Raw genomic sequence first — 72,089 nt, 5'->3', positions numbered from 1 at the left:
TAGTTGGAGATGCTTTACTAGGTAATTTGTCGTTACATGTATGGGGAGGTTAAATTATATTTTAATTGTTTGTTTCTTCTAGACTTAATTATGATCGAGGAGTGCTTCGAGCGGCATGAAAACTACGGAGCAGGACAATTGTCCGGAATCAAGTCTGAACTGGTTTGCAACGATACACTGGCCGTCATCGCCATCAAAACAAACTTGCATCTCCTGTTGCAAGAGACATCTCCAGCCCAAGAATTAGTCTTGCAGGCATTTGTGCAACAACAGGAGAGAAACGGCCATTTATTCAGACACGAGAAACCGATTACGACCGTAACTTGTCTGTAAAAACAGCTAGTGTAGACCCAGCTTTACCGGCGAAGGAGGAGTGGAGGAGGCACTACCCTGGAATAAGTGTTTCAAACGCCAATGCCGATCGGTCATTTTTCTTTCCATGGTAGCACCTCCTCCATTCCTTCTTCGTTCTTAAACTCATTTAAAAAAATTATAAATTCAAAGTAAATATTAAAATTTTTAGGACTGCTCGTGTCCATTGGGCTGTACAGAACTTTTACGAAGTACAATCCAGGAGACCTGATTCGTCACAGATCTGCGCTCACTTGCAACGACTGCTTTGGCGTTTTGTCAGTTAAATTTGGAATACACAAATTCTTACTTGGCATGCCGCCATCCTTGTTGCACAACGCCAACAAATTTGCGGAGAATCAAGAAGAGGCCTCTCATCCCTACTCCAACAAAGTAAAAAAAAACTTTTAAATTCCTATAAAATGTAAAAATAACAATGAATTTATTCAGTCTTACAGTTTGGCGCGTTCGACACCTCAGTCTTCAATAGCAGCACGATGCATAAAGGTGCCAGTCGTACTGGCGGATGTTTGTGAATCCGTTACAGGAGCAATTTTCATAGATTCCAAAGCTTCCCTAACCGCTTTACAAAATTCATTTCAGCCCTTCTTCAATGACGCTAACGGTAATAAAAAAAAGAATTTTAGACCTCCCAATAAAAAAATAAAAAAATGATAATTTTCCATAGCTCACCTCAAGTCACCGGCAAGTGAAATTCTGCCAACACGTCATCCGAGTATGTCGATTAGGTATATGCAAATAACGAACGTTACTTAAATTACCTTACTAACAAACAAATAAATTTTAATAAATTAGGGGGACGAAATCGCCCAGTGGGTGTTTCACATGCAATATAACCATCGACGGAGAAGTCAACAGGGGGGAAGGCTCTTGGACCAGGATTTCAATAGTGATGATGATCTCGTGTTATCCGTCGATAATGAGCCAGTCTGGCACATCAAGGAAAAAGCGAAGAAGAATTATGCAGATTATTTCTTTTATATAAAATATTTTCCCAAGTAACGTGTTTTATTTTTCCGCGAGCGCAATACATTATTCGATTGGGTTGGTCACAGCTACCACGTGAAGCGGACCAACAAGCGATCGGTAGCGTGGCGCTGTAAAAAGCACACACAACCGAATTTCTTCCGTCCCAAGTGTCAAAATACGATCTGAACTTCAACATCAAAGTACCTCATACCTGCCCAGCCAACATGGACATTTCCAGGGATGCTTCGATTATCATGAAATTGAAGACACATGCTATAAAAAATACGCTGGTCAGCGCTAGGGCAGTAGTAGAGAAGTAAATAATGGTGGAATTCGCAAAAATATCCATTGCGTAATCTTTCGGTGAAGGACAACCTGATTAGGGTGGTGCAACGGAAGAAACAACCGAAGTTTCCCCAAAAACCGGTGGATTTTCGCTTTGAATGGGGTAAGTGTAGATTTCATCGTTTTCATCACTTGCAATAATAATTATTTTATTTTGGATAACAGATCAATATGGTAGCTGCATTCTGGATGGATATTTCCACCGGGATGTCGCTGTCAAATCGCGGAAGCGATTTGATCACCATTTAATCTTCGCGATGAAGCTCTCTCTTTTACGCAAGGCTAAGAGGTGGTACGGAGACAGTACTTGTTTTACCTTCTTCCTCAAGATGAAAGATTAGACTGAGAAAATACCAATAACAGCCAAGCTTCTTTCTCAAAAACAGGCCCTGAGAAGGTTAAACAAGAACACAGAGTCGAAGCAGCACCACCTGACGGCACTTTGGGATGCCTATAACCGGTTCGAGAATCGACTGTCATCCAAAGATCTGTTGAAGGCGCTTGAAAAGCTGACGAAAAATCACTCCAGGGTCGAATTAAAATAAATCCAGAATAGGGTACACGCATGGAAATTGAATATTTGATGTTTTTATCTAGCCTTATGTAATTTTTCACGGGGAATATTTTGCGAGAGGTTGTTACATCTAAAAAATTTATTTCTTGACATATTTAAGTTTATAGTTGTATTAGGCTCCTCCTCCCCAAATTTGGCGATTCCGATATTTTTGGTAGAAGGAGCCTAATTAACTCCCAAAAGAAATGCAGACGAAAGGCTGTGGAGTAAATGACTGTCTATCGATTTGTAGAATATCGTTTGTCATCGTCTCGATCGATTGATTTAATTTCAACATTCATTTTATAAGCTGGTTGTGCTATATGCCAGAAATTTCGATACAGCTTCATGTCTGTATCTATTCTGATCAGCATTTCGAGTTGATTTTCTTTTGTTGATTTTACTTGGAAATATTTATGTTGAAGTACTGGCGATTAAAACCAAAGAATTGCTTATTTCAAGTTGGTTCTAGAATTGCTTAATTTGTTTGTAAAAACGTTCATGTGGCGTGAAATATATTTTTTATGAATTTATTGTAATTTAACAAGCAATCCACCACTCAAGCGCACCAAATCCATGGACCCTCCTTTTTTTCCATTCTGCTATGAGACCTACAAATCTGAAAAAATTCAGGCATATCCAGTTTTCTACTCCGGATTCACATGTTTTTGCAGAATTTAAATACTTCCTGCCGTTCTGGAGATATTTAATGTTAAAGTTTGGATTTTTTCAAATTTTAAAAATTTTGGGGTGTCTTTGGCATCGCTTTTTGGGTAAATGCTACCCTTACAAAAAAAATTCTTATAAAAGTTTGCTCGGCCATCCCTCAATACCAATCCAAAAGGAATTTACATTCCGTATTAGATTGGCCAAGTTATTCCCAATCTAGTGAAGTGTAATTTTTACAAGTTTCCCACCCAGCCTAGTCGCCATTTTTATCTCTCTCCCTCGCGTTCCTGGCGGATGACAGCCGAAGCTACGCTTTCCTGACCATCACTTTAGACCGGGTGACATACTGCAGGCCCTTTCATATAGTCTAGTGGCCAGCAATATGAAGCCCGAGGTGCAGAGAACTCGTATGCTTCGGCTGTTCATCCACCAGGAACGCGAGGGAGAGTGATAAAAAATGGCAAAAAACTCGAAGGAAAATGACGAAGGGAAGTCGCTATGGAGAATCCGGTGGCCCAACTCTTGGCTTGACGTTTCACCATCAATCATTGGATTCCATAAAACAAAATTTCATCAAGGTTCACTCATAAGAAATTTAGTCGTTGTGGACAGTTGTTTTTGGAGCTTCAAAGCTCAAAGGCATACATAAAAACGGTTTTTGCGTTGTACTTTCCGAAAATATAGTGTGGAGTGTGTGTGGAGTGATCTAAAAAGTTGTGTAAATTCAACATTTTGTCTTGGAGATTGATGTGCATACGCACCGGAGTTCCATCTCTTTTATTTTCAGGTGCTGATAATCCCAAATTGCAGGTACGATTTTTTATTGGTTAATTCAAAAAAATATCGTCTTTTTCTTTCGATGGATTGTACGGTTAAACGGTGGTATCGGCAGTACTGGAATAAATATTCGAGGCTGCTCTGCTTCCATGCCAGATATTGTTCAGTGGTTAAGTGAAAAATCTTCACCCAGGTTTTGTAGGATGTTTCATCCCTAGTTTTACGAATTTTTGTACAGGTGTTGCTGTCATCTAGTCAAACGCAAGGCAAATCTTTATAGAAAGGTCGTATAAACTACACCCCTTTGATGAACCCCTTTCTTCTTTTGAATTTAATCAAATTTTGGTCAATTTCGGCTAGTCCAGTACAGAAAAATAAATTTTCAGGAAATGCTTCTTGATATTGTTTTTTAGGTCAATGACCTATAGATGTACAGTTCGGTCACTCGCACGCGCATTTTGTTTAATTAGATGAGAATCAACGATAAATTGCAAATTAAAAAATTTGGGAGAATTCGGCTTCCACAGAGCGACGTAGTGATGAAGTCCTCAATAGAGTGTACAGTACGGTCTTCAAAGAACTGACAAAGTCCTGATATAACTGACAAGAGGCCTATTTTTTCACCTGATGTTAAATGACAAGAATTCTTTTTTTTCACCTTTTCAAAACTGCATACAAAATGCTTAGAAACGCTTGCTTTAGACATTTTTTAAATTGGAATTACGGTAGTTAATACTCGGTCTTACAACGGAACTCCATTTGTAGTTATTGCATTGAAATTTAAACAAATTAAAGCACACCCCCGAAAAGAAATCGTCCTTTGCATGCGGGTATGGACATTCTCCGGAGATTCTCATTCAATACGTTAACAACACAAATTCAAATGACTTGATTTTACGATCCAATTCTTCATTAGTTCTGCTCGCAGCTGAGACAATCTGTTGACAAAACGTGTATCTAATACTACGTATATTCGTAAACTAACCAATCTCGTGATATAATCCTATCTCGTTAAGGTTAACGCAACAAGCTTCTCTCTCAGTAAAAAGCGGAACATTGAAGCTATTAAGAACTGGCTCATCAGTTCTCATGACCGACGTGCAGTATGCGGAAAACGATGCTATTATTTTTGCCAACATGGGTGAGGCGTGAGAACAAAGCGAAAGGTGGGAAGAAAGAAATAGAAGTGATAAACTCACTTAGCCACTGCTGGCCATGTCTTTCTTGCCAAAAAAAGTTATGAATGAAACAGTAGTCTGTCTTGAACTTGTGTTGACCGGGAGGTGGATGAAAGTGGCAACGGCCACTGCACTGCATCCACCGCACTTCGGCGTGGGCCAACGATAATGATTGCGAAGACGGATCAGAACGTAGGATCGGCATACAACGGCAAATACCGCATCTGTTCAACGACAGAACTCGCCTGGCAAAACGTCGTATGCGTGGCCAAGTCGTATCACTGCGACAACGAATGATTGAAGCGAACTTTTTGATGACTAGCGCACGCCCGTCCGTATTTGAGCGCTTAGCGTAGGTCCGTCGCTATTTAAGCGCTAAGGTAGCCCATTCGCTGTTTTTGGCGGCTCATTGCGACAAAAATCCCTTACTAATAAAACGCAAAGGCCCATAACTGAACTGAAATCTACAAAATCCACAAGGAATTCAAAATTAGTAGCAAAGTTAATGTCATGTTCGCGGACAGTGGTTCTAACTTCCTGAAAGCTTTCAAAATTTTCGTGGACTACTCGATAATAGTGGTCTACCCTCTTCAGCAGCTTGTGAAAGATTATTCAGCAGAGCAAACACTTATTCAGCATTTTCACTTCAAGAGATGCAAGCTATCTGATTCCGTTAAGTTTAACTGTTTTTTATGATAAATATTAATTAGTACTAGTCGAAGAATGAAGTCTAGGGGAATGAAGAAAGTGAAATAATTATGGACAAAAATTCAATTCATTAAAAAAATTCCTATATAATGAAACTAAGGTAGTGTTGTTTTACTTAACCACTCGATTCGACTATAACAAGTATTTAAAGAAGGTGGTAGGTATAAATAGAATATATTTTTTTGCCCACCCTTCAGCCTATGGACCAAAATCGGATGTTTCTCAGCAAGGTTTGACGACTGAGGTGGAGATGAAGCCGATGTGGGGTTTCCTATCTGCATCTCTTCGCTTCATGAAAATAATGTTTTTTTATTCCTCTAATTACTTTAAACTATAATTATTTATAATTTTTTATTTCGATCTTGGAACTGACAGTAAAGAAGGATATGAATGACTCTACAGCAACCTTCTTTTAAGACACTTCAATCACGATATTCACATTATCCAACATCCCACCCCAAAATCCATCCCAGAAATAGTTGACTCTATTGCCTGTTATAGATCTTCTTTCTTGGTCTGACAAAGCAACCTATAGTAATTATTTTTAAGGGAGAGATCAGATTCAAGAAATGTTCAAGATCACTTGATAAATCATCGAGGAGCACTCTAAAGAGTGCTAGCATGTTGTTTTTACTTTTTCCAAACTGTATCCAATCTGATTGGTAACTTGGGGTATCTTGATAATCATATTCAGTAGCTCAGAGAAAACATCCTTTCAAAGGGAGCATTGTCTTGTCAAGAAGAAAGAGTGCTTCAACAGTTGTACATGATTGGAAAAATCTATCATCTCAGAATGCGGACTTTCTTGAATTGGAAGCCAGGATGGAAGTCTTGTTGTAGAGCAGACATTACTATAACCAGAATAACCTATAACCATAGAACAGACGTTACTATAACCAGCTGCTATTGCAATTAGAGCTCCAGAAATTCGGACTACTGTTTTTTTACCTTTAAGGTTAGAAACAAAATCATGAAGTTGACAATGATATATGAAAGGACTGGTTTCCAGGGTGTTCCTGGTGGGAATATTTTTTTTCAATTTTCCACATGAGAAAATCTAGCAATATTTTATGTCTGATTTAGTGTAATGGATCTTGGATCGGTCACCTGTTCTCATGAAAAGGATGAGCAGTCCACTGATATTGCCACGTGGGAATCCAGGGACACACATGTGTTAATGGATTTCACGTGAAGCTTGACCATCTTAATTACTTCTTCCGTATATACCGTATACACTTTCTACTTTACCCCGAAAGGGGTTGAATCAGCTTAGCGTTCATCTAGACGTTATCTAGATGATCATCTTTTTCTAGACTCTCCCGGCGTCACTCTGTAACAGGGTGACGCTTTCCTTTAAATTCACCGAGTCAAATTAGAATCGAGGTTCAGTCTGACTTACGCGTTTTGCCTAAATCATTCGAATACAACCAGTTCTCTGAAACATCTATTTTGTGTTCATCTTATTCCGGTCTTCAGTTTTCGTACGCATTTTCCGTCACAATATTGATCCTATGCAAAATTGTTGTCCTAATGGTTATGGATTTAACTTAGACAGACCCCACGGTACTCTTCAAATTTGGATTTTGAGTTTGGGTGCAGTTTGGATTTGTAATGCATATACGACACGCGCGCTCTCATTTACATTGATTATTTATTCTCCGCCCCGGCAGCAGCAGCAGACTCTTTTTGGGGGGTTTTGGTTTCTTTTGAGAATCAACCTGATTATTTATTTTTTGGACGATTAAGATTATAATGGAAAAATGGCACACACATTAACGGGGACAAAATTTTTTTACTTGTTTTTCTGCGGTTTTTAGGGCGACATCTAATGTTTGTTTTTCAGTTTTTCTTTCTCTTTTCACATCGTAATGCATTTTGATAGGGACCAAAATGGAATAAGACAAGTTAAGGGGGTGAAAGGAAGTTCCAAATAAAAAAGAACCGCCCCTCGCACGGTGTTGGTTTTTTTTTATGGCCACAATCTTCTTAGAGGGTGGGGCAAGGCAAGACGAAGCCATCGGCAAGATCATTAGAGTACTAAGTAGGAATTACTGATTACCCCTCTCTCTCCTGTCTTGTTGTTTTCTCAGTCAGACAGACAAGACATAAGAGACAAGACACACGACAAGAGACATTCGGTTGATTTTTTCCCTTTTCTTTGTTGTTTCGTTTTTTGTTGTTGTTAGTTTTTAGGGATTTGTTTAATTACTCGGAGGAAGATTAATCACCTCAAAATCCACCCCTCTTCTGGTTTTTTCTTGCGAACACTCAGAAATTTTTTTTCGTATAAACATTATTAGTTTATTTTCAATTACACCTCTAACAAGGGGAGATGAAATTTCATCACTGTTCACAAACGCAAAAATTTGAGTCGGGGAACAAAAAACGATTTGAGTGATGTAACGCAACGGTAGAGTTTTTTCCAGTAAACAAATTTTTCAGCCGTTACGTAGCCGTAATGGGCCAATCGCGTGTCTCTAATAAAATATTTATATCTCAACAGAATATAAGCTAATGATGATTCAGTTGAATTGGGAATGTCTGGAAGGGGATTTTACTTCGGTTAGTTTCCAGTTTTATTCCTTTTTATGTCTCTACTGCCAGCATTACCGCTTCCGCTGGTATTACCGCTTCTACCTTCGCTGTTGTCCTTTTCCTCTTTTTGCCTGATTCCAAGCAAGAAAGGTGATTGAGCGCAAGTTTCGCCGTCTTTGCCGCCTTGATGGTTGTCCCTGACACTTAGAATGATTATGTGGGACGGAATGGCGTTTGTGGGACTAACTTCAAACGTTACGTGATTGTTCCCATCTCGCAGCTTTGGATTATTACTTTTTTTATCAAGGTTAAGCAGTTAGGTTAATTTGTTGTTGTTTTTCATTTACTGTCATATTGACTTTATTTTAATTATTTACCTGAAGATTACTTTAGGGTTGATTTCAAATACCCCGTTTACCGGGAATATGAGATTCGTTTGAAAGAAATTTACTATAAAACCAAAATAATTATTTAAGTTGAACTAATTTATTCAAATTTCTTACCGATGGTCTCTTTCATTACTTGTAGAACAATTCTACGGGTTATTGTTAAGTTTTTTTGTCCACTATCCATGCGTATAGCGTGCAGTGCGACCTCAAAAACGTCGGCACAGGCTTTAGGATAATCTATCTCCAAATGTAAATCTCCTGTAGGGGACGGAATTAGTTGAACATTCTGAAAAAAATTATTTTGTTAATTAAGACTGAGGTATAGCTTGTACTTTTGATTTAGGACTCTTCAGGGTCTTGTTTACTTAGCCGTTTTATCTGGCCATGTTGCCATAATCCCGATCTTAGCATTCTTTCTGCTTAATCGATAGGGATAGAGACACATGGCGTCTAGCTATGCAGAATATTATTATCTCCGTAATATATAATATAATACATAAAATAATGTCCTAATCGGAAAACGGTAATTGTTGTTTTTCAAAAACGTCCCATTATTGTGACAACGTCGCTTTAACAAGCGTGTATTTGAAGTAAGAACTACAACGGAACACGTCTGAAGGAAGAGAGAGCGAAGACTCACTTTCCCCGTCTATTTAAGGGAAAGCGATCCACAACCCAAACCCACAAAGATAATCATAACCCACATAGAATGCTGCTAGAATTACATGGTTCCCTGACGGCCAGGCCAAACACATTTCTGTTTAGGCCTAACACGTCTGATAACCTTTCTAGCTGAGGAGGAAATCCAATGAGAGGTATACGAGGAACCGGCCGTGAGCCCTAGTTCCTCGTGCACCAGTTATCAGTGAAACCCAATGAGGGGTGTCCTGTCCGGCCGTAAGCCCTAGTTCCTCGTGACAGATCCCCCCCCCGTCCTGTTGAAGGCAATCGCCCCGATTGACCATGACATATTAATTCCACAAACAAAACAAAAAGAAAACATATATATATATATAGGCAAAACATAAAATGATAGAAAAAAATAAAGAAGACCAGAAAAGAAAAGAAATGAAAAATAATGGAAGTAACCAAACAAAAGAAACAAAATACAAAATAACGGAAGTGTTCAGAGAGATGCACAAGAGGCACGTATGGGTTTCAGACGACGTACAGCTGGAACGTAGTCGGCGACGTCATATATCCCACTGCTACAGCGAATGTGATCCGAGAGTTGTCGAAACAGCCACCAAGTAAATCCAGAAAGGCCTCCAAAACAAAGAGAAAGAAAGGCAAACGCAGCTATCCATTCGTATGGATAAGCATAGGGATGTGTCGATGACATTTCCTTCGACTCTAACAGGGTCACAATTTGATTATGGGTCATGGACGCTTGAACTTCGACAGACGTTTGCTGAGACGACAGTGCACTCACCTTATCTAAATGGGTATCATTCATAGAAGGAAAGAAAACTACCGTTGCCATTTTACCCGCAGTAATGTTCGGTCTAAGTTCTGGAAATTGAGGTAACGGTACAGAGACAGCTTCCAACATTGTAGATCCTTCGAAACTGGCCGGCAAAATCCAATGATCTGTACGGGCTGTACAACCCGGGGGCACTTCAAGATAACCCACTGAAGGTAATTGACGACGTTGTGGGGGTAGATGTTTACTATCCGGCGGGCAAGAAAAACCACTGTATGAGGTCCTACTGCTGAGAATGCCCATTGATTTTTTCCTAAATAGACCGCTTCCGGACCATTCCAGGAGATGAAAGAGTCTGACAAAATTCCCAAACATGAGTTTCGTCATTGGTGAATAAGGCAACTGCGCAAGATTTGCGGGATCCACGTTTTGCAAAACCGGTGTGAAACATGCACACTTGTTTATCAAACGAGCGACATTTTAGTATGTCTAAATGAGTTAACTCAGCAAAAATGTCAAGATCCAGTGAGACGGCTAAATAGTCCGGTAGATTATTGTTGTAACAGCTACCATGAGTACCGTTAGCCAAGGCTTTTGACAACGTGATGATTTGAAACAAGTTAAAATGTTGATCGTGATCGAATATCGGAATTTCAATAAACAGGCGAATTTTATGAGCGACCACAGCAACCGATACTTTAGATTCTCGATACAGCACCCATAAATCGTCCGAAGGAATGGCCCACCCCAGTGGAAGATGTGGATTAATTTCCTTTATGACTTGTTGCAACGTTGACGGAGATAAAATTTGCGGTGATAAATGGCCTGACGCCAATGCTGCCAAACCCAATTTCCCATGCCTCTAATTGTTGTTGCAACCAAATCAAAATATGGTTTTAATGTGGCGAACGCATTATCCAATTCTTCGAAATACTGTGTCCGTTGAATTTGCTCGAGCTCATACTTTTTAATATAATCCAAAATAGAATCCACACGATTGTGCAACGCAATTGATTGGTTTTGCAGTTCCTGTAACAGTACCAAGTTGCCACGTGAAATTTGTAATGTTTCATTAACAATTGATGCGTGACATTCCAATAAATGAACTACTGTTTGGTCATGAGTTTCCATGGATTCAATACGAGAATTGAGATTTAGAAATTCCGCGTTTGTTGAAATACCAAATAGCCATTTCAGGGCCGTACCCCCAAAATCGAAAATGGCGCGTTTCGGTCTATTAGCACCCAGTAACGAAAGTGCACACGCCGCCAACCGAGTTTTCGATGTGAGTAAAGTTTGGCGTAACAACAATACTCTTTTTTCGATTTTATCTGCGGCCATAAAACTAGTTGTGTCGCGCCATGCTGAGGATGAATCCGTTTTTTCAAAGTGTACTCCATCTTTGCGATGTTTAATCGCGACCTGCGATAGGTCAGAGAGATGTTGTTCAATAGCCCCAAACGCTAATTCAGCGTCACTGAGCAAGATGTCCGTTACCACTGTCCAGGCGGATTCGCTAATGGCGATTCCTGGTTGATCTTTAAAAAAAACTGTGTCCCGAATGATAAATCCCTCGCTTCCTGACAGGAAACAACCGAACACGATGAGTATAAAGTATACTAATCCTGCCATGAAAAAATCCTGACGGCGCCGGGTACGAGGAGGCAAAGTAGTAATGAGACCTCGATTATTGATATAATCCGGTCCCGTCGGAGGTGGCAACGATTCTTCGTGATTGATTGACACCAAAGGTGGTACTATGGTGGGAACGGAGTCCGAAAACGGAAGTTGCTTGGTTTGTTGAAGATCGGAAATTGACGATTCTACTGGGGAAATAGGACACGAAACTACAGCAGGGGCTGAAGACAAAGGCGAGAGATTGTTGTCGTTTGATTCACGTACATGAAATGGTTTCATGGCGACAACGTGAACTATATCCGATTTATGTCGGCCCTGTTGCAATTTCACTTCGTACTTAACCGGCGTTGTGCGCCGTATGACAACATAAGGTCCAATCCATCGATGAAGTAGTTTGTCGGATCTTCCCTTTTTTCGAATCGGTTTATGAATTAACACAACATCGCCCTTTTGGAAGGAAACATCGTGATGCTGAGCGTCATAGATTTGTTTTTGCTTTTCTTGAGCCCGTTGTATCCGAATGCGCACTAAATTTCAGGCTTCATGTAAGTCGTTGAGTAACCTATCGGCATATGGAACATTTGCTTGCGGAACGTCTAGCCATGGATTTGGTTGAGCAACAAGAAAAACATCTATAGGTAAAATTGCTTCCCGTCCGTAAAGAAGAAAAAATGGGGAAAAACCTGTAGTATCTTGACGTGAAGTGTTGTACGCAAAATAAATATAAGGCAGTTGTTCATCCCAATCTTTTTGGTCCTCGGCCACATACATAGAAATCATCATTGCCAATGTGTGATTCATTCGTTCCACTTGTCCATTAGTTTGAGGATGATAACTTGAAGTGGTTTTATGTTTAACTCCTAACTTATGAAGCGTACTTTGAGTAAGGTTAGCTAAGAAACATTTTCCACGGTCTGATATCATTGTTTCCGGCAGACCATGACGTAACACCACGCGGTTGACAAAAAATGTAGTGACCACGTCTGCCTTTTCCGTCGATAGAGCTTCCAACTCAACCCATTTTGTTAAATAATCGACTACCACTATAATGATTTTGTTTCCAGAATGGGAAGTTGTGAAAGGGCCTAATAAGTCAATGCCTATTTTTTAAACGGCCTTTCAACTTTTATACATTGCAATAATCCAGCCGGTGTTGTCTTGGGACTTTTTCTTGTCTGACAGCTAGTACATGCCCGAACATAATCAACCACATCTTTTTTCAATTCCGGCCAATAAAATCGTTGAGTAGTTTTCGCCAGTGTTTTCTGGATGCCTAAATGGCCGGATATCACGTCATCGTGGCATGCTTTTAGTATAGATGCCCGAAAGTCTTGTGGAACACATAAACGAAGATACACCTTGCCCAGGCGAGATTTAAGTCGGAACAATTTCCCTTCGCGTATACAAAATCGTTTGTCTACTACCGACGTGTCTTTTAATTTTTCTATAGCCGATTTCCTCGTAGGTAGAGACCGTTGTTGTTTTTGAAACTCTTGATCCGCTTCTGCGGATGATATTGTAGAGTCCAACTGGTCAACTGTTGCTACTACAAGACACCGATCATCAATTTCTTCTGTCGGGTTTTCCACTGGGAACCGAGACAAACAGTCAGCGTTTGTGTGTAATTTACCGCTACGATAGCGAATTTTGATGTCGTATTCCAGAAGACACAAACTCCATCGTGCTAAACGGCCTGCGAGATCCTTTTTGGTTCGTAACCAGCAGAGAGCTTCATGATCGGTCACAATGATAATTTTACAAACCCAAACGAAACTGCGAAATTTGTGAAGACTCCATATAAGAGCCAAGCATTCTTTCTCCGTTATGGAATAATTCATTTCAGAAGTAGATAGAAGACGGCTGGCGTATGCCAAGGGATGTTCCTTCTCTTCTTTAATTTGAGAAAGAACAGCTCCAATGCCATATCCACATGCATCAGACATTATGATCATAGGTGATTCATAGTCGGGATGTGCTAATGTTGGAGCGGACGTTAATGCCTTTTTGAGAGCGAAGAAACTAGCCCTTTGAGATATTCCCCAGACAAAAGGCACATTCTGTTTGGTCAACATGGTAAGTGGGTGTACGATTTTCGCGAAACCCGAAATATGTCTTCTATAATAGGAACATAAACCAAAAAAGCTTTAAATTCGTTTAATGATTTGTGCTGTAGTTCGCCCTTGATCACATTCTGGGAAATTAACCACTGCTTCAATTTTATCTGGATCTGGAGCAATGCCGTGTTTGGACACTACATGGCCGAGGACTTTCAAAGTGGTCATAGCAAATTTGCATTTAGATCCTTTTAACTTCAACCCTGCCTTAATGAGACAGGATAAAACTAAGTGAAGGCGATTTAAGTGAGAATCGAATGTCGGGGCGTACACCACCACATCATCAAAATAAACAAGACAAGAAGTCCATCGTAGACCACCCAAAATGACATCCATCGAACGTTGGAAAGAACTGGGTCCATTTGTAAGACCAAATGGAAGCACCTTAAACTGAAATAAACCGTCTGCAGTTATAAACGCCGTTTTCTCCCGATCTTCTTTTCTGAGCGGAATTTGATGATATCCTGATTGTAAGTCCAAGATGGAGAAATATTCGGCTCCTTCCAGCTTCCCCAAGATGTCAGTGATTCTAGGTAAAGGATATACGTTTCTCACCATGACTGCGTTGGGGCCCCGATAATCTACACAAAATCTCCAAGTACCGTCTTTTTTCGAATCAGTACTACTGGTGCCCCCCAAGGGCTGTCGGAAAATTCGATGAGTCCAGCTTCTAACATATCATCCGACAAGGATTGAATAATTTGTCTTGCTTTCCAAGTGCTGTCATATGGTCGTTGAAACACAGGCGTGGTTCCCTCTTTGATGTTAATCTGATGCTCCACCACCGTGCAATATCCTAAGTCTTTGTCATCTTTAGCGAAACCTTGAATATGATGGCGTAGTAGTGCCAATAAAATGTTCTTATTGTCCGGAGAGAGTTCATGATTGATTTGTTTTTCCAACATGAGTAATAAATCTTGTTCTTCGAGTGTTATATCCATCATGACTGAAGTGGAATTTGGTGTGTTTGTGTGTTTGTCCAGCTCGCATGGATGAATATCTCCTGAATACGGTTGAATCGTTCCTAACGTGGATCCTTGATCTAACCATACAGGAACAGCCGATAAATTTGCAACCGGAATATACTGCACGCATTGAGGAAAGATAGCATGTCCCACTGATAGATGTTTCGTATCCATCAGTTTCACTGAGGGTGTAAACAATGAAACCATGGACAACATTTCTTTTGACTGAACTGCCACTCGCATTACTGAAAAAGCCGGAATAGTACACCCGGTTTGCGCTTGTAGCCGACTTGCCTTGATTGTTGTTGGATAATAAAGACTGTGACAACACTTTGTTGTTCATCAAAATTGAAGTTTCCGCATGTAGTTTCAGTAGCTCTAAAAAGTGAGCTGTTGTCGGTGGTTGAAGTGGATAAATTTTTGCAAACAATGTCGGTTTTAACCCACGGTAAAGGTATTGAAGCTGTTGCTCTTGCGACATAGCAGGATTAACCATACGACACATATTCACAATGTCATAAAAGTAGTAGACAACATCTTCCTCGTTTTCCTGTTCCCTTTGTCTAATCTTGCTTTCCTGGACTAAAGAAAAATTGGCTTGCTTAAATGCTGCAGTAAATTGATCCTTCAATCCCGTCGCGGCCGGTAGCTGAGGCAACGTTGGATCTGCCGGATTTGGTCTTATCGGTAAATTTTCCCAATGGTTCAGATGAGTATGAACTAAAAACCATTTCCGTGCCGCCCCATCCAAGTACATAGGAAAATTGCCAGCCCTATCGTTGTTTGACCAGCGATTATAAATTGCAGCCATTTCGTATCGTTCCAATCCAAAACATCATCAGAAGAAAGTGCCGAAAAAATAGGAGGAGCAATAAATTTTTGTACGCTTACTGCCATTGTTGGTACGACAATAGGGAGTTCAGAACGTGTTGAACTGTTCCTACGGATGAATCGGAGTCGCTATCTTCTGCCGAATTGTAGGAGGTAGAGTTGTTATCGTCGTTTTCACTATCGTCGACTTTTATACTGGAAGCGGCAGAGTTCACTGGTGTAGGCGGCGTACTTGAATTGTCACTGCTTGTTGCAATTGTTCAAGCTGTCACTTCTTCTTCTGAAGAGAGAAAAAGTTCAGGGTGTAACCGACGTCTTGGTGCCCTACCGCACGACGGGTACCGAGATGAAAGTTTCTTTTTCGTAGTCATGAACTAGCACTTGTATATAACAGAGGAAGTTGTTTGTCGTAATGTCACGAAATCGAATCACTAAGTTAAACTATGAATTCAAGGTTTTTTACAGTGTACGAGTAGTAAATGTCACAATAAAGTTTGATAATGTTTAGATTTGGACACCACTGACAATAGAGCTTTTACTATTTTCACCGTGAAATTAGAACAGATCGAAGAAAGAACCGAACAGAGAGGAGGGCAAGAAGAAAAGAGAAAACCGAAACAAAAAAAAGTAAAAATACTACACAAAAATATGCGCAAAATCGAGCGCGGTAAAAGAGGAAAATGTCACTACCCAACAATGAGGCGAAAACCAAAGGTATTTGATTGACCTCTAAAAAAAATCGAACGACTTACGGAAAAAACGAGCCCGTGAAACAATGAACCGCATGATATAAAAGACGACGTGACGCGATGCGTTTAAACGAAAATGAAAATCAGCAAAAATCAAAACATTACCCTCCCCCCCCCCAAAAAAAAAGAAAAAACAGGCTGATATAGTTTGCAACGAAAGAAAGAAAACCAGAGAGGGGAAAAAGAGAGAGAGAACACAAATGCTATCAAAAGAGAAGTTCGAATAATCGACTTGCCAAGCAAAAAAGAAGTAGAGTTATACTATGAAGGAACTAATGCTGCCAATTGAAAACTAAAAAAGAAAAATAGAACGTACCCAAAACGGAGAGTAAAAATGAAGAGGAACTAATAATCAATGAAAACAAAGACAAGAGAAAAGAAGTATGGGAAAAAGAAAAACGACACGTACGAAAAGTTGGGTTTTCGTCCTGCGTCTCCACCAATTGTGACAACGTCGCTTTAACAAGCGTGTATTCGAAGTAAGAACTAAAACGGAACACGTCTGAAGGAAGAGAGAGCGAAGACTCACTTTCCCCGTCTATTTAAAGGAAAGAGACCCACAACCCAAACCCACAAAGATAATCATAACCCACATAGAACGCTGCTAGAATTACATGGTTCCCTGACGGCCAGGCCATACACATTTCTGTTTAGGCCTAACACGTCTGATAACCTTTCTAGCTGGGGAGAAAATCCAATGAGGGGTATACGAGGAACCGGCCGTGAGCCCTAGTTCCTCGTGCACCAGTTACCAGTGAAACCCAATGAGGGGTGTCCTGTACGAAGAATCGGCCGTAAGCCCTAGTTCCTCGTGAAAATATTTAAAAAGTAATAATTTTTTTTTCTTTTTCTATACAAAAAGATTTTGTTTATTTCGGCAGATGAAATTTGGGGTTCAAGGTTAGCAAAGTGGAACAACAAGCCCAAAAAAGAGGGGACTTGAAAAGAGATATGTGGCTACGACGACGCAACTTCAGTCACATGGACGAGCGTAACTATTTGGGTCAGGGCACAAAAACGTTTCGAGGAAAGTGGTGCAACGGCAGAAGTTGTTTTCAGTTATAAATTTTTTTAGCGATGACGTCACGTTTTCATCCAATCGCTTGTTCTAATAAAAGATTTCTACTAACCAGAATATAAGCCAATGATGACTAAACGTTGAATTGGGAATTTCCAGAAGAGAGATTTTACTTCGGTTAACATGTAGTATTTTTCCTCTTTCTTCCTCTTCCGCCGGCATTACCACTTCCACAACTGCTCATAGTTCTTTTCCTGTTTATGCCGGGGTCCACCCAAGGTAGATGATTGAGGGCAAGTTTTGCGGCCACCGCCTTTTCCGCCTTGAATGATGACCCTGACCCTTGGAATGATTGTGCGGGGCTGTATAGTGTCGCGAAGCTAATTTCTAGCGTAACGTGATAGTTTCCGTTTGGCAACTGTGGATTATTCCTGTTTTTTATCAAAGTAAAGCAGTCAGGTTAACGTGTTTTTGTTTAAATTTTTTGTTAATTGTATTTTCATCATTTACCTCAATTCTGTTTGAGGATTTATGTCAAATAACCTTTTTAATGGGCCCACGGGAGATTTTTAAAAAGTTCATTATAAAGACAAAATAATTATTTAAGTTAAACTAATTTAGTCAAATTTTTTACCAATCTTCTCTTCCATTGTTTGAAGAACGACTTTCCAAACGATTCTCGTGTCCTTTCCACAATCCAGTTGAATGGCGGACAGTACCGCCTCGAATACGTCGGCATATGCTTTGGGATATTCCGTTTCCTAAAGTAAATCTCCTTTAGGGGTCAAAATCAGTTTTTCATTCTAAAGAAATGATGATTAATAACCATTTCTCTGTTAGACTAGACAAAGCTTAAGCTTCTGATATACGGCTGTTAGACATCTGTTTTTCTAATTTTATTTTATCGCGCGACGCAGCATTTTATTCCAGTTTTCGTCTGCTACAATAGCCCGCACTGAAGCGGCTTTTGCTCTTTGCTACAACATCGCACACAGCAACGCCTTTTACTTATTGCTGGCGCGTCAAAGACGTTGCCAAGCGTCACGAATGGTACCCTAGCGGTGTTTTAATAAAGCGCAACATTCGTTTCGGTCCCACAAAACTCAGCAGATAAAACACTGAAAAACATCTATTAATTAGCCCTTACGACAAATTACCAAGAGCACGATCTCCAACAAGCTCCAACCTGTCTCACTTATTGACTGAGCTTGTTAGATTGGCCAACGGTCGGCCTGGTGGAAAAAGTTCTCATCTTTGAAACGGTATCCAAATATTTGCTCAACATACACCACTGCAGTCGCGGTTTTGGAGGCTGGTGCGGTAGTCATGGTTCTGTGACGTGTATTAAACTCAGTTTTTGGTTGACGGGAGATACAAATATCTCCAGCTCCTAGGAAATCAAAAAGAAAACACTTGCAAGACATCAACGACGATGACAAACAAAACATCATAGAATTTCCCTTTTTTAAAATTTGTCCACTATACACAAGGGGTAAGTGATGAAAATACAGTCATTCATGACAGTAAAATTTAAAAAAACTTACGTTTACATAAGTTTATTCTTCCTTTCATTAAAAAGGAACCAAACAAATTGCCAGACGGGAACACGTAACGCTAGAAATGAGTCTCGCACAATCATTCGGTCCAACACAATCTTTCCAAGGGTCAATAAAAACCATCAAGGTGGTGAAGACCCTGGATATAGTTTGTACCATTTGGACCCATTGGATATAGTTTACTTAGGATTAATAGCGGCATTGACTACTTGCAATAAAGCACATAACTTGGTTGGACTTAGGAAACAAAAATAAAAAGAATAGAAAGAGGACTCAAAGTGACGCTCAGGGTAAAAACAGCGGTAAAGCAAGCGAGAACGGAAGAAAAAGAAACAAATCATATGATAAAAAAAAAGTCTCATCACTTATGGAAAAATCATCGGTAACAATTTTTTTTTTAAATATTGTGAAACTTATCAAAATTAATATTAATAAAATAATCTTTTTTTTCTTCTCCACAAGGGAACAAAAAAGAAAGGGGGAGTTAAATTGCCTTGATTTTCCATACTTAAAAGAAACTTGAATAATACAAGAACTAGCAGATCAAGCGAGAAGAGGAAGAAACGAAACGAAATAAGAGTGGAAAGCTAAAAACATGATCTCTGACTTATTTCAATTCAGTCAATGTATTATATACAACTTCAGTTAGGACATAGCATTGCGTGAATTGGAGAAAAAGTAACCTGTGGTAGTGAGGTCAAGAGGCGATTTTGGGTGAGAGAGAGAAAAAGATGCGACCTGCCTTGAAGCAGGCCTGGCGACTTCTGCTATTTTCTAGAACAGCGAAAGGGATGTGGAAAAAGGGGTGTAGAAAAAGGGGGTGAGAGAAGGTTTCAAAACGAAGATAACATAATTGCAACATAAACATTAGGGAATAATTGACGATTCACCATGGTCCCAGCTCTGAATTCACATTTTCTAGCATCCGCTATGGGACGTAAAAATCTGGAAAAAAATACAGGCCTATCCTGTTTTTTACTCCGGATCTGCCTGTGTTTTCAGAAGTTAAATATTTTGTAACGGTTCCTTAACCGTACACATAGCAACAGCCGAGACACTCTCCTTATTAGGCGGTAGCAGGCAAGCTACACGCCAGATGCACGTGAACGATCCCTATCTGGATTGTCTGGAAACTGACCTACAGTCTGTGCCCTCAAGGCACAGCCACGTCAGCATCCTCACTAGTATATAAGCGGAGTCTACCTGAGACTCCGCAGGACTGTATACCCCAACTGTTACTGTATGTAACATGTACATCTGTGTTTCATACCAATACAAGTTGTCTCCCATACTTTGAGTTCTTCCATTTACTCATTGTAACTACCTGTTACAATTTCCTGCTGTTCGGGAGATATTTGATGTTAAATTTAAGATTTGTTAGGTCTTTTTGGAAAAAAGCAAACATAAAAAAATAAGCTTCGAAAGATTTCTTAGTCACCCCTCAACGCAAATCTAAAAGGGAATCGTTTTCCAGATTTGATTGGCCGAGTTATTAGCAATCTAGTAAAGGGCTCATTTTGCCAATTTCCCACCCAACCTAGTCACCATTTTTTATCATTCTCCCTTGCGCTCCTGGCAGATGAAAGCCAAATACTGTGAGTTTTCTGCACCTCGGGCTTCAAAATACTGGCTGCTAGATAAGAGGAGCCTACAGCGTATCCCTCGGTCTAAAGTTAAGGCCAAGAACGCGTATCTTTGGCTATAATTTCTGACAGGCCCATGAGTAGAGATACCTTTTACACTGTCTGTGATACAGGAGAAGTGATACAAAATATGCATAACTACCCCTGGAACCTCTGCATGTCACAGGTGACGCATATCTACCCCCAGAACCTCGCATGGGCCATAATATGTATATCCCGCATTCCCGCAACCTCCGAATGGGTTAGGACATGTATATAGCCATTTCTGGAGCATTCAGGGCCAGAAGTTACCCTCCACAGAGCCTCAACGAAGGCCTACCCACCACAAGTGCCGAATCTCAAATTTTAACTGTTCTTATTACGGTTCTGTGATTCCATCCATAAGATCCACTATTCTTGATGTTAATCCCTGACGTGGAGCTGAGGTAAAGACGCCGTACCCTATTTTCCTACTCCTCTCCCTCCTCCTTCTGCTGACAGTAAAAGAGATTTGAATTTATTCTTAAGACTTTTCTTTAAATCATCGAAGAGACTATCTTTAGTATATAAAGAATAGTTAAATAATATTTTTTTGCAGTGGCTTTCAACAAAATTTTTTTTAGATACCCGATCTGGATGGTATATGAAAAATCCTAACATCATTTCTATATAAAGAATGAAATTCAAATAAATAGAAAATAAAATAACTTAAACTTACTTTCAAAAGAACTTAACTGGAGCTCGCAAAAATCTGCAAAAACTGCGGTCAGAAAATTTCCCCTGTATAACTTTCCCTGGTTTGAGAACATTTCTAGAAAAAGTACTCTTATTAAAGTAAAAATCTGAAAGTAGTAAAAACAGCCGAGAAGGAAGAATAAGAGAAAGAATCAAAGCGAATGCAAATAGTAGAAGCTGATCCCCTATCAAGGATCAATAAGATGTTTCTATTGCAAAAGAAAAAAAATTAGACCAAAAAAAGAAAAATTACAATTTGCATAAATTCAAAAAAAAAGTTTATTTTTTTCCCAAGGCCATTAATTTTTACAACAAACATCAAGAACGCTCATAAATTCGCGTTTTATGTATTTTTCTAATATCTTTCTTTTGGTTACGGGTTCATGCAACCCACACTCACACCTGTAACCCCCTCACACACACCTCGCTAAAGTTTCGCCATTGCAATGAATGTCAGCTCCCATTAAGTGATTGAAATGTTTCGAAACGGTGGTTCATTACGGAGATGAATAATGATTAGATAAGAAAAGAGAAAATATTTGTTGTGACAGAAATAATTGTGAGAAATCTGCTGAGCATCTCTTTCTCCGTAGTAAAACCTCAATCTCTAACTGAAAAGTCTCTTATGATTTAATGTCTAGGATCAAATTTAAAAGTAACCGCCATTTCCATCTAGCAATACAAATCAAGTTTTACACAAAAAAAAACATTCTATGTCGCATATCAGATTAAAATGTCTAGAGTAACTAAAAAACCTATTTGACTATTTTAGCCTGTTCCTTTCCTTACTTAATACTTATCGGAGCACAAATAACATCCTTCTTTTTTTTAACTATGCGTGTACAAAAATTTACCAACCAAAATTGACCTACCAACCATTTCGAATCCTCTCTTTCTTTATAAGGATTAAATTCCTTGCCATGTTATAGTCTAAAATCTATTCTTTTAACTCCTAGATAAAGAAGCTTGAAGAACTCAGTAGTCCAAACATTTTCAGTAGCCATACGAAGTTTAGCACACGGCAAGTGCTTCATTTTTTTGCAATAAAAAAAAACAAAACTGTTTTGGTAAATAAAAGCATTTCCCTCTCTTTGCCTGATTAGTAAATAAAGAAAAAAATTTAAAAGATTTAAAAATATAGACTTAAGTTATTCTAATTAAACTTATAATTCACTAATTTAACATCTACTACCAATTTTTAAACAATTTCAAAGATGCTTACATCCATGATGAATCCACCGGGATTAAACCAAAGTTAAAAACAACTTGCAGCTGACACAAAAAAATCAAAGCATAGAAGAACAATAATGGGAGAGCTGAAAACGAGTTCGACGTACGAAACTGAGTTAGTAAGAGCAAAGATAAAAAGAATGGTTTTGGTAGCCACATTGGTACCACAGGCCACAGAATCCAGAACTTAGAGAAATGATTCACGGCCATCTCACACATAGTCACAAATTTTTTAGTTGTTATGGCCCATCAAACCGAAACTTACGAATAAGAATTATGTAAGTATGTTTGTTTCTTCAAGGCTGTGGTTTAAAGGCTACTCGTCGTGGGCGACTCGAGTGTCAAAGTAATTTAGGGTGGACGACAATTGGCCATCTTCCTCCATTTTCGTTTAGTTACTATTATCAATATCATTATGTTCAATTGTGAAAATTCATGAGAAAACGCAAATCAATTTTAATTCATCAAAAGTACTCGCTAATACAAGATTTTAAGCTCTTTTTAACTGTTATCATACACAAATTTTAATAGTGACTTATCTATTTTATGAATTCTTTTTTAGCTAGTTCACTCAATAATTCATAATTCCGAGCCAACTTTCTCTGGAATTGCGAAATGAAAAATTTTTTGTTATGACAGAAGCGGTAAAAAAAAGTTGACAAATACTTAATTGCATTTTTATAATACTCAATAATTGGAGACAGTATTCCCCATATGCTTGAAATGGTCATATGATCAATTTTGCATTAATTTTGGAAATGAAGTTTGAAAATGAGATTAAGGTGTCCATCAATTTTAATTTTCAGCTTCAATTTCTAAAATGGATCCAAAATGTACCTCCGTAAATAAAAAAGGAAGCAATGATTGTGCATTGGGTTTTGTGCTACCAACATCCAAGTCAGGTCCAATTCTGATTTGGGCAAGTTGCACTCAAAATTAAAAAAGATATATTTATGTGTTGTGGCTTTATATCAATTGAATCCTTGTTTTAATGTTCTCGCTTGTAGACGAATGGCATTCATTGAATGCTAAAGTAACACTGCCTCAGGTCTATCAGTTATGGCTTGTGGTAAGGAAGAACAAAATAATTGGCAGATTTCTAACAGGGACTACCTAAGAATTTTTGGTTATCATCAATTTTTATAGTTTTGTCATTTTTCGTCTGATCACCGAATTCCAAGTCAAAATTCATGTGTTCTATACGTGTTTATGTATACCACTATACCCTTCTCCCCCCTACCCACTCGGGTAATTTCCCACAAACTTATCGCCAAAGTTTTGTAATTTGATGTATGCCATTTTCCATTAAGTAACTGATATGTTTCGGGAAAACGAAAATAAGGAAAGGCTTCTTCTCTGCAATACACTGGAGAGAGAGTAAAGAAAGAGATAATATTTTTGTGAGAATTTTGAGATAGTGAATAAGTACTTCTTTTCTCGTCGTAAGACCTCTAACTGACTTATTGGTCATGTCATCTCTTAGTTGGGAATGTGAAAAAAGAAAATAGGATGGTAAAATCACTAGCACTGATTACGCATCCACGGTTTAACTTTATCACAACTGAAATAAAGAAATAGATCTTAGCCAGTTTATTCGAAACAAATATATTTGTAAGATTAAACAACCTGCTGTCAAATTCAAAATAACTTGAATTGACAGCTGCGTGATGCAAGTTTGGGTAAGGAAAACGTAGCAGAGTTTCGTGCTTTTTTTGCAAAAAATTTTAACGTAGCTAAAATTGTCGATTTTAGTCCATCTTAAGTTACTTCAAGCTAACTTAAGCTGTAATCCAAGCTGCTAGTATAAAGGAAACACGCCAAAAGAGACAGTAATAAACTCGCAATATAACAGACACTGTTAGAAACGTAACATGTTCCCAACGGCCGACGACTAGATCCGGCCGCATCACCAGACTCCCAGTTCATTTACAGGAATATGATCTTCTTTGCCCCCTATAGGCGGCAGCCGCTTGTAATAACCACCTGATTGTTCCCATATCTTTGTGGCCCCTCCCCCCCCCCCTATCATACGTTTGTACAAACAGTCAGAAAATACAATCGGGTAGCAAGCTACATCAAACTTGTGTAATCTTCATCTTTTCATCACTAAATTCGGTATAGTAACTTGACACCCTATTATTCCGAACATGGTCCTTCGAACTTGCATTGAACTTGTGAAAATTTGTGGCCCGTAACTCAAAACCGAAACTAGAACGCCATTAGGCCAAATCATTGATCTTGGCCGGGTATTTGTAAAAAGACCCACTTTTCTATCCTTTAAAACTATCACCTCCATTTTTCGCTTGAAAGTGAAATTTAGTTAAGTGTATTTATGTGTGCAATTTCAACAAAATCTTCCGACTGCCATAGCCGTTTTTTCCGCGAAATCGCATGGCGGCCTGGGTCGTCAGATATTCTAAGCCGCCACACACACACACACACTCAGCTGTAACTCCTACTTTGTCATTTCTCTTTCTTTAATTCAAAAATAAACTCATACTTCAAGTAAACTAAATTCATCAAAAACCTTTTTCAATTGAACTTTCTTCTGTAACTATTAACTTAAACTTAAAACTTAGTAATCGTAAATTCCCTTTTCTTAAATTCAATTTCCCCATTCATGGACTTCGTAAATCATTCTTCGTAAAGCTCTTTCTCATTTTAATGTCCGTGCAAATTAAGAATTTTCCTATCTGACAGACAGAGCTCCTTTTCTCTCAAAATTCGTCCCCAGCAGAAAAAAAAGCAAAGGAAGGCCCGCGAACGTGATGAGGAGCCAAAATGGACAGGCCCAATCCTTCCACTCCTCTACGAAATCACGAGAGAGGAAAAATTAAAGCCTCACCAGCATCCACACGGAATCTGAACCGGATGTACCACAACCACCCGAAGCACTTAGAGGAAGAGGAAAGCCAAAAGTAACACCCGGAGAAGAGCTGAACCACCGACTGGCGCAGATACTCTTGAGAAACAAATAGATGCCCTCCCCCGCCTACATTCAGTATTGTATTCTTTAATAGACGGTATCCGTTAATACAAACTGTTCACCTCCCTAACCTTTTTTTTAATCGAAAACTAAAATTTAAAAAAAAAACTTTCTTACATGTATCAGTCAGTAAAGCTGACTCCGAAAACCAAACAAACTACTTAATTCAACCTCAAGTTGAATTGAGTCAAACAAAAACCAACAACTCTCTTCAACCCTTGTGTTGAATAGAGTCAAACAAAAACCAACGGAGATATTCCTTCCAGCCAAACTCCATAACACTCTCAAACAATTTTCTTTCATTGCATGCAGGAAACTCCCACTTACTCAAGGTGAACGAGGGTCATGGCCAATACTTAGCCGACCCACCTCTCGTCACGCCATCTACTGAGAAAAAAGGAGAACGAAAATCATTCTCTCAAACAACACCGCAAGAGGCGCTGCACTAAAAAAAACTTTAAAAAAGCCACTTAAACAAACAACGACTCAAATACAGGCTTTGCCCATTCAAATTTAATCAAACAAACTAATCTAATTTACCGTTCTCTTACAAAAAATCAAGATGACCAATCCAACGAACGAAGCCTCTCGAAGGGGCATTAAAGCACACGTCACACGCTGGATTCAGAATATTGAGCAATGCAACAACGTGACAATTGACCTCACAATCCACAATCTAGTGCTGGAAGCTGAGTCAAATTTAAGAAACATGTATAACAAATTCACTAAACTTTCTTTGGGGGTTGCCAAAGGTATGGAAGAAGCCGGAGGGACCCAAACACAATTCAAAGCTGAGTCCACCAAATCCAAGTAGAAGAAGACGTCGGAGCAGCACTCATCCTCGTAAAACGGAAACGAGAAGAGTATAAGGAATTACTAGCAGCCGAAGAAAGAAAACGGCAAGAACAAACGTGCATGGTCATGTTTGACACTCAACAAAAAGCCACAGCCGCCATAAGAGCGCAAAAACAACTCATTCACCAGCAGGAAATGCAAGATCAACGGGACTTATTCACTCAACTGATAGACACTGATCTCAACTAGCAACCCAGCTCCAGCCCCAGTTTTTTCAACCAAATTACCAAAGAGACAAATGACGTCCTTCTGGGAAGTATATAATCATAACGCAACCGTCCACGGATCAACTATTCTGGCAGTAAAAAAATTCTGATACCAAAACGACTACTTAAAAGGTGAAGCACAGCACAGCTGTGTGTGGAAAATCTGGAGGTGACGGACGCCAACTAAACCGTAGCACTAAACCTCCTGAAGGCAATGTAAAGCAAACCGGATGTCCTGATCGAGGCTCACACTCAAATACTGGACACGCTTCAACCAGTAAAAGACAATGCTGACACCACTGCTCTCAGATGATCCAGCGGCTATCCAGTCGCAAATCAACGCGTTGAAGACACTTTGAGTAGCAAGAACAAGCCACAGGGTTCTCCTACGATCGAGAATTCTCCGCTTGTTCGCTCTCAAAATTCAAGCTGAATGGACAAAGTCAGCGACAAACAAGGTAACAGTTATTGACCAAGTCCTAAAATTTATTGAAGAACAAGTAGAATCTGCAGAGCGACTCAGCCGTCTGAGGGCTCAAACATTTTTGCCGGCCCAAATTTCTCAACAACAGGCCAAAGCAGCACTAACAACAAAACCATAAGCTTCTCAGCTCGGAGTCAGCAGCAAGCCGACTCCTCAACCCAAATCTCTGAGAAAAACAAGAAGAAATGGCAGCCCACCTCCAAGGAGAGAAGAAACATCATCATCTCCAAGAAAACCAGTGCTACCTTGCGTGTTTTGCAAAGAAACCCACAGAACGGGGGCTGATTGGGCAATGGGCTGGTGAGTTAAAAGGCAGATTTCAAGAGACCTTCGGCTTAAAACAATCCAAGTAGAGCCGATCGCAACAAGGGCTTTCCGGCAAACACAACCCCCCCCCCCCCCTCCCCCCCCCCCCAGCAGAAATTCACCACATGGTCGAGATGACAGTGTTGGGCATCTGTCCAGGCGCCCCAGCGGTGCGAATTGAAGCCTCGGAAGTGGAAAAAGTCGGAAGAACTGGCCCGTACCAAACAACAGGCAAGAAAACCGTGGCTGGAAAACCAAAACTTAGCAGACGACCACTTCGAACGAGATGGAGGAGACGAGGACGTCGGAATTCTCGTCGGCATGGACCAAATGTTCAACATTAATATGTTTAACGAACCAGCAATCACAAGTCCATGTGTACCTAGGGCCTCCAATTCAAAACTTGGAAAAGTAATTGGCGCTTCATCCCAAAAAAATCAACAAAACAAAGTCAATCTATCGTCAGTAAACTACTCATTAATTCCAATTATTACCTGCCACAAATCACTTCAAAAACTTCAAATATTTCCAGCATCATCCAATCAAACAAATAAGTCGGAAAGCAGGGAGACCGGAAATCCCCATTCACTACCTGAAACCCATTTCATCTGAAAATCCTGAAAGAATCTGCTTCTCCAACTCGGAAAAGGAGAAAAAAGTTTGAAATGGATAAACTAAACTTTGATCTTTCGTTATTTTGGCGTCTAGAAAACTTCGCGAATTTATGTGAATAAATTTGTGATGCTGTGGACAAGGACAACCAATGCCACTCCTTCTGAGAAGATATCACGCGATTTGATGATGGAAGATATTGCATGCCAATTCCTTGGACAACTCACCAATGGAGACTAGAAGTCAACCACCATATGGCAGCAGGGAGATAGCAGAGCATGCTGAACAAGCTACGAAAATCCCCAAGCGATCTGGCCAACTACACCAAATAAAATGAACAATTGAAGACAAACAGATTTGTAGAGGAGGCTGATGTCGACAACGATGGCCTCCACACATATCTACCTCATTATTTAGTCTACCGAACAGACAAAGCCACCACAAAAATCAGACCAGTATTCGACGGCGCTAATACAAATCCAAATATGGACCGAGCTTGAACTTCGTTTTGGAGACCGGACCAAATCTTAATCGGCGAGCTCCTCTCGGTCTTAATGCGATTTTAAATGAACCGGATCGCCTGGATTCTTAATTTCTGTATTATTTTTTTTATTTATTTATTTATCTATTTATTATTTATTTATTATTTCAGCTACCAGTTGGAAAAGGAAAAAGTGTGTGTTTTTTTTTATTAAAACTTGTAGAATTACAGGTATTGATTTTTATAAAGATTTAGGAGAGATAATTTTATTTTGGGTTTAGTTACATGGAAATTGGCAACGCCCGTACCGTCGTTCTCTTCTTTCTGAGACGCCATGTCTGTAGGACGCGTAGTGAGTTTTCTCTTCCAGAAAATAAGGTATGTCTTTAGTGCTAAGTTTTTTTTAAGGTGGTGAGCTTTTTGTGGAGTTCAGTGTTGTATCGTTTTAAGGGAGATATTACGTTTGAAAAGTCTTAGTTGTGTTGTATTTGTTGTAGTGGCTAGTGTTGTAATTTTCAATGTTTCAATAGTTGTGAAGAATTTGTGCTGAGAGACGAGCAGTCTTGTTAGCGATGTTCAATAGTCCGGGGTGTAATAGATTTGGGAGCAAGAATTTTTTTTAAATTATAACAGCTGTTGATCGGCGGACATCGAGAAAGAATTTCTCAACATCGCGCTACAGCCCGAAGACGCCGAAGTAGTCAGATTTTTATGAAAAAGGGAGCCGGAAAATCTCAGCTCCAATCTCATCGCATTCAAATGAAAAAGAATCCCATTTGGGCTAAGTTCCAGTCCATTCCTTTTGAGAGTCACTATTAACAAACATTTTCTGTTAAACCAAAGTTCCCAAAAACTGTTGAGCAGATAGAAAAGCAGCTCTACGTCAACGACTAACTCGGAGGCATGGACGATGATCCGTAACTTTCTCAACGAAAAGGAAATTTAAAATAAAGTTGTCGGAAGCCTCTTACCCACGATAGATGGACAACAAAAAGCGCTGGGTCTTAGATGGGAACCCAACTCCGACTCTTTCAAATTTGACCCCACATCGATCATGCAAGCAGCAGAGGAAATAGGAGACAAAATTACCAAGAGGACAATTCTTGGTATCTCCGCAAAGAATATTCGATCCAATTGATTTCCTAGCCCCCAATACTTGCACGGCTCCAAGCAAGGCTCCAACCGGAGAACGGAAATCCTTTTACCATTCTCCTCGCCAGCCAAACCAGAGTGGAGCCTCTTCTAAAGAAAAAAGTAGCCTTTCCCAGGCTTGAACTACTAAGCTCTTTATTAGCGTTAGGAGAGAAAATTTGAACCTCCCTCCAAATCGAGTCATGGAGAACAATCTACTAGTCAGACTCTCTCGACACACTTGGATGGATACGAGGAGATCACATCCGTTGGGGGGCCGTGTACAATTCATCAGAAACAATTTCCAACACGGAATGGAGGAGACATTGCCCGGATTGGATAATACAACCGACCTTGCTTCTTGGGGGACCGCCAGCGCATACGCTGGTTGAATTGAAACTTTGGTGGCACGGAACAGTCTGGATGACAGAAAGAGAAAGCGAATAACCGGATTCTCCAGAAAACAACTCCAACGAAGCCCAAGAGAAAATCGAGGAAGACGAGACAAAGAAAACGGTGAATGTCTCCTTAGCAGCAGTTGAAATCGCCCAGCCAATTGAATGGCACCTCGATTGAAGAATCTGTGAGTATGGCTTGTTGAGACAATATTACGAGTAGAGAACCAAATAGGAGGTGAGTGTGAGAGAGACACCATGTATACACCTAGATATTTATGCTAGATTCGTCTGCTTGTACTAGGTGTAGGTTACGATAACCGTTATATGGTTATGCAACCGCCAACTGTAGGAGTTGCTGTTGCTTATGTTCCAATATGCTTTTTTTTTTATTTCCGCATATTGTGAATAAGAATTAATATTGAACTAAGTTTAATCCTTTTTTTTATTGACTACCACCTAATAGTGCTGCCAACTGGTAGTGGCTTCCACTACCCGGACAGCTGTGGTTCGACTCCCCCCAGTAGAGGGATAGCAACTGATTTCTCCTCTATTTGTTTTTTTAGCTACTCCTCCCTGGCCTACTCAATGTACTAGTTCAAGCCTGTGGTATCGGTCTCCAAAAATGACGCAGCCCTCCTACGGTGGGCTCTTTAATGGACACTAGCGCCTCAACCAATGACTGTGAGAACTTCGTGGGGCGTTAGTCAATTTACGTGAATGATGTCACAGAAAAATTGTTGTGGCACGACGGCCTATGTAGCTGTGTGTGTGTGAATTAAAATATCATTTAATATCGGGTTCTAACACCAACTTGTTGCGTGGTATTCGGATGCGCTACCAATATAGCTACCACTTGTCACTAATATAAGTCCGCGTGTCATTTAAATCTACTGTTGGGAATATGGTATGAAATGTGACTCCATTTAGCAACAGCACATATATGTGTATATATAATCGTCTAATAGACGTATCGCCTTTAGGCGTAAAGATATTGAAACTTACCTCAATAATATTGTGGAAATCAAACACGATGTAAGTAGAATACAATATGTTGACGAATTACTTGTCTATTCAACACGAGGTGAGAAGATAACACACAATATGGTACAGAATAGATATCAAGTGAATAGCAGACAGAATTGAGATCAGACAGAATAAAGAGTGTTGCCAGATTGTTGGTATAAGGATACATACGCATCTGTATTTCCAACATCTACCACATCAAGAATTACTCAGAGCATTTTGAGGTAATAACCAAACAACATTTCTACCTTTGCTTCTAAAAATATTTTGACAACTTGCATATTATAGTTCAAAAATCGAAATCTCGTTTCGATTCGCAGGGATAAATTATGAAGCACAGAGGTTAGAATTTCTGATAACAGGAATTCAAGAAAAAAACGTTGCTACTCGTAAATCATAGTACAACAAATTTATTTATATACAGTATCGTCCAAAAAATCGGAACATTTTGGTCTCTTTCTTTATTTTAAAAAAGTATTTCGGCATTTTTTCTTAATTCTAATAAACAAAATTTGTAAAACCATTAATTTTACACATAATATGAAGTCTTGAAAGTTAAAAACAAAAAAAAATACATTAAACTGGGCTTTTGAAAAAAATATACTATCGGATTTTTTTGGACGATACTGTACATGTACAAATCCAAAGCAACAAGAAAAAGTTATTTTGATATTTTCACAGAACTTGTTGATACTAAGTGTGGCGGACAATTCAAACTAACCGCCATGCTTAATTTTTTTTTTGTTATTTTTTTTTGCAATCACTCGAATGCGCTGATGTCCATTTGGCCTTGGGAGAAAGGAGGTAGGGACTGCGTCAAAACAAAATCACGAACGGAACTCGTCCATCGAGTATGCCTAAGCTATGGTATAGCTTGAACGCCGGCCTAAAGTTAAGTAGGCTATCAAGTGATACATTTTGTTGAGATGTAGCTCAGTCTGGTTTGATAAAATGTATTACAAGTCTATGTCTGATGTAGTCTGATGGTTGGATCAACATTGAAATTATATCGATGTTGTCTTTGCCCTGGTTGCTATTTAACTTGTAACTCGTATGTTTCATGAATCTTCCAAATGAATTTTAAATAAATATATGTTCAACCGTATGTAAATGCTGCACATCTGGCGTAAAAGTTAATGTCTTGGTGCAGCGCCAATTACGGAATAATGCGGGAATAATGTTTAGCAGTCATTGATCGGTAGATCGAGTACACATTTTAACTTCTTTTTCGGTGCAATCGTCTCTAAGAGAATAAACTGATAAGCAGTCGACTGGGTTGACTTTTGTGAGAATCTTGGCACCGACTACTTTTAGGGTACTTCAGTCTGTCAACAGTGACGCATCATAAAGTATGTCCCGAAGGTTTGAAGCAAAATTGCGTCCACATGCTACTTCCAATTGCTTTTGTATCGGCAGTTCTGCGTCCATATTCATAGACTCTCTTTAAAAAAAATCTTCTGGCCAACATTTTGGTGTATCATTTTTCCACAATTTCTTTGTCATATACTCGAATACGCTCACACACTGTGATAGCTTTTCTTAAAGTTCGGTTTTAGCACTACCGCCTTTTGAGGTACTTCTAGAGGTACATCGTAGTTAGTTTAGTTGTTCTTACCTCTGAGGTATCTTCAAAAGAAAATGGCAATATTTGGCCACCATCTCATGTTTTACATTAAAAAGACCGCTTATAAATAGCATGTCATAACTTAACACGGTTTTTTTAATCTCATTGTAATTTGAGTGCACGTTTAAGATGCCCTCTACGAACCGGAGAGGTCTGTTGCTTCCAGATAGGTTAGCGGTTAGCCACTCCTCGCATGATTTTTTCCGTTACTTACGACACCAAAACTGATGATCCTCCCGTAACGGAGTAAACGATTTATTAATAAATAAAAATGCTGACAAGGCATTTAAAATAGATGTTATTACCTTTAAAAACTTGTACGCTTCTCGTAGGGGTTCAAGGCTTTCTTCTTTCATCATAGCAGGACATTCGTGGTAGAGAATCCCACTCTTAATTCTTTTTTCAAATTAACTTGGAACTTCATTGTAAGAAGGGGTGGTAAAGGGCGGTGCAGGAATCCTTGACAACGTAGATCTTCTTCGTTCATAAGTACTAGATGTTGGTCTTGAACCAGGTCAGCCGAGGATTCCTTTAGAATTCGACGAGCTTAATCGCCAAAATTCACAGAAAGCTACAATAACGGAAATTTACACAATTGTTGTTATGTTGGTTTTTATCGTTATTGCTGCAACTTGGATGCCCCTCTTTGTGTGAATCAATAATGTTTTGTAGTGTGAACTGTTTAAAATACAGGTCATTTCTGAAACGAATGTTGATCAACCTCAAACTTGGTCAAACTCATACGCAAAGTTTTTTAGGGGTGTTTCTGAGGGATTTTTGTAGCTTGAAATTTGGGAATTGAAAATTGTAAGTCTCACAAAACTCATTAAAGATTTCCAAAATTGGCTTGTTTCAAGGAGCTCTTGCTTCTTCCATAGCACAGTTACTCCGCCGGGTTTCTGCTGCTTCTTCCATTAGTATTAAGTCTAACTGAAATAAATTGTGGATTACGCATTACAAAATCAATTACCACTCAAGACTCAAAGAAATCACCCTCTGGCTTGACGGTTTAGACTATGAACACTGATCAGTTCTAATCTCACATCCTATACAACGGACATGTCAATTTCTTTTTCAGTCCCTCTTTCAGCGTAGACAAGAATAGACCTGTGATATCCGTGGTAAGATGAAAACGACAAACAAAAATTCTTCTTTGCGACATGGGTTAACGTATGGTTTAAGCCATGATAATTATTAACACAAGTTAGAACCTGTTGCTTCTTACAATGAAAAAACTGCATTTATTTCACGCACTGCAATCGAACTTGTGTCAGTCGTACAAAAGGTTTAGTTCAGTAGTTTCTTCCCCATTCTCAGAAGTTATCTGCATTGCCTCACACGTATACGAATCGACAACCGCATCTCAGATGGATTTTAATGACAGCCTCACAGCCACGTTTTCTGGTATTCCAGATACTAGAAGGTTCGAACAACAGGACTATACTCGAAAATTTATTAAATTCTAGGAAGTTTTCAGGTTAGCAACATTTGCGTTGCGTTAAGATTTTGGTGTTTAATGGGATTAATAAAACAACAATTTTTGAAGATGTAAAATTTGATATGGATAAATCAATAATTGAAATTAATACTCTATGGTTTTACGGGCCATCTAATATGCTGGAAAAATTTGATCACCAAAAGCATCGTAGAATCTGCAAGACTCTATTATAATATTATGGCTTTGACGAAAGGACATCTTTTCCTTTGAATAATGCGCCTGGTAAAAGAGGAATACTTATTAATGAACCAGATATTGGGGAACGTAGAATTTAATTGGTACAAATATCATGGAGGGACAAGATGTTGCTATTAACGCAAAAAATCAAAGGGGAGTAACTTTGCCACGTACCCCGCTATAGCATTTTGTTCTAATAAAGCCTTATATCACTTTTGTATGCAAGAAGCACAATGAAATGTTTCTTTTATACATTTAAAACTTGCAATTAACTTATTGATTGTAAAAAAAACTTCATTATCTACTTTGGCTTAAATATTTTGATAATCAACAATTTAGATTTAAGTAAACGACAATTAAATATTTGAATTCGGTTATTTTCCATAGAAATCTTAAAAGTGAAATGTTTTCCATGAATGACAATTTGAACACTTTGCTACAATCCTATTAAGAACTGACTAGTAAACCAACTAGTAAACAAATTTGATACTGTGCGTTTATCTGTTACAAACCAGCAACTGTATAATTCAGCGTAGGTGATGTAAGTGAATATATATCTTGCAGTTTTTCAACAAGATATGTATTTTGTACACAAGGAATAGATTAAATACACAATTAAGGTGTACTACCACTTATTGATGCCAAAGACCTTTTGTCTTTAACTCCATAATGTTTTTCCACTGCGGGAACTAAAGCGGTGTCTAGATTTGCCAGCATTCATCCCAAACTTCACCCAAAGCACCATCAAGTGCAGACATAGTTGATACATATTTTGGACATGTAAAATCAAATTCTAACGTTCCTCTCACTACCAAATTTCATTGAATACTAGCATAATTTCTGGAACCATATAATAAAGGTAATAGCGGTACATGAATCATAGCACAGTGAGACGATTCGTAGCAGCTTTTTTTCTTATTGATAGTCAATATTTATACCTGCCATCGTGTGTAAGACCCCACGTTTCTTTTTGGTATCGTCAAACGTCATTTTACTACCTCTAATTTTCCTATTTTCATTCCACAATTCCCCCATCTTTGGATAATTCAGCCAAACGAAGGATATACTTGCTAAATCTCCTTCCGTTTTCCTCCATTGGTAGTATCTCCGCCCAAAATAAAATAATTGCAAGCTAGCTGTTTTCTCGGATTTTAAACACAATAAAACCATCCCATCATAGAAAATTCTAGAGGTCCTTGTCCTAGTGCGTGATCATTCATAGATCCGTATAATCTATCTCCTGCCGTTTTTGTTAGATCAAGTGCATTGTTATCAGTGAACAGTTTAATTAACTGGGAAAAAAACTTGTTTGTTATCAAGATTTTTTCAGGAATTGATTTCCAATCCCAATCTTTGTTTTCTGCGACCACCGTCAGAATCATCATTTTCTAAAATACTATCTAGTGCATTTAGCGTTACGGTATCTCGATCAGTTACATCATTTAAACCAGTAGCTTTTCCTACTGTATCGCAAACCTAGTTGTAATGTTGTTCTCATTCATACATTTTCACATAATTTTCCTTTCTACATTGTTTAGTCCAGGTCCTCCATCTGTACATGATTGTTTAACAACGTTAGAGTATTATTTTCTTTGTGTCTAGATGGATTAACTGTTATTTTTACCCCAAAGAATTTAAATTTACTCCAAGGTAAGTTATTTAAATCAAAACGAGCTTTGTTATAATAATAATGATAATTAATCATTTATTCGATTTATACAGCGAACTTTTCCATTAAAACAAATGTGCATTCACATTCTCGACTGACACAGGGAAATTGAGAATTCATCGCAACGCAAATCCAACAGAAACATACACGAATATTAAAAGCAACACGAAAGAGATTGGTTTTCAATGCTATCCAAAAACTTGACAGAGTAGACATGGCGTGAATACCAGCAGACAATTGTTTCCACACAACAGGGGTTGCGAAGGCTCTAAGCCCATGAGTTTTTACACGGACAGATGGTGGGACTAGATCAAGGTGGACAGACGGCGCAACAGAAGACCGTAGTATGCGGCCAGCCGGTTAAGCAATACTCTGACGCCTTAACAGACTAGACAAGTAAGAGGGGGCAAAACCGTTCAAACATCAGAAGGTCAAAATCGTGATCTTGAAGTTGATCATGTAGGAGATAGGCAGCCATTGGAGATCTCTCAAATGTGACGTCATTGGGTCGCGTCAACGAGCGCTCGTAATGACGCAAGCCGCAGCGTTCTGAGCCTTCTGTAGTGGATACAGTCGCGTTGCTGGAAGATCAGCCAGAAGAGAATTGCCATAGTCGATGTGTGAGAGCAGGAAAGCAGAAACAAGTTGGGCAGCAGCCGGCCGCGAGAGAAATTTCCGTATCTTGGCAATTCTCCTAAGCTGGTAGAAGGACGTCCGACAGATATTAGTCAAATGTATGTCAACGATGAAACCAAGGTTCAAAACAGAGTCCGATGGTAGGATAGACGATTCACCAACAATCAGAGGAAGAGCAGCAGGTTTACACCAACTGGACTTAGAGTGCACCACTAGAGCATCAGTCTTTGACTCATTGAACTTGATAAGATTATCCCTCATCCATTTCTACCACGCCTCATCGAAATTATATGAATAGGGCTATTGTAGACGGTGAAAAGAACGGGCCCAAGTACGGAACCCTGGGGCACACCAAAAAGAAGAAGAACAGCAGCAGAGCCTACACCAGAAATACAGATACACTGGAGGCAACCGGTCAAGTACGACTCAAACCAGGAGAGAACAGTGCCTGAAGGGCCAAAAAGAGCACTCAGACGACGCAACAAAATACCGTGATCCACAGTGTCGAATGCAGCACTCTGGTCAAGTAAGGTCAGAACAGCAGCATCGCCATTATCCAACGCTAGAAGGAGATCATTAACAACTTTGAGTAAAGCCGTCTCAGTTGAATGATCCGACCTATTGGCTGATTGCACTGGGACATAGAGATTACATTTTATCAAATGACTAGTGAGCTGCTAACACACCGTTAACTCAACCAGTTTAGACAGGAAGGAAAGAAGGGATACAGGACGGTAGTTGTTGAGATCATCCGAGCAAAGAAAAAGCTTTTTCAAGGGGGGAGTAACATAGGCTATCTTCATCTCATCTGGAAAAACACCTTGGGAAATTGACATGTTGACAATTAAAGTGATAGGCCAAACAAGAAAGTCATCAAATTTCTTCAAGAGCGGGGTTGGAATAGGATCATGGAGACAAGACTTGGAGGGACAAACTTTAATAAGTGAAACAATTTCAGATACCAAGACACTGTCAAACGAGGAAAATGGGATAACGTTCACAGGTACATCCGCAGCTGGATGACAGTTGCCAGCTGCATCTAGGGCAGATCGAATGTCAGTAACTTCTTGCTGAAGTGATCACTGAAGCAGCCCACCAAATCTTGCAAAGATCCACGACGGGGAAGTTTAGAGTCAGTTTTCTTCAAAAGGAAGGAATCCACCACTTTGAAGAGAGATTGCTTCTCAGATGCTTTAGATATCTCTCTGTTGAGATACGCCAGATTCTCTCGGTCAAGTAGCCTACGCTTCTTCTTGTAAGGTCTCTCACAATTTGATTATCAAATTCCAAAGCGATACCACTCTTCTTATACGATTTCTCCACCGACGCTCGCAAGCTCTTGCCTCCGTACGCACAGCTAGCACCTCTTCCGACAGCCATGGATAAACTGGCCTGATAACAGCCATTTTAGTGCGAACAGGAGCATGAGCATCAAGGAGAGACGTCAAGTCGTCATTATATTGAGACACTAGGCCATTAATGGTGGAAGACGTTAATGAGAAGAGAGGGAGAGCCATCATATCAGAAAGGAATCGTTCAGAATCGATTTTGTTTAGTTCGTCACGATAATCTTCGTAGGCCGACCCGGTCAGTGCACTTTTTCATAAGAATTGACTGCAAAGTGATCACAAATTAGTTCAGATATGTTACAACGAGTGATAACATTCTCATAGTCGTGGGTGATGACCAGGTCGAGTGTGTGGCCATCAAGATGAGTTAGACCGTGAACATGCTGGGAAAGACCAAAGGAATTAAGGAGAGAGAGAAACTTGTTCGCCTTAGGATTACCAGGATTGTCAAATGAATGTTAAAATCACCCACCATCAACATCTTGCCAGGAGATAACATCAGCAGTTGGAGAAAATCAGAAAAGTCTGTGAGGAACTGACCATCACTGCATCTAGATGACTAAGATGGAGGGCAGTAGATAATGGCAAGGTGTATGCAAACAGAGTTGCAATGAAGACGGACGGCCATGTGTTCGAAGGAAGACGCAGAAAATCCCGCCGAAGCCATTTCAGCACGGAGAGACGAACGGTAAATAAGCGCCACGCAACCACCACGTTTGCTCACTCTTGGAGTATAAACAGCATTATAACCGGCCGGGCACACGTCCAATAGATCATCTTCACCATGATCAGAAAGAAGAGAGCCATGTCTCGCAACCGCCTTCAAGGCATTATGAAGGCATTTTGATGGAATATCCAATGGTATGCATTGGGCAGAAACCCTCTTAGAATGGGTAAATCTACCAAAATTTAGTGTAGTATTTGTCGCAGTCAAATCGGGTCTTTTTTGCCAATCTATCTCAAATGCGCTTTGTCCATAAGCATAGTCCACTAAATGAAAATCTCGGATAATAACATCACATGTAAAAGTCTGCAATTTCAAACTAATTAAAGATCGTGGAGGTCCTAGTCCAATTGACATACCACCTAATAATTCTGATGGTTGCCTCAAATATATTTTTTTTTCTGTATTTGCCATTTCTTCTAATATGTAAATTTAGTTCAGTTCCATACGGTAATACAACTACTTGTTGTATTACTTCGGTTATCGGTTACCTCAAATATTTTTCGTCTTTGACCAGTAAAGTCATCGCGTGTAGCCCAAAATTTATGAATGCTGGGTTTTAAATTAACGAGGGCTACAATTCCAGTCCCTTTTCTTTTAAATGACTCATCAGGGTTTATACCTCACTTCTTTTCTTGGTATTCAATAGACTCTAGGGACCATTTTATGTAATAAGGAATTAATATTTGTTCACGTCCACGGTGAACATATGATTTTTGTTGTGGATCTGCTGATAAGGGAAATATAGTAAATCGTGATGCTGTATCACTAGAATGATCTTCCGTTAAAATAATGGGGTATATTCTTTCGTGTTCTCCAACAAATCCCCATACAAAGTAACAGAATCCGTTAATGTTGGGATGAGGTACATATTGGAATCGTGATATTCCTAATTCCTATTCTTTAGTTGTATTCATATATTTTTTATTATTAAACCATGGTAATATTTCGCCGGGATCCTTTCTGGCTTGAGCTCTAAATTCTCTTTCTAGATCAGCAAAATCATTACTTGTTTGTTTTAGATCGTTATGTTCTGCAAATTGTCTAGTTACTACCTTTTCTCTTACATAATTTCTTATTGCTTCGCATTAATTTATTATGAATTTCTTCTATATCATAAGCTGCAACTTTGTAGCCAGAAACAAATTTTGTAAACTATCCAATAAACACGTAAACATTCTGTTCCATAAATTTTTTTCTGTACATTTATAAGTGATATATTTAGCAAGCCAATTAAGCCATCTTAGCAAGCCAAAAGAATAACAAAATATTTTTCGTACGGAGTTGGACCATTCCATTCATTCCCGGAGGTAGCTTTACCCCATTCAGTCCACATAGTTAATAATTGTCTATCATCGAAATGTTCAGTTGTTAATGTACGTTGTCATATGCATAATCGCACAATTGAGCAACTGCATCCACAAATTAAACTGGAGTGTAATCTGCAATTCTTGCAAGTTGCAAGTTCTTTTCCTGGTCCTACAAAATTATATCCAGGCCAAAGAACTTGACCAGTAACATCGTATAATTCTCTTGTTTTTACTTTATCATTGTATTGCCTCAGAAGGCTTTTTTTTAATTCATTCCAAGTCGTTTTTCCAGGTTTTATTTTAGCATTAAATGAATTGAATCTATTAATTATGTAATGAATCGCCCATTCTATATCATGAGAATCAAATACTTGTTTATTATTTTCAAATTTAAACTCTGATGTAAAAACCATTAGGTAAAAGTTCTGAAATCATTTTAACTTCTACTCTTTCTCCAAATAGATATTTAGTTAGTTCTAATTTTTTTTTTGATAAAATAGCGTAGTAAAGTATGTTTCAAACGTTATCCCTGGAGGGAAAACAGTTACACTTTCCATTTTTTTCGGAATTATAGCAGCAGTTACTTTTGGTTTCATGCCAAACATGGAACCAATAATTTTAGTTTCTGCATTGTTATTATCAAGCCAATCTAATCTGTTTTAATATCTTTCAGATAGCTTGTCACCCGGTTTAGCTTTTACAGCTTTTTCCCGTATCCATTCTGTGACGAAGGACATCTTAAGGGTGTATTGTGAAGGTCAACTTGGCGGTTGACAAGAGGGATAAAGCTCTTTGTTTGTGTGGGTTTTTGTTGGCCTTCTTTTACTCTTAACATCTAGAGATACGCTAATTGCTCTAAACATCTGTCGAGCTCTTAATATCTATATGGTTAGCCCCCTTACGACCCAACAAATTCTGGTTACCTAATTCTTCGATAACCGACATGTGATGAACTGTCCCGGACAGTGAATCTGTACATTTGGTACCTTTTCTCGTTGAGTTACATACAAATTGTTTTTCAAAATCAAATATCATGTGGTGCATGAGGGAATAATTATTTTGAAAAAATTTTGAACTCACCAGAAAAGATTGCGTACATCTTGCCTATATTGCCTATATTCCTACCATAAAGTGTAATATACTGACAGAAAAGGTACTTAAGTCTAGACAAGCGAGCTTATGTTTTCTTTAAAGTTGATCATAATTGTATCCTTCCCTTTTCTTATAGGTTTTCTAACCCTTCTCTTGCAAATCTGATCATGTCAGGGGAGGGGTGACCAAATCGGGTTTTCTTTTGCTTTTTCCCTCCTTTTGTCGGGGGGGGGGGGGGTGTCATTGCACGTTTGCATTTGGTGAGTCTAGCTACAATTGTCAGTTCGGATAGTTCACTTTACCGCATCGTGTTAAAAAAAATTTCGGCAGGAGGTCCACGAGGACAGAACAGAAGCCGTTGGCAAAACAGCGAGACACCCCTAACCCGATGGGTCAAAAAAGCCTCAACTACCTGAATGAGGATGAGGATCCGCTAGCTGGTGGTAACGGTACCCCGACTCATCCGCCTCAAGAACCACCGGCGAAGAGAGCAAGGAGGGAGGAGGTAACACAGTTTAATGTTTCAAGAAACCGTGGCTTCCACTTTAATAGGTTTTTGTTTAACGGCCTAACCGGCTCGAGAGAGAAAAGGCTAAGGAGATGGGAAGGCGTTTTTTGCCAGTTTTTCACAAAAGCTTTATCTCCAAAAAATTAGTGGTGCCGACACTGGACGACGCCGTTTACCAGTGTTTAATGGTAGTTAAGAAGCCTCAGGCTGGTAAAAGTTCGACAGACTTACACGAGAGGGATATTTTTTAAGTCCAGCAGAAAGTTCTTGATTAAGCCTATTCTGTTCTTGTAAAACGAGAAGTTGGAGAACGATATTTATCACGAAGCGATGAAGACTGCCCTATCGCTTATGGGGGAGGCATTTTTTTCCTTAACAGACGCCCGGCGTCATACAATCTTGCGGCAGACAAGCCCGTCCTTCACCTTTATGTTAGGCAACACTCCCAATTTTAATTAGGACAAAGCGGAAGATTTGTTCTTTAAGTCCTTTGTTAAGGAAATGGTAAAGTCGGCCGATACAGTAAATAAATTGGCTAGCTTGGGCCAACCGGACCGAGATGGCGGAAACAATCGCTCGACGGAGCAACATGGCCATAGGAGTGGTCAGGGGCTCTTTCTGTTCTGGCTACAATCAAGGCGCATCGGGATCTGGCCTTAATCCTGGGGGATACGGGCCCTGCTACAATGGAGCAGCGCCCAGCTATGGGGGCAGAAGAAACTTTAATCGCACCAAAGGCTCGCAAGGAGGCTACAACGGCTCGCAAGGAGGCTACAACGGCTCGCAAGGTGGCTACACCGGCTTCAACGACAATCGGCCCGGTTACTTCCAAGGCTGGGGTGCGGGCAACGCCGGCTTCAATTCCCACAACCGTCGCTACCTCGGTTTTTGCCATTAGCAGCTAAGTCCCCTCCCGAAGAACATGCGCCTGACCCGTAAGCCCAAGTAGCCGACAGGCTTCGTTTTTTCGCTTCTCTGGTCGTTCGTCTCAAACAAACCTTAGATTTTGAGCGTAGTTTCTAGCGCCTATCGATTAAAATTTACTAATCTTCCAGTCCCAACCGGCCACTAATATGAACATGTCGGAATCTCAGCTTAACATCTGTGACCCTGAAATCTCTGAGCTAATTCAAAAGGAAGCGGTCTGGGAGGTGGAAAGCCAGGGCTTTGTCATTGGTTGTTTTCTCGTGCCGAAGAGTAATGGGTCGTAGAGGCCAATTACCAACCTGAAAGCCTTGAATAGTTTTCTCGTTCATCAACATTTCAAAATGGAGGGGTTGAGAAACGCCAAGCATTTGCTTAAATCGGAGTGTTGGATGGCAAAGATCAATTTAAAAGATGCTTACTTTACAGTTCCCATATAAATTAGACCAACATCTTTTACAATTTCGCTGCTGGAGGAAGATTTGGCAATTCACTTGCATGGCGTTCGGTGTGGCATCGGTTCCGTCTGTATTTACTATAAAGTATAAACTTCTTAAGCCCATCGTCGCATGGCTTCGAGCTCAGGGGATTTAGGTCGTAGTCTATTTGGATGATTTTTTCTTTTGCGCCGACAGCAAGGAGACGCTGCCTAAACACCTCTAAATTGCGAAATCATTGCTAGAAGCTCTTGGGTTCGTCATTAAACTGGAGAAATACGTGCTGAAACCTCATCAGATTATGGAATTCTCAGGCCTCACGATTTAATCGGTCCGTTTTACGCTCTCCTTCCCGGTGAAGAAACAATCCCAGATTATAAATGTTTGTAAGAGGGCCCTTTCGAGCGCACAAGTTTCTGTTCATGATTTGGCCTCCATCTTGGGCCTCTTTTCATGGGCTTCGTTGGCGGTCGAATTTGCCCAGTCGCACTATCGACATCTGCAGCGGCAGTATAACTCTGGGCTCGTTATGGGGCAGGGTGGTATGCGGGTGAAGTTGGCTTTATCCCCGGAATCTAGAGAGTATTTATCATGGTGGGTTTGCAGTCTGTCCTATTTGGGCGGCAAATCAATGTTGGAACAATCGCCGGTGCTGGTCATTTGCTCCAACGATTCTCTTTCGGGCTGGGGGGGGGGGGGGGGGGGGGCAGTTTGTGGAGGAGTCACTGCGGCTGGACCATGGACAGGAAAGGACATTAAAAGGCTCATAAACGAGTTGGAGCTTCTGGGCGCTTTGAATGCTTTACGCTAGTACGCTGCTTTAAACTAGACAACACCACCGCCGTTTCTTACGTTAATAAGTTGGGTGGGACCAACTCAAGCTCCTTGTGCGATTTAGCATTGGACATTTATAAGTGGTGCGAATCCCGCCGCATCTGTTTACTGGCAACTCACCTGCAGGGGTATTTGAATGTTAATGCAGATTCCCAGTCGAGACGGAAGCCGGATTGGAGCGACTGGCAACTAGCGCCGGAGGAGTTCAGGTTGATCTCGTCGAGATGGCTGATATCGATCGACCTGTTTGCGTCATCTTGGAACGCACAGTTCCCGCAATTTGTGAGCTGAATGCCTCAGCCGGGTGCATGGGGGATCAACGCTCTCTCCTTCAGCTGGGTGGATCTCAAAGCGTATGCCTTCCCCCCGTTCTCCTTGATAAAGGACTGCCTCTCGAAAGTCAGTCGGGAGGGATCGAGCTTCATACTGGTCTGCCCATTTTGGACGAGCCAACCATGGTAGGGGAGACAAGGGTTAATTGGCTCACTTTTTACACACCCGGCCCTGCACTTCGTAATTTTTACCAGAATGGCGAAATATTTTAAAATATGATAGCTCATTACCTTAGCTTAAAATAGAGCGTGGTAAAAAATACGATAAAATGGCTCATAAACAGTGATAATGAGTGATTTGTCACTTTGCTTTTAGGGACAATCGCCACCGCTACTAGGGGAAAGTTGGCCGTCAAGGGAAAAGTAGAAGCTGACGAAAATAATGGGCCAGCTTACCCCAGCTAGCAGACAATGTAAGTAAATGGGATGGGAAGGCTTGCCCCGAAAATAAATGGCCGGCCTACCCCATGGGTAGGTATCCAGATTCTAAATTTAAAATGAAATAGTAAATCAACTTTATTTTAGAAACCAAACTACACTAATTTTAGCCAAGATAACAAGCTTTCTTATTGCAAAAGATTATAAATATTAGTTAATTACGAAATACGTGGGAGAAAAATTACTATCGCTCGAAAAAATTACTTTGTTAGTGAAAAATTATTTTATCCACCTGCAAATCCGCAAGTTCAGCAATAAACCATCAGTTACTAGGTGAAAACCTGCTAATTTTTAATTAATTAACCTTTTATTCCCTATGCCTTTGATAAATGCGCTCCCTTTCCCCGCGGAGGGAGGGAGGGAGAGGGAGAGGGAGGGATGGTGCGCGCGTACTAAAGGCATAGGGAAAAAAACGAAATTAAAAAATTCATAGCTCTTGAACGGATTGCGGAACAAGTTTCATTCTTTTACCAGATGTTCTTCATACTACCACCTATAACTGGTACAAATTTGGGTTCGATCCGAAAGACCAGACTTGATCAGCTGACTATTTTTAAAAAATCTTTGAACTAAGATTGCTCCATGAAAACAAAATTTTTTAAAGTTCCAAATACATCATTAGAAAGACAAAAAAATTCTTTTTTTTATCGTTATTTTTTCAAAATTTCAAATTTAACTTAAATGACCTTCGCAGTAATTTAAATGAAATAACGCGCATAAAATTTGAGAAAAAGCGCAAAACTTTAACATTTAATTGAAGGCTTCCCGTTCACGATAAAAAAAAATCCTTTAGTACAATGTTTCTTAATGTTATGAAGAACATGCGATAAAAAAATGAAGCAAATCGTTTTTTTTTTGCGACAAAAAAATTCGAAACTCGGCGGAATGACCCCTTTAGTAACAAATTTCATGACGGGCGTATTCAATTCCAACCCCCCTCGACCTAGGTACGAAAGTATGTGGGACGTCGATTCGGTACTGAGTCATTTAAAGGCTCTGCGGAATGGGGTTTTAACGTTGGCACAATTAACACGGAAGCTAGCTTGTTTACTGGCCCTTTCGAGTTTTCTACCCTCCTGCGTGTTTCTGAGCTGGCGCCTATCTGCTTGGGTACGATTCAGGAGACAGAGCTTTCCCTCTCTTTCTCGTTGCTAAGACCTAGGAAATCTCAACACGGCGGCTCTCTCCATAAATTGACCTTACCAAGATGTAACGATCCCAAGCTCAATCACGTGTCCTGCATGCTCCTCTATGTGGATCGAACCAGACCTCTCCGCATCGACGTGAACAAGTCTAGTTATTGCATGTGTGAAGCCGCACAGGTCAGTTGTCAGTTTGACCATTTCCGGTTGGTTAAAAAAGCAGCTTGGCGAAGCCGGCGTCGATATTAGGAAGTTTTCCGCCCACTCGACCCGTGATGCTGCGGCATCGAAAGCCGCAGCAGCGGGAGTTTCACTACAAAAAATTCTAACGTCCGCTAACTGGGCAAAGGAGTCAACCTTAACTACATCAACAGTCAACCATCCCTACAACGGAGGGATGCAGTCGTCGAAAGATCCGATACCGTAGCCGAGGCGGTTCTCCAGCTGGAGTAGTGCAGTAACATATTTCTACTTAATCCAATGTCTCTTTTAGTAGTGTTAAAGTCACTGTTATAGTCGAACGAATTTTCGAATGCCATTGAAAATTTTTCGATTGAGCAATTTTTATTGCATGAGTAAATAAGTGAAGACTAGAACAGTTCCTCTCACCCACCCTCACCATGGCTATAAAATTAATATCTAATTTCTTTGTCTATTGCTTCGTTAATTGTCCATTCAGATTCGCTAATGGTTGCGGAATCAGGGGCGCATGAAGCAGCTAATCCGCCGGCTGAGCATTTTTGGTTATCGGAAAAGGTCTGATGCGACGGCCGCTGAATAACTCACCTTGTTGCTTTTTTCCCTCTGGTGGCTTTAAAATGAGCTGTCAATAAATTGGTTAACACTGTTCTAGTCTTCACTCATTTACTCATGCAATCAAAATTGCTCATGGTTCACGCTTCGCGCTCACTCGAACAATTTTCAATTGACTGAGCGAACCCCACTAATGCGCCACATCTCTGTGAATGAGAGAATGCAAACAAAAGAATTTAATAACGCGGAATAACTTTTAAGTGAATATCGGGCAGAAAAGAATAACAAAAATGGTTAATACAGAATGATGTATTTTTGCTTGTTTCCACGACTGACAACAGAAAAACCATTTCAAATTTCCATCCAACGAAATTTAGGTCTGTACAAAACACAATGGGACAGATTACAGGGGAAAAAGCACGAAGGGTGACGGTGGGGGTGGGTTTAAAGAAGAGGTTTTTCTTTTTTTTTCATATACAACATAAAAAATGATGGGGGATTTGATAGGTTCACAATACTACGTCACGTTTGAGGCCGGCTGCGTGTTGTCTTGAATTCCAGGATTCTCTTAACGCTTATTTCTTCCACTTTAGCTGAGAGCTCAGCACTGAACGGTTGTACGAACAGCTGCCACACGAGTTCGTTGAAATTCAACCGCCACCACCAACCAGTTTCAAAACGAGAATCGAACAAATGGCAACTGATAAAATAAAAAGGATTTCCTGGACTTGGTGCCCCTGGGAGGTTCGAACCCCATTAAAAGTCCAGTGAGAATCTGATCTACGGGAACCTGTCCCCATAAACCAGCCACTTTGAACGAAACATCCCTTACGGATACAAATGTACAATTATGTATAGAGATAGAAGAAGATGCATAGCGCGCGCGGTTTGAACCAAATTGTTTTACAAGTAAAACCTTCCGAACCGTTGCAGCTATTCGCGGGTAAAAACAAGTTTGTTTGTTTTTTTCAAAGAAGATGTGACCATGTGTGCTTTCAAAGTGCTTCTCACATCTACATTTAAAATAACAATCAACAGACACTAGACGAGAAAAAAACAGCACTTTACTTTTAGGTCACTAACTATAAAGTTTCACAAGAATATATAAGGGATTTACACGCCTTACGATAGGATCGACTCGGCAAACGCTTAAAAACTGGTGTGAGAACGCCATCGTTTCTTAGTTTATCAAATAATTAAAGACGGGATTTTTTTTTTAACGGGGCTCAGTCTGTCGGCAGGGCTCGACTGAAAAACACAGAAGGTTGTCACGAAAACAAAAACGGGTTTACAATAGAGTGCGCTGGGATACCAGACGCACCAAAAGGAACATGGTAATAGGAACATCCGATCGAGTTGTTAAGGCCAGCCGATCTACTACCTCTCACTCAAAAGTCAAGAAACACGGGGGAGCGGGAGAGATATAACACCACATAACAGAAAGTCTGTAGACCGGCTCGTCATAACTCGAAATTTTAATTCTTTTTTTTTTTCTTTTTTTTTTTCAGTAGGTGTAACACTCGACATTTAGACCAGAACGCACGAAAGGAAAAAAAAAAACACATGTTGAAATCGAGGGACAGAATCAATCACGGGGATTAAGTTGTCAAAACATTTGCGTCAAAAACTTTTTTTGTTTCTGTGTGCTGGGTGGGTGATGGGGTGGATCTCAAGAGCTTTAAAAGCATCAGAATTCGTCCATCCATTCATACGGGGAGCCAACTCTGTCGAAGATAAACAAGTTGTACTCCGTAGTAACTCGACAGTGAATCGAGAGTTTTAGGTGAGAACGTGTCACGACAAATTGGAGGAAAACAAACTGTGCAAACGACAGAATATGAATGGCTTCAGACGATGAATGAATGAAAAAAACAGGATAAAAATAGCGACTTAGTTGACGTCTCTCATAGAGCTTCCCAGCAGCGCGTGACACTGGATTGGGGGTGGGGTGTTTTCAAATGGTTCTTTTTTTTGTAGTTACGGTACAGACAAACTGCACAAATGGCAAGGAGCACACACTGAAATCTAACAACAAACTGCTAAAGCACCCGCAAAAACATTACTCAATAATAAACCTTTTTTTTTTAGAACGAATAAATGAACGACCCGAAACTTACACAAGAAAAAAAGAAAAACGGGATATTACATGACCTGATCACGTTCAACTGACGGCCAGAGCCTTGCGCCAATCTCAAAGCCAGAGCCGCCGATTCAGTAGTAGGCCTACACGGCGATTCAACCTCGGATTGGTGAGCCTCAGCAATGAACATTGATTTTGAGAGGAACTATCGTTTTCTGTCCCCTCCATCAGAGGATTAATTGTTTAGTTTTTTTAGTTTTTTGAAATTTGACTGACTATCTACAAAGACTTGCTCTCTATCTCTCTTCTGCCCAGTTTGTCTTTCCCATTCGAAAGATCACACACGCATGTCTATGATAGTTGTCATTGTCGTTATCACACGACCTTCAAAAAGAAAAGAGCTCTGACAGAATTTGTTTACGTCTCTGGAAGGAAAACCCCAAAAAAGAGAAGAACGGGACAAAGGAACCAGCAGAATAATAATGTTAAGAACATGAAAAAGGAACTATATGTCGGGGGACTTTTGCTCGTCGTCTAGACTGGCCAAGGATTTGAGAGTCACTCGGTGGGAATAGTGGCCGGGCCGGTGGAACCCAAACCGAGTCTGGGATTGTACGTCAGAGAAAGCGGCAGTGGCGAGGACGACGAAGTGGGCGAGGAGCGCATGCCCATCGCCATGTTCATGCCCATGTTCATGGCCAATTGGTGAGACGACATGGTCGAAGGTGGCGATCCGCCGCGCGGGTACGAGTGAGCCGTCGTCACCAGAGACAATGGGACGTTGGGCGGGGTCGGCGGATCGGGTGAGAGCGGCGACGATCCCAGTCCGGTAAGCGAAGAAGGTGGCGTAATGGATGCAATCGAAGCCAGCATGGCTGCCGTGTTCGGCGGAGTTACCGGAATTGTCGGAGTCACGTTTCCGTTGCCGCCGCCGCTGCTGTTGTTGCCATCGCGACCACCGCCATTACCTCCGGCAGATGGGCTTGGACTAGTCATCCCGTTGCTAGGGGGGTTGATCCTCTTTTCTTTCTGGCGTCTATCATCATCAGAAAATTCAATTTAAAAAATCCAACAGAAAATTTAAAAAAAAAGGAAAATGATGGGATGATTTTTTACCTGTTGCAAAACCAGACACGGACAACTTCCTTCTCCATGGACAGGCCGTCGGCCAGCATGGCGATCTCTTCCGAAGTCGGTTTGGGATTGGCCAAAAAGGCTTTCTCCAGCGCCACTCGGACGCTGGTTTCAATTGACGTCCGCTTCTTCCTCCGCCGCCCCAATCCGTCGCTGACGCTGCTTCCGCCTCCGCCACCCAGCGGCGAAGACAGGGGAACTCCGCCGACGCCTCCCGACGCAATGCTGCCAAGGCCGGCCGTGCCTCCCAGACATCCGCCGGCTCCGCTTCCGTTGCCGCCTCCGCCGAGAGCGCTGTCGGCGTCTTCCAGCCACTTTTGCAGCAGCGGCTTCAGTTTGCACATGTTCTTGAACGACAGGTTGAGCGCTTCGAAACGTGATATGGTCGTTTGGCTGAAATCATTGCCGTACAGTTTGCCCATGGCCAGGCCGACGTCGCCCTGAGTGAAACCTAATCAACACCAAAGATCAGAATTCCATCGAAATGCTCTTTCAACAACCGGACGAGAGAGAGATAATATTACCAAGTTTAATCCGTCGCTGCTTGAACGTTTTGGCGAACTGTTCCAGCTCTTCTAAATCGGTCGTTTCCTCCGGTGGCAAGTCGTAGAGCGGCGTAGCTGCCGGGGTACCCCCAGTGGACGTAGCGTTGTTACCAAGTTCGCCGGCCAGCTGACCCGAAGTTGATGAAGAATTGGACGACGTTCGCGAGCTGTGAGTGGCAGCAGCTTTCGTGATGATGGGAGTCGCCACTTCGGCCGGCGCCGGAATCGACGGATGATGCCGAGGAGACTGGGGCTGCTCAGGTTGTTGCTGTTCTTTTTGCTGCTGTTGCTGTTTCTGTTGCTGCTGCTGTTGTTGTTTTTGAAGTTGCTGCTTGTGCTGTTGCTCTTGCTGCTGTTGAACTTGTTGATGGTGTTGCAGTTGTTGTTGTTGTTGTTGTTGTTGAAGATGAAGTTGATGTTGAGCGTCGCTAAAGTTAGTTCGGTGAGACGAAATGACTGACTGTTGTTGCTTCTGCAGTTGTTGGTACTGCTGGGCAGCTTGAACCAGCGCCTGTTGCACCTGTACATCAACAGAAATCATTTAATTTCATATAAAATCTAATAATCTTTAAAAAAAAAAACTTACGTGACTCTGCAGATAAAATTGGGCCTGCGGACTAAACTGCGAGGCGGCTGCTCCTTGTTGAAGCATCGCCAATTGTTGAATGGCTTGCTGCTGGAAATTCTGCTGCATCGCTTGCACCTCTTGGGCTGAAAACGACAGTCCAGACAGGCCAGGTAAACCAGCGGCAGTTGCGGCAGCCAAGGGATTCTGCAGTAAAACCGACGGGTTCTGAGTAGCGCTCATGGCCAACATCTGCACACAAAAAAGAAATAAAAATAAGGTCGTGTTGATTAATAAACACTGAGCAAACAGCATAACGAGGGGGAAAAAAGGTGATATCTTACTTGTCCAAGTGATAATTGTCCAGCTTGCAAGGCAGCTATCGACGCTTGGAGATTGGCAGCTGCGGCTGCGGCGGGAGATCCACCCAGAGTGGCTGAAAATTGGCCATTAATCGACTGACCTTCTCCCGAGAAACTATCGCCACTGTCGTGTTGGCTGATGTCTCCGTAATGCCGATCCCGCCGAGAGTTTCTCGCCTATTTAAATTAAATTAAAAACAGTTAAATTTAAATAAAAATAGGCATTCAGTTTTCCAATTTTCTATGCGATTGTGGGTGGATAGACATGTGTTTCAGTAACTCGACACTAGATGGCGGATGTGAAAAACTAAACGTGAAAATCCCCTACGTAACACGGGGGGGCGGTTGTGGGAGGGATTCCTCCTCCCCCCCACCCTGTTAAGTATGTGCAAGAGGGAGCCCAGGCAATTGAGGTTTTTTTTACGCACGTATCCAGGGCTCGTTACTGGATGTTGACCACTAGCGTTACCAAATCCCCGAAAAATGTCGGTGCTGGCTACAATCCACCAGAGTAAACATCGGGTGGTTTGAACCAACAACAAACACATACGTTCTCGGGGGCCCATAGCGGTGGGGGGTTCTATATATTTTCTCCTGCTGCAAGAAATCCACTTGGTCGCAAAAGGAAACAACCTTCCTCATCTCTCCTCCTTCTATAGCTGTGTAAATAACACACACACACATACACACAGAGAAAAAAGGGAGGACGGACGGACGGAGGCAAATCAATAAAAGGTCGGCGATATATATACATACCAAATCGAGCGCCACTCCGGCTTCTTCGTTGTCCGATTCCATGAATTCATCCAAGTCGGATGTGGTGTGATCGGCATCGTGGAGCGGCGAGTCGGGCGGACTGGCCGACCCGTCCGAACTGCGGGGACTGCGACGTCCCTTGACCGACGTTTCGCCACGTCGCAGATGTCGAGTCTGATGTTGTAATTGTTGTTGCTCTTGTTGTTGTTGTTGTTGTTGCTGCTGCTGCTGTTGTTGTTGCAGTTGCTGCAATTGCTGGTGGTAGTCGGCGACCAGATCGCGATGTTCCTTTAATGTCGACGTCATCGATTGATGAGACGAGATGGGCGAGGATCGTGGATTGCCGCCCGTCGTCATGATGCTCTCCCGTCCCTTCAACACCAAAACTCCTGTTCAAATAGAAAATGTTCCAATTTATTAAAAGATCAATTTGAAAATACAACCAAGAGTCTCATTAATGAAGAGTAGTCATGAATCTGTACGGGATATACCCCCCCCCACCACTACCACCCAAAAAGAAAAGAGTTCGGCTGGACCTGGAAATGCTGGCCGTCTATTGACGAGTTATTGATTGACGGCTTCCCTTCTTTCTCGTTTTTATGTACACCATCTTTCTTTTTTATTCTTTCAGATGGCTCTCGGACACACTCTAAAGGGGGCCATTAACCGGCTAAGAATGGGCTGGGCCATCTAAACTTTGTTGTGTCCGGATGCAGGCCCGCCCGCTCGCTCGCTCGCTCGCTCCTTCTTCTTCTATTTAGTTCACACACAGAGAGAGAGGGAGAGTTGAGGGAGAGATATATTTGGGTACACAGAAAACTAGGCCGGATATATAATCCCCCCCTTGGTCGACGTCAAGCTGGATTTATTTCCATGATTGGAAGCTTCTTCCCGGACGAGAAAGAGAAGAAAAAACTAGAAATTGACCATCCGTCATAACTGTCGGATCTACAATACCCAAAAGTCCGTAGCTTGCAATGAGATAACAGCAGCGCAAGAGTCTGTCCTGGCTATTATTAAGCTATATTCAATGAATCGAATCGGGCCGATTGTTTGCTGGGCACCCTGCCCTTACATGGGTAGCCCTCTACGTTGGTCTTGTCCGTCTCGAAAAAAAAAATCGACGCAGGCAGAAACGGGACGTATAAATAAATAACTAAAGAGAGAGAGAGGGCCCCGGAATTCTTTTCTTGGTTCACATTTGCCAGTGTATAAACTCTCCAGTGCTTTCGGGGCGTCCATTTGTTTGTATCGAGGCATCCGCACACACACAGACACAAGAGTGAAAGGTAAGCCATGGGCCACATGCTCCATGTGGCCAGTTGTTGATGGCTTGTTTACAGTGTTTAGGCTAGAGAGAGCCCGGATAGAGATAGAAAGAGGCTCATCCTGATGGAGTAGCAACATTTCCCGACAAAACTTCCAACTCTTCACAGAATCTCTCGACGCGTAAACAAATCGACCCAGCACGTGCCTCCTCCCAATGTGTGTCCGTCCGTCTATATACCTGCTCTCTCTCTCTCTCTCTGCCGTGTTCGTGACGGCACCATTCCGATTATGACTCGAGCTCCTTTTATTCTTTTTTTTTTACTTCTGTCAAACACAAAACAAAAATTTTCGGGGAGAAATAATAATAATAAAAAGCGACGTCCGTGGTGCGGATGCGTGGCGAACGTCGATAAAAGATTGACGCTGGACTGGAAGAGAGGGCGTGGGGTGTAGGGGGGGTTCACGGTCCGAGAGAGAAAAAGATTGGATAATCCAAAAAAGAATTCTAAAGAGATGGGGAGAGAAGAGAATATATATCACGGAGGTGATGCATATTTTATTAGATTCGCCCAGCTGGCCCAGCAAGCAGCAGCAGGTGAAACTCAAAACGGCTGGATTTTTTCTCATCGCCCCCCGACGTCGTCGTCGTCGTCTGACCGGTTTGTTCTTTATTAACGAGGTGATGACCTAATCACCTATTCTTTTGGTGCCCGTCTCTCCCTCTGCCCGCCCCCATGCATCATACTGTCAAGCTTTGTGTGGGGGAGGGGGATGGACACTGCCGTGTTCACTGTCGAGGAACGTTCCAGTACGAGACCTCCGTCAACTGACACGCGCTCCGACGGCCATCCCCATGTGATTTCATAAATAAAAACTGCGACCGACTCCTCCTCGTACCTCATCTGACTGAATTTCTCTCTTTTTCTTTTCCCTGCGTGTGTCAATCGGGCACATTTCAATTAGATCATCTATATAACCCGCTCTGTTGCAGCAGTAGCAGCGAACAAAAAGGATCGCAGGAATTCTGAGTCATCCCCATACGCAGACAAGGAGAGGACAACAAGGAACTGATTCTTGCAGTAAACATTGTTGTATGTATTTATTCACTCGAGTGAGTTGCATTAAGGCTGCTATTGACACGACTGGAGGCCACATCTGCTGATGAGCAGCTGCTGCAGCCCACACAAAAAGGGCAGGGCGGCCAGCCCAGGAGTTGCACAGGACAAGAGCGAAGGAAAAATAAAAATACGATCGGAGGGAATTGAAGACCAATCTCTTCTCCCATCAGCCCCGAAACCCCGAAAATGGGCCAAACGACAAGAGTTGCCTTTTTTAAAAAGGATGTGATCATCTTCTTGTCGCCCACTTGGCGACATGAAGACAAAAACACACAGGACAGGAAATGCACACTTGCCTGACGAGACACACAATATAATATCTAATACAACAGCCGGCCTACTTGTTTCTTCTTTTTGACTATTTTCGACGGGTGTGTGTCGTAAAACCCGAAAAAAGTCTCTCGGGTCATAAAACAAACTTGATCGGTGAATTTGCTCTAGTGATCGATGTAGTGACAGCATCAAGTCACGTTTCTTTTTCTTCTACGGATGACCGGAAAATAAAAGAGAACTTTACAATGGCCGTTTAGAATAAGAAGAAGGGAAAAAAAGTGTGGGCTTTAAATCATTTGGTGGGATGTGTGTGTGTGTATGTTGTAGCTGATTACTCAATGAATCGGGCAAATGAAAGTCAAACACGAAAAGAAAAAGGAAAAAAAAAGAAGAAAAGAAGTTGAAGGCGCGCGGCTCAATGGCGTCAATTAACCGACTCTAATGAACGGGCCCATAAAAACCGGGCCCGTCAGCTTCTGGCGGTTGTTGCGTGAGGCGGAACGACGACAAGAAGAAGAAGAAGAAGAAGAGAAAAAAAAACCGCAACACCAATTAAGAAAGAAAAAGAAGTCCCCTCTTTATTTTTTCTCTCTGTATATGTACATTGGAGACGCCATCTGCCGCCACACACGACTTTTTTTTCTTGGCCAAGAAGAAGAAGAAGCCTGCCACCGTAGAAAAAGAAACAAAATATATATTTTTAAAAAAAGGAAAAAAACCGGCGGCGGTTTTGGCGGTGAACGAGCAGAGAGGAGACCTTGTCTCATTTTCCGCTGCTGCCTGTCTACTCTACCCAACAGACAATTTCACGATTTGACAGGTGGGCACGAACACACAATAACAACAAATAGTGATTAACCGGTCTCCTCCTTCCGGCTCTCTTGTTTTTTTTAGACCCTCCTGGCTATTCCACACGTTTTGTAACCAATTTAACTTCTCTTCAACCAAATTTGTTTTTCTTGTGTTCGGGAACCCCATTTTTTTCGGTAAACATTTTGTTTGGAGAGAAATAAAAGGCAAATGAAGTCGACTGGGAAAGAAGAAGAAGAATGATTGGTGGACTACTAGTATATCGGCGTAATCTCGTTCTGGCCAGAACGGGAACAATGCAACACAATCGGCAGGAGGAGCGCGTGCAGTGATCCGCAAGAGAAAACAAATGTCTTTTTCTTCTTCTTCTTCTTCTTCTTTTATTATTTTCACTTCTTTGCTCTGCTGGTCCGACGGGAAAAGTCAGTCAACTAGCGGACGCCCCACGTAGATATGCCCAGTCTTCTAGGCCGGGCCGGCAAAGGCTAAATCGACTGGCAAAGTCATTATCAGCATAGAAATAAAAGAGGAGAAAGACTCTCGGTACAAGTCACATTTTTTTTATCGATTCGACGGGAGAAGAAACAAAAGAAGAAGGGGGGGGATATAAACAAATGCTGGGTGGTGACCAGAGTCTCCCCCTCTCTTCTACTCTTCTACCAGTCACACACACACAAATAAGCCAAGCTCTCTTTCCTGTCATTGACTTTCGTTCGATATCTTTTTTGGCCGGTCGGCCGGCGCACGCACTCGCCCCTCTTTCGTGTATGGCACGAGAAAAATCATGAACACAAAACATCAATCGCTTTCTAACTCTATTTTCCATACAACCATCAATGCACAGTACAACGATGATTATTACATTTTTACGTTTTTTTAACATGTGTAGTAGCAGCCAGCCCCTTTGTTCCACTGGTAATCAATTTCGAAACAATTGCAACTCCTTTTATTATCAAATACATCGGTGGGCGGGTCTATCACCCCACACCAACCGAAAAAAAAAACGAATAACAATCAAGCGCATGTTACAAATTGAAACACACCCACAGAGAGAGAGAGAGAGGGTTGGATGCTCATTTTTTTTTCCCGACATATCTATTCCAATAGAGAGAGAGAGAGAGAAAAAAACCAGGAGGGGTTGTGGGGTAGATTAAGTGTTAAGATTAAATAGAGAAGAGTCTATATACGTATATATAGGGTGGATTATGAGGCAACCACCATGTCAAACCGGTCACACGAACTATCAATGTGTGTACGCTGTGACCCGTGCCCTATTGCACCCCTTTTTTTTCTATTTATCTATCGACTGAATTATATAAAAAAAGAAAATAAAAAAATAACCCCACACGCGTGCGAGTATAAAAGGGGTGAGTCGTTTAGGGTTATATAACAACCGTTATTTATGATAGCAGGGAGAGAAGAAAAAAACATGTCTATAGGCTAATACATACACACACACCCGTGTGTATATTTAGATGGGGAGAAAAAAAAATAACCTTTGACAAGCTCAATAGAGCATTGAATACCAACAACCCCTTCACATCATCGCGAGAGCCTGTTGCATTTCTAGTCAAAGGGGTGAACAAACCAGTGGAGAGAGAAAAAAATCCAACAAAAGACGAACGACGGAATAATGCACTATTCCAATTCCCCACCGTTGAAAACGCAATGACACGTGCTGATGAATGGAAAATTCAATAATCAAGCTGCTCTCTCTCTCCCCATAGGCTCAATAACAATGAAGTAGAGACGAAAAAAATATGCTTAAATAGACAAATCAATGGCACCCCTTTTTTTGGTTACTGAATTGGGGCGGATACGTATATCATGAGGTCAATTGATTCGACACAACAGGAAGAAGATCAAGTGATTTGAATACAATGGCCGACACAAAACACTTTTTTTTTTCGATATGTAAATCACAAAAAGTTTGACTTACCCTTAGTGTGAGTGGTGTGTTAAATAATCAAATTGGGGAGAGAGAGAGAGAGAAAGTTGAGAGAAAAACACTGACGTCGATTTATTCCTGGGCACAACACACACGCTGCTCGGTGGCTCTGCATAGACTGAGGCCTGTTTAAGCAAAACAGGCCTCACTCTCCTCCTCCTTCTCACAACCAGACAAAAAAAAAAGTGCCAAAATGGCCGATATTTCTGGGTGGAGGGGGAAGGGGGTTGAAGAATTTTTGTCCCTTTTTTCTCTTAAATGTTCTACGCCCGGTGATTTTATTTTTCTCGAAATAAAGGGGGTAGGGTATGCAAATCCCTCGAGCAGTGAGGGAGACATGACGGACATTCGAGATGTTGACCTTCACCAAATTTCTTTTTTCTTTCTCGAAAATGTTGAGGCCATTAAACAAAACTCAAAGGTCAAACTTGTTGTCTCATTTGGGGAGTAAAATGATGAATATTCGATTACATGCAAAATACCAATCAGTCCACCCCCCACCCCCCACCCCAACCACACCACCACCCCAAAAAATTGGGATGAGCGGAAATGGGTCGGCGATATATTTCGTCATCGGTTTCATCGAAAACAGTTTTCGAGTGGAGGGGAAATAAAACCGTTGGATTGAGCCCCAATAATGCAGGTCAACCGGAACGGAAGACTAATGTTCCTCTTCCAACAGAAGAAGAACATCCTGAGAAGAAGAAGAAGAAGAATCAACAACAAAATGGAGAGAGAGGGGCTGCAATTTAATGACGCCGGTGCGGGCGAATCCACACGGCCGAATATAATAATATAATACGAGAGAGAGAGAAATAAGAAAAAAAGGGAAAGATGGCGAGACTATATAGGCCTGGTGGCTCCTTCATTACCCACAAGGAGCGCCAGCAGAGTGATTAATGGAAAGAGATTCGAAAAGAAAAGCGGGTTCACATGGAAAAATAACAAAAAAAAGGAAAAGAAGAAAAATGTGTGCGCGCCGGGCGACAACAACACAGTGTGGTCTCTCCAACTAGACATTTTTCTCTCTAAAAGCACACACACACACACATAATCTAAAATGCAAGGCTGAACACACGAAAAAAACGAAAAAATTACCAGCCCAAACCGCAAAACGATTGTTCTAGAAAACTTTCCCAAAACTGGCATTAAACACCTTCAAAGTGCCAAACCCGGGACCTGAATTTCTTTTAACACACACACACACACAAACGGGCGCGACGACGAGGTGGTGGGGGGAGAGACACATAAAAATTTATTCCAACGGGCGACTTTCGTTAATTCCAAAATTTGACTAATAAAATGTTTTGTGTGTGTGTGTGCATCTTATAATCATAAAATAAAGGGAAAAAAAACGGTCAAGCTCTTTCGAGCAAGAACAACTGGAATACCTGTGTTCAAAAAACCTACCCCCCTCTCAAAAGAAGAAGAAAAAGAAAAACAGTTTCATTACTTTTTCCAGGACACAAGGAAGAACTTAACAAGACACCATAAAACTCAAATGCTCTTTCCTTCAATTGGAAAAATAGGCGAATCGCTCAATCGACTTGCAGCTAAGGGGGAAAAAGAAAGAAAAAAGGAAGAAAAACTTTTGGGTTATTTTGACGAGGCCTTTGCACGACAGACGACAATAATAACAAGTGCGGTGAACTTTTTTTTTCAAATAAAAATAAAAAGGGGGACTACTGTATAGTCTGAAACTGTGCACTTAATGGCTGACAAATTATCATTCTCTCCCCCTAGTTTTGTGTGGGCCTAAACAGCAACCGTGCAATAAGTTGCCTTGGCCGCGCCGTCGACACTCACTATAGAGAACACATTAGTGCGGTGTGTGCGTGACCAGGCTACATGTATTTAAATGATGGAGCTCTCTACTATAGCTTATAGCTAGCTAGCTAGCTCTCTCTCTCTCCGTGTGTGTAGATCCGACGTGTATAACGGCCTCAAGTTCCGACCTCCGGGGCTACTGCTACTTACTCACTTTATTTCCATTTTATTATTTGGATTCTTAATAGCGTGTGCTCAAGCGATTTCCAGCAATTTCTTTTTTTCTTCTTCTTTTTTATCCTGGAAATACATAATAATCGAGAAGAAGAAAAAAGGAAACATTTGTATGTGTGTGTACTTTCTTCTCTTTTCTCTTGATTATCTCGTCGAGAGACTAATCATAGGCCCTGCGGCTCATCGATAGCCGGCCATTGTGTCTGTGTGTGTGTCTATTTTATTTTGGAAAAAAACCATTCCGAGGAGGGGGGTAGAAGTAGTAGACGACATTGTTGTGTACTCACGTGGTTTTTATCTTTAATTTCTTTTTTCTTTTTTTTTTCCTTTTTGAGTTTGACGTCACAGGAAATGTTCATCGGTTCATTGGACTTTTATGAATTTTTTGGGGATCATTTGCATACCGGCGTTCAAGTCACCCGTTTGGGGGAGAAACTTTGGAATCTCTCTAACCCAAAATATATAGTCAGAAATAAGAAAGAAAGAAAAACGGTTGGCTTGTACAAACAGAATAAATATAAAGAGTGGCAGTCAAGAGAAAGAGGAGAGGAGATGGGGGGGGGGGGGGGGGGTGGCATGTGTGCGTGTAGCGTCACGAGCGGCGGCCCTCGATCAATTGGTGGAATTTGTCCGCTGTGCGGGCGGCGCCGGGAGGAGAAGCCGAAGGGTGGTAGTAGTAGTAGTAGTGGTGGTGGTGGGGGGGAGAGATATAGAAGGAAGGAAGGGAAATAAGAAGAAGGAGGAGGAGGGGAGAGTCGGTTCAGCCTCGACGCCTCCGGTCGGGAGCGAAAATAAATAAATGTATATTTTGTTTTTTTCTTTTTTTTTCTTTTTTTATATAATATCAAGAGAAAGGCGTCGGAGGCAGGGAAGGCTCTTCCTCTTATAAAAGGCAGAAATAGGTCGACGACGCCATACGAAACAACAACAAGAAAAAGAAGAAATAAGAAGAAATAAGAAAAAAACAAGTCGATATTCTACTACAAGAAATGGCGCGGAATATATATGTGTGTCTTATATATATATATATTTTTCGGGGTGGGGTTGGGTGGGGTTGGGTGGGCTGGATGCTGCTGAAGACTTGAGTTGGGTAATAAGAAAGGAGAGAGAAAGAGAACGCGTTAATGAAAGCAAAGAGAGAGAGGGAGAAAGAAGAAGAAGAAGTCTGAATGATAGGCGTCGCCATGGCAACGCGCGTCGTCGCTAAGCTGCTTTTCGGGAGGAGACACACACGACGCCCTTTTTTGTCTTTTTTCTTTTAAAAACTAAAGGCTATTGCCGATGATGGTAACTTGAGCAGCTAACTGACAAGGCGCCACGTGACACGTTCTCTCTCTCCTCCTTTATTTCCTCCTCCTCAGCCCCATCCCCCCTACTCTTTTGGTCCAATCAACAAAATCAATAGGAGAAAATTTAGATGTCTTTCAAATGATGGCCGCCGGCCCATTTCTACCCGGCGCGTCTATAAACGTCCATTTTCTCCCTCCTCCTCCTCCTCCTCTTCCCAAAAATAAAAATAAAATAAAAAAGGTTTTTCTTTTTTCTTTTTAGTTTTCTACTACTTTAATATCGGTTGGTAGGAGGAGGAGGAGGTGGTCGGCCATCATTGCATTCGCTCATCCTCATCATTCACGCGGGGCTGACTACGCACAGCACACATCTATCGGCCGGGCCATCAAATTACCTTATTTATGTTTGACGTTTATAGAACAAAACAGAAAATAACAAAAACGGAAAGAGTCTCGCGTGTGGTCAACACCAATCACCAAAAACGACACACACACAGAAAACTGTGCGCGGGCATCATTCAAAATGGGCTGCCAACGAAAAAATAAAACTACATCTTTTGCGGTCGAACGACAAGAGAGATATACAGAGCACGGCCAACTATTACTAAACTGTAACCAGCCAACAACAACTACAACTACAACAACAACAACAAGACAAACACGTCCAAGTGAAGAAAAACACAATCGTTTAATGGCTCGCGACCGAAATAAGAAAGAAAGAAATGATTATTATTATTATTACCGGGGAAAAAGTAGGCCACAACGCACCGGCAACCTGAACTTTCACGGCTAAACTCAACGACTTTTTTTTTTCTTTTTTTCTTTTTCTTATTATTTCCATGTTTTTGGTTTGTTTTTATTATCACTTCACTTTGGTTTCATTGATTGGGAAAGAAGTGATCTCTCGTTCGTAATATACTTTTGAGTTGATTTTATGTACTGTATTATTTTTTTTTGGGTAAGTGTCCCCCCCAATTGTTGAATGCCAACCAATTACAATAACTGAAAAAAAAATAAATGAGAGAGAGAGAGACTTGGAAAGTTCTCGTGAATTTCCAAAGATTTTTGGTCGGGATAGAAAAACGATTATCGTTTGAGGCCGTTAAAAGAAAGAAAACCAGTGGCAATGACGCCACACATTTTCATGGCTGTTTTTTATTTTTTATCGAACATTATTTGAATAACAAAAGGCTCATTGTCTTTTTCCTTTTTTTTTCTCTTATTATTTTTTTCCCTTTTTTAACAGGGAACGGGGGGGGGGGAATAATATTATGTAGACGAATCAAGGTCGATCAATGTCGAGATGCCAGCCCCGGCCACACAATGATGACTAATCATATCGTAGAGCTAGCTAGAGAAAAATAACTTATAAGCCAGGGAGAAAAAGATACTACTAGAGCCCAGAAAAAAAAATAATTACAAATCTATCAGGATACGCCCCAATGACACACCCTGACGATTTTCGCTGACGTCAAAGAAACAAAATATACCCAAAATAAAATGTTTCAAAAATCAAAACTACCGTACGTGTGTGCATCTTTCGAAATTCACGTTTGAAAAACACCGGAGGAGCAATAAAACTTAGTTTGACAGCGGGGGCACTTGAATGTAATTATTCTACTGAAACGGTTTTCTCCTCTATCTCAATCTCTCTCTCTCTCCCCACCAATTTTCGTAGTGGAGAGACCGGAGGTTTGATCAAGAAAAAAATATAAAAAAAAAACTCGATTCATTCGAGGGGATAAAAACGGACATTTCCGTCACAAAATCAGACGACAATCTGTTCGTCTAAGGCCCCGTCAGAAATAGAGAGAGAAACGGTGGGGGGAATAAAAACTCTCCCAAGCAAATCGAGTCCGAAATGGCCATATTTCTTTTTCCTCTCTCTCTCTCTCTCTGATTTGGTTCGATGGTCAAATTGGATATGTTTTTTTCCCCCTTTTTTTCTTATTTTCCTATTTATTTGAGTAGTTTCCTTTATTTTGATTGGACGACTTACCATCGCATTTCGAGGGTGGCAGATTATTTCGCATTTTCGACGACGACGAGTTTAACGGACGCCGGTGAGACTCGGCCGTTTCGTCCGGCTCAGAGTCGGAATCGGTGAACGAGTTGCCGCTACCTCCCAGACTTCCGGCGCTGCCGACCGAGGCCGGCGTTGTTGTTGTTGTAACAGCTCCTCCTCCTCCGTGCTGCTGGGACGTCGGAGACGTCAAATGCTGGGCCGTCGAGGTCTGGCCGGCCGTCGAGTGGACGCCGAAAGCGGCCAGATTGTTGAGATTGTTCAACGCCGGCACCGAGGCCATGGCCAACGAGATGGGCAGATTCAACGGCATGGCCAGCGAGGGCATCCGGAAGGCAGCGGCCGACGCCGCCGCCGCTGCTGCTGAAGACGACGTCGACGTTGAGCTGTTGTTGCTGTTGTTGCTGCGAGCCGAGGTCGGCAAGGCGACGCCGCCAGCCGATGGTCCCCGATGAAGTCCCGTCGTCTGGTGATGGTGGTGGTGATGGTGGTGGTGATCAAACTGGTCCAGTTTCTTCATTCTGTCGTTGACCGACATGGAGTGGATCGATCGGAATTGCACAGGCATCAATGATGGCGGAATGTCGTCTCCCTTCGGTTGTTGTTGTTCAGATCTCTATCAGCCACCCCCAACAACAACCCGAAAAATTCGAATAGAAGCGAAAAAATAGGAGAAAATAGGAGAGAGTGTCGTCACACCGCCTACGCCAATCTACGTGACAGTTGTCGCGACGCACACACTTGCACACATACACACTGGACACACACCACTGGGCACACACGTCTTGATTGTTCTTCTTCTTCTTCTCTCAAGGAGGCACTGCAGAATCCATGTTGGCAGTTGCGGGGTTTCTATTCACACACGTTAACAACAAATTCACAACTGGAAACTGGAAGAAGAAGAAGAAGAAGAACCGGGTCGTCCCAAGTCGTTTGTAACTGTCGCTGCTGCTGCTGCTGCTGCTATTGCCCTATGCAAAGGTGAATTGGCGCGATTAAGGTATTGAACAGGCAACCAAATAGGAGCAGAGTAGAGTAGGGGGGAGGATAGATCAAAATATCTATCTCAAAAAGTATTTTTCTATTTCGTTGGTGGGGGGGAAATGAGGTAACAAACACCTGGTTGCAGCCGGCGCTCGACTTGCAATGAAAGCAGTGCCCCGAAAAACTTAACACAGGACACAGGACACACAGGACTGGGGGGAAAAAGGGAGGGAAGGAGACCTTGGCAGTTTTTGAGGGCTGTGGGCTGGGCAATATATAGCCCGTGGGGGGGTTGGACCTCTATAAGAAACTTTTTTTTTTCTTTTTCTTTTTCGGTAACGACAACCCGAGAGTCTACACTGCCAGTACTGTACTGGGCTGCACTATCTATGGTGGTGGTAGGGTCTTGGTGGTAACTGGTAAGGAGAGGTAGGCAAAAAGGGAAGGTTATATTAGATATAGCAGACGCACTCTGTGATGTATTTCGAAAGCTTATTTTTTCTTTTTTCTTTTTCTGTTTTCGCCTTATTCGAGATGGGAAGCGGGCGCGGCTAGCGGGTCCTTGGCAAACGGGTCCGACGGCACGCCATTGGCTCAGCCCTGACGCCTCGACTCCGCCCCACTCACGCGACTAGTTCCTGCCCTCTCTCCCACCTCCTCTTTTTATCCCAACCTCCCCACCCCCCCGACTGGCTGCCCTGTGTGTGTGTGTGTTATTGTGTGCTCTGAATTTTCAAGTTCCTTCTTCTTCTTTTTGAAATAAAACTCGAACAATTCAATTGGAATCCATGGTCGAGCGACGTTGGCGCATCGCTCTGTTATATATCTCGACGCACGTCGTCGTCGTCGTCGTCGTTGCCTTTTTTCATCAGATGCTGGGGAAAACTACGCTTTTGCAGCGCCCAGCAGCGCCCAGCAGCGTCCAGGCAATGGATGTTGTTGGTGTGTGTAGAGATCATCACATATTCTCTGGCTACTCCATTATATAAATCCGCGAGGAGGCAAAAGGCCAAAGCGTTTCTATTTGCCCCCTACCACCCCCAAAAAAAACTCTACTAGATCCGGAATAAATTTATAAATGAAATCCCCGGTATATATATATGTGTGTGTGTGTTAGGTCTCTCTGAAATGATGGCCGAAAGTGATCCATTCCGTCTAGCTATAATATAGCGCTTGGCCATACATTCATAATTCATAGATTCTTCTTCTTCCTTTGGTTCTCCTCTTCTCTCTTTTTGGGTGGGATGAAAATGCCGGCCCTGTGAATTCACCACTCCGGGGTTATAGAAGAGAGAGAGAGAGACGGAACATCATTAATCTTATATGGATATGTATGTGCCGCCGCTGCTGGGCTGCTGGATGATATTGTGCAAGTCTCATGGATTTGGACCACACGACGGAGGGGTCGGCTGCACTGCTGCTGCTGCTGCTGGCCGGATAAAAAAGAGAAAAAAGAGGAACCGAGCTAGAGGGGAAAAAATCTATTTTTTCTCTCTTTTCTCATCTGTGGAAATTGGTAGTCAGAGTAGTAGTCGTAGTCGTAGTGGTGGTGGTGGTGGACACTTGCATATATTGATGCTCGCCCGTAGTATATATATAGTGGGGGCCAGTCGTCGTCCCCCCGCGGTCCCTGGACCTCACTCACTCCACCCCTCCTCATCTCTTCAATATGCACAATGGTCGTCGTCGTCGTCCGTCCGTCTCCTCTTCTTTTCCTTTTTTTCCCTTATTTTCGCCCTTTTTTGGGTGGGATCGGGGGGGCCCCCCTGGACCATTATCAGCTCTCTCCTCTTTGCTCTTTGCATTCATCCGGATTTCTGGCATTTTTGCCCCTCTTTTCCGAAAGACAAATCGCCGACGAGAAGAAGAAGGAAAGACGAAAGAGAAGAAGAAGGAGAAGAGGGGGTCCACAGGATGTGGGGGTGGGGGTCGACCCGATGGATTTTTATATATGACAATCTTTTCTCTCTTTCCCATTATACAATACGCACACACTAGCCCTGCGGCCATAGGGAGGGGGAGAGGTAGGGTGGGTGTCCACTACTCGTCCGAATCAGAAATAATCATCAACGAACAGAATAGGTTACACAACATCAAATTGAAAAATGCGTCAGCTCTTCTTTACTACGATCAAGGCCTTGGATTTCGACCGTCTGCTCAGCTCATCGACTTCCTACACCCCCACCACCGCCGCCACTTCCACTTCACCCCGACGTTATCAAAACCCCCAAAATGGGATTTTCTTTAGACGCTGCTGGACACTACGTGAAGGGAAATCAAATGGAAAAGGGGGGAGAGAACAGCTGGACCCAAGTGCCCGCTCCTGTCATTATTGAATTACGAACAAATTGGGAAAAAAAAGGAAAAATAAAAATTTTGGCGGTCTAGGCCCTTTCCACTTCCGTATGCTAATAGGGACGGACGGACGGACGGACGGACTGACGGAGGGTCTACAAAACTCTACAACCGGTCATTATAACTTCTATACATTGGAGAAATAGACAAGTGGCAACACTGTGTGTTCTACAAGTCTATTTCTGGTCAACCCACCCACCCTGTTATTAGTCGAACCTTTTGAGAAAAGAAAATTCGATATCTGCCGTCGTGTGTAGACATTTGTGTCCGTCCAATTTTCGACCAGGGATAAAACAACTGACCACACAGAGAGAGAGAAAGAGACGGCCGTCATGCGGAATTCTGTTTGCCAAGGAGAAAAAAAAGTGTCAGGAGCCAAAAAAGAATAGGAGATGGCGGTGGCCATCTTGTGATCCTTTGCAATCGAATCTTATATGGAAGTGGATGGAGAGGGGACAACGGACAGCCTCATCCTCTTGTATGGAATCAAAAAGAATCACCCGTCAATGGATTTTTCGACGTTAGTCCAGCAGCCTGGGCTTTCTAATCATCGACATTTCCCCAAAAACGAGTAAACAACCTTTTGATTTGGATTTTCATTTTTGTGCAACTCATCGTGGCCGATGTGTTGTTGAAATGACGACTGCGTCGATGGTCATCTGACAAATGACGAAATGCTTCCCCCCAATTCTGAATGGAATTCCCCGTACTTTGTTGTTGTACACATCAGAAAAAAGGAAATGGAATCATAAATTTGGTTTTTCTTTTTACCTGTTCAACCTGTTTTTGTAGAAAACGGTAAAAATCCTATCGGCATCAAATACAAGAAGAAGAAGAAGAAGATTCTTCCAGTCGGCTGCTCACTTGAAACCAAATAACGTACCGATCGACAACAGACCAAGTCCGAACCAACAACCCAAAGAAGAAATCGAAAGAAAACCGATGCACACACAGCACACTGTCAAGTTTTTCTTTTCTTTCCAGATAGTTGAAATGAGCTTTTCTTTTGGTGGGGAGGCTTTGGCTATATCGTACGTACGTCTATAATATAATTGTGTGTGTGTGTTTTGTTCACTGGACTCTACACACAGCAGTTGGTCGGTCGGTTCTAACGAGTCAGTGGCGTCTAGCTCGACTGTCCGGGTGGGTTTTTGGAATATCGAAAAACTAGTCGCACACAACACAACACACACAAGAAAGAGAAGAAAACCACCGACGCCCGACGAGAGCTCGAGACAAATCAAAGAAAAAGGAGAACCAGAACCGAATCAAGAAGGGGGGATAAAGGAGGAGGTTGGGAGGGTTGGGTGGACTATATAGAACGTCTATAAGACGACGGTACATAAGGAGAGAAGGAGATGGTGGGAGGGGGGGGGGGGGTTCTATAAAAAGAAATGAGAAAAAAAAAGTCGGTACACACACATAGAGAGGAGGAGAAGTTATAGACGCGCGCAAGCGCTTTGGCGTCGTCCAATGTTGGAGGCCAGCTGCATGCAAACGAGGTGGGCGCCGGGGGGATGGGGAATAGACTTTCCCAAAGGCGAAAGGAGGAAGGGAGAGACAAACTGTCAAATGGGAGGAGAGAACTTTCAATTCAAACATCCCAATTCAAATTCCCTCCTCCCACCACCCCCACTCCTAGCCCGTTCCTTGTGAGTTGAACGCGGCCAATGGCGTACGCCGCCCGCCGTACCGGCCGTCATTTGAATACGGCATTTCCATACACGGCACCACCGGTCGGCGACCGGCGTTTACGTCACCCATGCGCGTAAAGAGAAAAAGTGTTTTTAATTGGATTGATTCTCGTCCCTTTGAAATCAAATTAAAAATAAGGAAAATGTAAACGCTGTAAGAAGACGAAGGTTGATTGATCTTATACAAGGAAGGGGTCTCTCCTCTCATCTTTGCCTATCGTCTGCTACTGGTAGTAGAAGTAGTAGTGGTAAGTATATAGTATATAGTAGAAGATGTCCGTCCAGTATCCGGCACACTGGCGCTTGTGCTGCTGCTGCTACAGCTTCCTTATCGATTGAGACGCCGAGGCGCGGAGGAGAATGCGAGGCGTCACTCGGAGAAAAAGAAAGAAGAAAAGAAAGGAGAAAAGAAAGAAAGAAGAAGGGGCTATAGCGAATGAGATCGGGCGCACATCAACAGTGGATGTACTCTCTCTCTCTCTCTCTCTCTATCCATTCTTCCGTCTTTTTTTTTCTTCTTCTTCTTTCCTTGACGGAGGCACCCGTTTTCATTTCAATACATCATTACAAAAACCGTTTTTCAATAGGAAAAAGGAAGAGGAAGAAGAAAGAAGAAGCCCAGGGCTTGGACTTCCAGTCAGTTTCCCCTTCTCCTCGCCCCCACTTTAAATTGATTAAAATAAACCCCATCATCCCTGACTATATAGTACACACACAGACTATATAAATATAGAGATATCCCGGCTGCTCTATAGGACCGTCGAATAAAAAAAAAAGTCCCTTTTTCCCTTCTTCTTCTTCTTCTTCTTTTCCTTCTGGCAGCATTGTGTTGTGTGATAAAGAAAAAAGAGCGACGCTGGAAGCACGCGCGACAAACACACACACACATACATACAACCGGGGTGCAGGAGGAGGACGAGCCCCATAAGATGTGTGCGGTGGTGGAGAGTCGCCGTCGTCGTCGTCGTCGGCCATTGATTTCCATCGACCCGCCTGCGCGGCCTCCCCACATCAGTTCAGAGTCCATCGGAAAATCCCCTGCCGATTGCCACACTGCGCTGCAGCAGCATCAGCGCTCTCCCTCTTCATATACTATATATTCCGCATAAGGATGACTATAGTGCACTGGACTCCTGGACAGGCCAACTGGACTGCTATCTTATTCCACATCGAGATCTATACGCGTTTGCCTGGCATTATAGATTTAAAAAGCCCGCGCCCCGCCAGAAAACTCTCTCTCTATTGACTAACGGCTATGGCCGGCTACTAGCAGCTCTAGTCCGCAAATAGGTTGCGCCCGCTGCCATTACCAAAAGTGCGTAGAGCGCCGTAGGCAACTGACCAATGACCGTGATTGATTCGATCTTGCAGGCGTCACTAGCTTTTTTTCTGCTTTTTTCATATCCCCCCACCAAACCCCAGTGAGAAATAGAAATAAATCTACACACACTCGCCCTTTTTTCCATCTATCGTCAAGTACTGACCACTCTGTATGCATTTACCTTGCGGCGTTTGAACCTCAACATTTTTCTTAATTGAAATTTACATATGAAAATGATGGAATCAAAGCGGATGTAGAAAATAGCAAATAGATTTGAACGACGCTTGACTAATTTATACAAGCTCGGCGGGTGGAATGAAATGATTCCAGTGGCAAATCATAATTATAGGATGATGATCTCCTGGTCGTTTTTTCTTTTTTTCTTTTCTTTTTTCTTCTTCTCGTTAAGGTGGAACAGCCCCCAAAAAGACCGTTGGATATTTCCGTCCGGTCGGCGCTACTGTTGCTGCTGCTCCCGCTCCGAGTGAACGCAGCGCAACACACACAACTCGTCTAACACACGCGGGTATATAGAAGGCCGGAGAGAGAAGCAACGAGTCACCCAGCATGGGGTGCACGTGTTGTTATTATTTAGTGGAAGCCACAGCCATAAAAATATACAAAACAAAAGAGGCGGTTTCCTGTTCTTCCACACTGTGCGTAGTACTTATATTAGAACTTGTACTTTCCCGGGCTAACCGAACAGAACAAAAAACAGAAAACAACAAAAAGAACGTAGCCAATAAAAAAACAAAACAAGAAAGAAAGAAACAAGAAGAAACAAGAAAAAAGGAAAACGGGATTCAGACCATAATAATCATAAGTAATCGATCTAAGTTTATTGTAAAAGCACGAAAAACTTTAGGCTTTTTTTCGGGGGAGGGGAATGGAAATTTCGGTGAGAGCGCAGCCCAAAACGAGGAAAGAAAAAGTGCGTTCCAATTCGAAATCAGCACCGAGAGAGAACCCCAAAACGATAATCTACAACCGTTTCAACCTCAATTGAAGGCGAAATAAAATATAAAAAAATAAAATCAAATGGAATTTTAATTCAAATGAACCGGGCGCCATTTTGGGGTTCAAATCAAATGTGAACAGCGGATACAACCCCGACCGGATTGGATAACAAATTTTCTTTTTTGTCGTTCCCTATGGTAGGAGAAAGGATATAAGGGCATCATCATAAATGCAAAAAAAAAAAAAACAGGAGAGAGAGAGAAAGGGCGGGGTCTTTTTACCCCTTTGATGGGGTCCCGCCATCTCTTTTACATAATACGCCACCCTTTTTCCATGGAGCCGGCCAACCCGGTGTGTCGACGTCGTCTTCATATTGAAATTCAGACTTGTCAGTGAAATGGAAAAGAAGGAAGAAAAAACAGACACGGAGAGGAAAAGAGAGAGGGGAGAGAGAGGAGGAAGGAAGAGGATTGGCCACGGAGACTCGAGTCGGGACCTCGCGATGAAAATCGATAAGTAAAAGCCCCGAGAGAGAAAGAACGACGCCAACCGACGCTCCTCCCCTGCCACCGTCTATATGTGAATTCAACGGCTCAGATTTATTGAACTGGGTCGGCGCAGGCGTCCTCTCCTTTTTTGATTTCCTTATATTCCCTTTCGCACCAAATCCACCCCATTCCCCACCAAGTACATCAAAGTCTATTCAAATGCGATTCAATGTGGCGGCGCCGCTGAATAATATTATTCAAATGATATTGCATATACCGCCTGAAGGGAAAATTGCTGCGGTCGTCATTTGGAGAGAGAGATATTACAGGGCCGGCATGATGATGATATGCCCAGCTTTCACCAGTTTCTTCTTTTTCTTCTTCTTCATCTTTTTGTCCTATTGACATTTGTTAGTCAATAATCCCATTAGTGGGCGGCTGATAAGGCGAATCCGGTTCCTTTCAGATTCCCGCCGCCACAACGGCTAAAGCAGTAGCCTACATAATGGGGGGCTACATATATAGTTATATACTTCCTAATTAAATGAGAAGACGAAGAAGAAGAAGAAGAAGAAGAAGCTGCAAGATTCACGATGATGATTCTCTTTCCATCTCTCCCGTCGGAATATTATGGACCGTGGGGTTTCTAGTTACGTGCTCGTTATCAAACGGTAGGCAACTCCGACTGCTGTTGGCTGATCCTTTTCTATTCATTTCATTAAAATTCATGAGGTCATCAGATTAATATGTCGGACCGACCGTGTGCTAAGGGCGTGAGGCGTACAGGGCGATGACGTCCGGCAGAAAACTCAAAAGGGCAACCACCGCATAATAAGAGAAGAAATAGAAGAAGAAGAAGCACCGGGGGATTTTTCTTCCAGCAACGACCCGAACGAACTGGTTTCACCCAGGAGAGACTCGATGTACTGCTGCTGCTCATCTAATGAACGAGGGACAATTGCATAACGAGGCCATCGTCATTTGCGACCGGATGAAAAAAAATGAGAAAAAGAAAAGAAAAACGAGCTGATGATGCAGTGGGACGAATAAGAACAGAAAAGCATCAAACAGGTCAGCTCTCAATAACAGCTGACGACGCTCATTATAATAATCCTGGAAAAATTAAAATGCTTGATTGTTTTTTGGTGGTGGTGGTGATTACTGAGTAGGCAAGTCACATCATCTCGGCCTGGAAGGAATTAGAATGAATATGTTCATATAACTGTCGGACGTTACAGATGATGCTCCACACCGGATTAGCGCGGAATCAGGTAATTACTAAGTCTTATATTATCATTTTTAAAATGAAAAAAAAAAGAGAAATAATAATCAAAGGCAGGCAAATCAGGTGCGGAGCGGTCAACTCCCCTTTTTCTGCCCCCTCATTATAGATTTGGAGAAGAACAAAATCCCACGGTAAGAGAATACAGAAAGGACATTTGTACTCATCAGTTAATTTATTATTCGGAAAACCAGACTACTACATCTTATACATAATTGATTAATAATTCGAATTTGGTTTTTTTTTGGCTGTCCAATCCTCACAGCGATCTGAGTTATACACGATAGATTATCCGGTTGAAGGTATAATTAGGTTGATCCATGACTGCTGCCGGTTGCGTGTGCTGGGCTCCGATCTGACTGTTTATGAGTAATAAACGCCCGCGCCCTGTGTGCTGCTGGATGGAACGGATATACCAGTAGGCTCGTCTCACGTTCGACACGGCTTAGCCTTTTGACCAGCGCACACATTTTCGGCTCATACATATAACGCACTTCGTTATGTCTTCTACAGCTAGATATATAGGGAGA

General features: G+C 41.6%; 2 protein-coding genes across 3 annotated transcripts; one reads left to right on the top strand and one right to left on the bottom strand.

Annotated features, from left to right (window-relative positions):
* The first annotated feature begins 42,004 nt into the window (after positions 1 to 42,004).
* On the top strand, positions 42,005 to 42,343 carry LOC124320830 (abscisic acid and environmental stress-inducible protein-like). Its single transcript, XM_046783730.1, has one exon. The coding sequence runs from the start codon at positions 42,005 to 42,007 to the stop codon at positions 42,341 to 42,343; it is 339 nt and encodes a 112-aa protein (XP_046639686.1).
* A 4,256-nt stretch (positions 42,344 to 46,599) lies between these two features.
* On the bottom strand, positions 46,600 to 67,047 carry LOC124320778 (POU domain protein 2-like). Of its 2 annotated transcripts, XM_046783670.1 has the most exons (8): positions 66,589 to 67,047; positions 62,455 to 63,449; positions 51,748 to 52,136; positions 50,974 to 51,168; positions 50,651 to 50,881; positions 50,044 to 50,584; positions 49,502 to 49,970; positions 46,600 to 49,421 (listed from the first exon to the last, which is right to left on the bottom strand). In XM_046783670.1, the coding sequence occupies exons 2-8, from the start codon at positions 63,044 to 63,046 to the stop codon at positions 48,944 to 48,946; spliced, it is 2,895 nt and encodes a 964-aa protein (XP_046639626.1). In that variant the 5' UTR covers positions 63,047 to 63,449; positions 66,589 to 67,047; the 3' UTR covers positions 46,600 to 48,943. The 2 variants fall into 2 exon arrangements, with proteins under 2 accessions (XP_046639626.1, XP_046639627.1); XM_046783671.1 differs by lacking the exons at positions 62,455 to 63,449; positions 66,589 to 67,047 and adding an exon at positions 57,157 to 57,293.
* Positions 67,048 to 72,089: the final 5,042 nt, after the last annotated feature.

Source organism: Daphnia pulicaria, chromosome 1, assembly GCF_021234035.1.
Source record: "Daphnia pulicaria isolate SC F1-1A chromosome 1, SC_F0-13Bv2, whole genome shotgun sequence".
Classification (NCBI taxonomy): domain Eukaryota; kingdom Metazoa; phylum Arthropoda; class Branchiopoda; order Diplostraca; family Daphniidae; genus Daphnia; species Daphnia pulicaria.
Note: the sequence above shows the minus strand (reverse complement) of the source record. Positions and strands in the feature narration are given on the sequence as shown.

What these genes read in the sequence shown, in the direction of transcription:
- LOC124320778 (XM_046783670.1), bottom strand. Translation starts at nt 63,046, where the DNA reads ATGCCTGTGCAATTCCGATCGATCCACTCCATGTCGGTCAACGACAGA. An exon ending in CCGGAGTGGCGCTCGATTTG is followed by an intron (nt 51,169 to 51,747) that starts GTATGTATATAT and finishes TAATTTAAATAG; the next exon opens with GCGAGAAACTCTCGGCGGGA. An exon ending in AATTTTATCTGCAGAGTCAC is followed by an intron (nt 50,585 to 50,650) that starts GTAAGTTTTTTT and finishes GTTGATGTACAG; the next exon opens with GTGCAACAGGCGCTGGTTCA.
- LOC124320830 (XM_046783730.1), top strand. Translation starts at nt 42,005, where the DNA reads ATGGCGGAAACAATCGCTCGACGGAGCAACATGGCCATAGGAGTGGTC.